Source organism: Papio anubis, chromosome 6, assembly GCF_008728515.1.
Source record: "Papio anubis isolate 15944 chromosome 6, Panubis1.0, whole genome shotgun sequence".
NCBI lineage: Eukaryota > Metazoa > Chordata > Mammalia > Primates > Cercopithecidae > Papio > Papio anubis.
The window spans coordinates 130,335,422-130,407,510 of NC_044981.1; the positions used below are offsets into that span (position 1 = coordinate 130,335,422).

The 72,089-nt window shown below is 37.5% G+C and overlaps 1 protein-coding gene across 1 annotated transcript; it reads left to right on the forward strand.

Moving 5' to 3' along the window:
- The first annotated feature begins 3,216 nt into the window (after positions 1–3,216).
- STX7 (syntaxin 7) lies at positions 3,217–59,249 on the forward strand. The gene is made up of 10 exons (XM_003898179.4): positions 3,217–3,640; positions 13,209–13,359; positions 41,287–41,356; positions 44,583–44,676; positions 45,358–45,495; positions 46,340–46,392; positions 46,900–46,996; positions 48,468–48,540; positions 52,842–52,924; positions 56,027–59,249. Exons 2-10 carry the CDS (start codon positions 13,275–13,277, stop codon positions 56,117–56,119), a joined length of 786 nt encoding a protein of 261 aa, XP_003898228.1. The 5' UTR covers positions 3,217–3,640; positions 13,209–13,274; the 3' UTR covers positions 56,120–59,249.
- The last annotated feature ends 12,840 nt before the right edge of the window (positions 59,250–72,089 follow it).

Consider the following 72,089-nt stretch of genomic DNA (forward strand, 5'->3'; position numbering starts at 1 on the left):
GGTTTTGCCCCATTGCCTAGGTTGGTCTCGAACTCCTGGGCTCAAAAGATGTGCCTGCCTTCGCCTTCCAAAGTGCTGGGTTTACAGGTGTGAGCCATGCTACTGTGCCTGGTGGTCCTGGCCCTTGATTTCTAAACAACATTTTCCAATAAAAGGAAGAAGAGCTCAATAGCAAAATGACTGCTTCTAGAGCTGGAGCAGGGAAAATACAAGCTAGTTTAGTTGGTACTACTATACCAATGCTAATTTCTTAGTTTTGACAAGTGGACCATGGTTATGTAAGATGTTAACATTAGGGGAACATTAGGGGAAGCTGGGTGAAGTATATATAGGAGTGCTGTACTATTTTTGCAGGTCTTCTATAAATCTAAAGTTATTTCAAAATAAAGAATTATTTAAAACATGGGGGAGAAGAGAAAATGTATTCCAGCTAATGGGAACTACGTGAGCAAAGCAAAGAAATAAGAAAACCCCTGGTTTGTGATTGGGGAGCTAGCTGCTGGGAGGGAGGGGTGAGCAGACAGATATAGAGAAGTTATTTAAGCCAACATATTTCAAGCATAAATTTTGATGTTTGGAAAGGCAGGATTGAGACCACATGGTCCTTATATGTGTAGGGACCATATGATGCATCATCTGAACTGAAGTACGTTTCAGAATGAAAGGGCATGCTCAGAAGACAGGTGGCCAGGACAACAAGCATTAACTAGGACTGTCCTAGCAAACTAAATGTGTGGTCACCCTGTGCATATGCGAGGGGCTTGAACTTGATTTTGAGAGCAGTGTTTTCCATTATGCATATTTAAAAGTTTTACAGACAAGTTCCACCGTCAAATACACTCATAAAATACCAGGTAAAAGAAATTTATACATGTTTCTTTTCTCAACCACTTCTCAGTGCCTTTAATTTACAAATATGTTCTGTGAATCTTCAAGAATGTAATATAATATGTTTCCCAAACATTTCTTTGTAGACCAAGTCCCTGATTCCTTACTTCAACCCACATAATTCCCCGGCTCTCCCCAATTTAATCATTTTGGGTTTTTTTTCTTAAGATTTACAGTTCAGGGAATGCTGCAATCATGGAGATGGCATGAAGCCTGGAGCAAAATTCTCAGATTGGAGCTTCAAATATTCAGTGGTGGCTTTGACAATAATAAAGTTGAGTAGACCCAGGGATAGAAGATCCAACAAGGAGGCTATTGCAGTGGATCAGGATGTCAACTGTGAGGGACAGAGAGAAGAGGGCACATACGAATAACACTTAGGAGGTAAAATTAGAAACGAAAATACCAGTCACCAGGAGGTAAAATTAGAAACAAATATACCAGTCACCATGCTATAATGCTCCATGTAAGATTTCCATGGGATACCTGTTTATTACCTCCATGTTCAAAAGCTAGGGCAAAATCGATCCTGTACTTGGCATATGACTAGGCACTTGTGTGATCTTAAACAGAAAACAAGTAGACTGTAGAGAGACATGGAAGGTGCTTAAAAATAAGGTACAACTGAACTAACTCTTGTTTATTAAGTATTAATTTAAGCTTCCTTTTAATCTAGCACAGATTTTTAAAACTAGTTGTGGTTTTCCCATTGTATTATAAATAAAAAACAAACTTTCATAAGTCAGTTTGTACTTCTCACTTACCAATAAGTCCCTGTCTTGCTCTATTCACCTTTTTGCGTCTTTTACTTCTTTGGCTTTCCCAGAGAATCATACAGTGGTCATGTAAAAAATATTTTTAGTTTAGTAACTATTAAATGAACCAGCAATTATCTCCTTCTATTCCCTGGAATTGCTATCCCAGACACTGGAGATACAGCAGTGGACAGTTCTCCATCCTAGGAGGTATTTATATTAATAAGGACACAACAAGAATGCAGATAACATTCTCCACTCAAGAACTTCTGGTTTCCTTCAAAATCTCTCCAAGAAGGCTCAAATCTCCAAATTACTATTTCTGAAAATCCAAATTACAAGCCTTCAGTCGCAGGTAACTTCTGCACATGGAAAGGATTTATTTGGGGAGATGTGACATTATCACTCATCAAATTAGGAGACTTTTAAAGCCCTACCAGGTTCAAGACACCTGGCTGAATTTAACTTGGTAGCAGCCAGATTCACAGATGAAATATTATAAGTGTCAGGAACTCTTTGTAATTCATTTATCCTAATACTTCTAAATTTTGCAAGGTTGTCTAGACATATTTATTTTTTTCCATTTAAATACCAAAGGATGAAATCTTATTCTTAAGTTTTCAAAAGACCTGGAAGGAATCCATTCATAACATATTTTAAAGCAAGAAATTGCAATAAGCCCAGAATGAGGGCTCAGACAGCTAAGTTTTGGTCCCAGCATAGTCAGTAACTATCAGGGCAACTTGAAGAGGCCACTTAATCTCAGGTTCTTCTGTAGTGCATTGTACCTTCCCCTCCCAGAGCCCAGAGGTCTATCAAAGATAATATGAATGGTATTTGGAAAGTGCACTAAACCTCACACAGATGTAAGATCCTTTCATGAGTTCCTTCAATGATTGAAATGTCTCTTCCTACGTTCACCAGCCACTTCCTAATTCTCAAGTACAATGCACTACTTTCAGTTCTTTAATTACTTGAACTTTCTGTGACAGATGACATGATGGACCATTCCCTCTTTTTTCCCTTCATTCTCTAGTTTACCTTTTCCTGGTTTATTTCCGATCTTGTGGGTTACCCCTTTTCTGGGTTATTCTTTCTCTGTCCATCTCTCTTAAACAGATAACATTCCACACTTAGTGTTGGTGAGTTCCAACCAGAATTCTATACTAGGTTTTGCTTTTTTCCACCTAAGTGCATCTGGACTTTTGATATCACATATCCGGGTAATCATTTTAGAAAATAGTGTTTCCTTAATATAGGCGAAGGCTAAGCCAATCTATCTTCTAATTAATTTGGTGAGGGCTTTCTTTCATTTGTAGCAATTGATGCTTTTCATCTAACAATTACATTATATTTGCATATTTATCATTGGAACAGTCTCTGCTTGTTTTAAACCCTGTGAAAACTACGCCCTGCTTTTCAGGAATGCTTCGAATGACTTGTACGTACTAGGAAAACTTGTTTACTAAGTGAGGACCCAGAGATGACTCTTCACTTATTCCTTCATTGTTCCCGCTAGGATTGTGTATTCGCCTTTGCATTTTTCGATAGAGCTGTGAACGCGATCTACTGCAGTTAAAGGTTAGCAAACAAGATAGGCAGGAGCTAAAGGGGCGGGGTGAAGACCCGCGTGCAAGAAGGCTGGCTTCACCAGATAAAGAAGACAACTGTCCTCCATTCTGTCCTCTGCTTTTTTGCACGCAGGCTAAGAGGCGTTCACCATCTCTACGTCAGGCTTCAAAGAACAGCTCCCTTGCAATTTTGCTGATACCCCCATTCCTTAGCTTGGAACCGGAGGGGCGGTGAGGGCCGCTGTCACTCAGCCCCGCGGGCCAATAGAAAAGGGGTGAACCCCGCCTTCTTCCTTGAATTGTGCTGCGGGCATGCGCATTGGGCGTCCCCACGCCACCGCCCATCAGCTGAGAATTGCAGCTGAAGGCTCAGGGGTCGGTGGGTGACGGTGGTCGGAGGTGTAGGAGGGAGCCACCGAGGTCCAGGTAAGAGGACCCTGGGGAGGGGGGTTTCCTGGCCGTGCGACAGGGAGGCGCGGTGCCCCTGCGGCGCCGCTCCTCCTTGTTTGTGCGCGTGGTCAGGTGGCCGCCGCCCTGCGCTCTGCAGCAGGCACTCGGTAGGTGAGGAAGGGCCGGACTGCCCCGGCTCCCGGAGCGCCTGCGGCTCCCCACACCCCCAGGCCGGGTGCAGGGGCGCGGCGCGTTCCGCATTCCTGGAGCGCGCGGCTGTGGTTAGGTGGGCCTGGCCAGCCACGCACCCGCCGCGGTCCCATGGGCAGCGCTCCCGAGGCGCACGGCGTGGCCGGCGCCAGACCCGGCTGGGGCCCAGCTCAGGAATCCAGACACGACCAAATGACCTCTTCCTCTTTTCAACTCATGGATTGAAAAACACACTTTAAACTTCCCGAATATAGAGGAACTGAAAAATGTATGGCTGTAGCAGACAAACCGTGTATGTTTGTTTATTCAGTGGCTCGTAGTATTTGTTTTATTTGGCTTGATGACTTAACATACTTTCTTTGACATTCTTAGTATACACGTTTAATTAATTTACATAAAAACCTTTAAACATACATAAAATATTTCTAGTATTTCCTCCACCTTGTTTTTTAGTTACTTACTTTCTTTAAATTCAGACAAAGAAAAAAAAGTTGCATTTCTGATCAAATGCTGTGTGTTTTTTTCCCACAAATTTCTCACATTTGCTTGACTCTTATCTATATACGTTAATTTTTGTTTACCTCAGATCGTTGTATTCTGACTATAATTATATATAGTATATAAAACTTGCCCAGAATCTGGAAGAAAAGAAAGTAATTATGAAATGCTGTGCTATTTAATAATGTTGGAAGTGAGCGTTTCTTCTGCAGGTTCTCTGAGCACACCTGGGCAGAGGCTGATAATGGTGTTAAACTGTGTTTGTGATGTGGCCAGGCCTTATAGGCCACTTTGAAAAGTTGGCCTCAGACTTGTGACTACTTAAGAATTATGCTGTTAACTTCACAGTGTCTGCAGAGGTTAATATGATACCATATTAAGTCATTAACATCATCATTTTTCCTCGGATATGTTACTTATGTTGCTCTTGATAACAAAATCAATTCTCATTTTGATTATGACCCCAAACTTTAAATGCTGATGATTGAAAAGTAAATTATAGAAAATATCCACAGTAAGTCTGAGTAAAGTTTGCTGTGATTCCATTTAATTTGCAAGTTTCGTGTGTGAAAGTGTGAAAAAAAATAATCCTTGATATTGTGAACTAAAACCAAGTAGTACAAAAGTTCAGTGATGGAAGATCTAAGGCCAAAGAATGCAGTTAATGTAGTTTGTGCAGAGGATACTTATGTAGACAGTTCCTTGAGCATTTAGTATGCACCAGGCACTGTAGATTACACAGAATGACAAGGTCATCTATCCCCTGTTTATATTCCAGAAGTAGCTCCTGTTTGTATTCCAGAGGTATAGGGATCAATAATAAAGGTTTGTATTCCAGAGGTGTAGGGATCAATAATAAACAGTAACTAATTAGACTATTGAGTATTGTGAAGCAGTAAGTTAGATTGACAAAGAGTGGCCTGTGGTGAGTTCTCACTTTCAGATCAGAGTGGTCACAAAGGTTTCTCTAGCATGTGATGAGGCCTTGCTGGGGAGAAGGAGCCAGTCACATGCAGATCATGGGAAGAGCCTTCTAGAAATAGGAAATGGCACCCAGCAAAGGCCTAAGGCAGCAAGGAGCCTGCGACCTTCGGGATCTGAAAGAAGGCACTGGAATTTTATGTTTTAGAAATGGTAATATTTACCCTCACGCTGGGTGTGTGTTCTTAGGAAGTGGGTACATTCATTCATTCTACAAATATTTGTTAAGCACTTATGATGTAGCCAGGCACTGAGAATAGTGCAATCCACAAAACAGACAAAAAAATGCTCACCCCCCACCCGTCAGAACTTATTTGGGGTAGAGGGTAGAGAGAAGTCCAGTTGTTTATGCTGATGTTAATGATTAAGAAAGTGAAATTGACCCCTTCTTTGCCCAGAGTAGATTTATAGAGCATGAGATATATGATAAATGGAAATCTTAAGGATTCTACAGTGTATCTGATTTTAACTGGGAGTAGTGTTTGACACTTTAAGATTACATTTTAACGTTCCCTTTGTTCATTCTTTTGTGTTCTTTAGAAGCAGTCTTGAGAAGACGCTCATCTGAGTGTTGCACTTTGATTCTCCCTTCCTGTTTTTCTCTTTATGGTGTTTGTATATCTTCATAGAAAGATGATTATTGCGATGTGGAGATTGGCACTGTGCAATAGCTCTTTCTGTGATGATGGACGTGGTCTGTGAATGAGCTGTCCAAGCTGCTGGCCACTAGGCACACAGAATTTTTGAACGTTTGAAAGGTGTCTAGTATGACCGAGGAACTGAATTTTTCATTTAACTTAATTTTAATTAATTTTAATTTTTTAAAAACAAGAGCTACAATGTAATTTAAGTGATATACAATATAAAACGGTGTAAATTGTCACATCAAAAAATGAAATGTAGAGTAAAAGTGTAGTTTCTTACTGCAGTTACCTTGTTAACAGCTTATAAGAAGATTTTTTTTGCTTTTATTTTAATTGACAGATAATGATTATACACATTTGTGGGGTACATGTGATACCTCAGTAGATGTATACAATGTGTAATGATCAAATCAGGATAATTAGCATATCCATTACCTCAAACATTTAACATTTCTTTGTGTTAAGAGGATTCACAATTCATTCTTCTAGCTATTTGAAAATATGCAATAAATTGTAATTAATTATAATCACCTTTTAGGGGTATAGAACACTAGACTTCATTCCTCCTACCTAGCTGTATTTCAGTGTTAGTTAACCAACCTTTGGCTATCCCCACTCCCGCCATCCTTCCCTGCTTCTAGTAACGACTATAATTTAAGTTTTAACAGCCCGTTTAGTTAGTGGCTACTCTATTAGTGCAGGTCTAGGTAATGAATTCTATAATTATTATTCTGAGCAATGAAATAGGAATTCTGAGTGGGTTTTCAAAAGTATTCAGCAAGAGTACTTTAGTGCATAGCTGCTCTGGGCTAGGTAATGGAGACTGATGTGGAAAAACAGACATCTGAATCAGCACCCATTTAGCCTATACGCAGAGATCATAAGCTTTTAATTAATTTGTAGTTACCTATCCTATCTGTCTGTGCATGTATTTGTATATGTATATTTTAAAGACAACCATTTGGTTCCTTTCCTTTATGTGTCTCATTATCAAAAGAGCCAACTGTTGTTGCCTTTTGGATACCACGTATTAGAATAATAATAGAGAAAAGGAGTAAGCTATTCCTCTCTGTTACCTTGATCAACTCCTGTAGTTATCCCAGGCATGTTCCTTCATCTTAGGAGTGGGAATAGCAAAACTTCATACGGGGCTTGCAGAAAAGTGGTAAATTTGGTTTTTCTTTTTTCTTTCTTTTTTTGAGATGAGTCTCACTCTGTTGCCAGGCTGGAGTGCAGTGGTGTGATCTCGGCTCACTGCAACCTCCGCCTCCTGGATTCAAGCGATTCTCCTGCCTCAGCCTCCTGAGTAGCTGGCACTACAGGTGCATGCCACCACACCTAGTTAATTTTTGTATTTTTAGTAGAGACGAGATTTCACCATGTTGGCCAGGATGGTTTCGATCTCTTGACCTTGTGATCTGCCTGCCTCAGCCTTCCAAAGTTCTGGGATTACAGGCGTGAGCCACTGCACCCAGCCCAAATTTGGTTTTTCTAACTGAGGGAGTTCATCTGCCCTTAATTTTGTTGTACAAGGAAGCAGTATGGTTTAGTGTTTAAAAAATGTCAGCTCTATGGTTATTTTCAAATTTTAGCTCCTTTGCTTAAGCAGATTATTTATTCTCATTATGCCTCAATTTCTTCATGTAAAAAAATCACATTAGTAATTATACCCACATCATAGGCTTGTAAGAATTAACTGAGAAAATAAATTTAAAAGTCGTAAGCACAATGTTTAGGAAATATGAGTACTAGATGAGTGTTGGCCATTGTTAACTTTGTTTTATTTTACATATCTTTCTATCTTTTGCAAATTGCTTTTCATTCTTCACTCATGATACCTGGCTAGATACAGTGGCTCAAACCTGTAATCACAGCACTTTGGGAGGCTGAGACCAGAGGATCACATGAGCCCAGGAGTTCAAGACCAGCCTGGGCATCAAAGTGAGACCCCCATATCTATAAAAAAAACCCAAAAAATTAGTGGGATGTGGTGGCAGGTGCCTGTGGTCCCAGCTACTCGGGATGCTGAGATGGGAGGATTGCCTGTGCCCGGAAGTCAGGGCTTTAGTGAGTCGTGATCACACCACTGCACTCCAGCCTGGGTGCTCTTGTCTCAAACAACAATGACAACAACAACAGCCAAACAAAGAAAAAGTAAAACAAAACTTATGATTCCAGTCAATCTAAGTGGCACCACTTTGGGTGAATGAAGCCAGTTGCCAATTGTCTCACCAGCAGGAACTTTCTTGCGTTTAGTAGCTTGAGGAAAGTGATGAAAAAAATTGATTGTGTTTGTGACTAAGTGGTTGATTTTCCAGAGAGGAAAAAAGGTGGCCTTGAAAGAAAACAGTGAGAAGACTTGGACTTCACTGGTGTGAGTTTTAGGGGTAAGGAAAATGCTGTAGAATACTGTTCTTGACTTGATAGAGCCGTTTATGGGAGAGAGAGTAGGCCTCAGGTGTGATTGCATGGTTTTGAGACAGGTGAGTTTCTGATGGTCTTATGCTGATGTTGGTCCTGTAGCTGCAAGAACAGATCATAACTTTCCTCTGTGTAGGGTGGAAAAGCAATTGTCTCTGGATGTGCATTATCTCATTTTGATCCTGGCAATGGGCCCAAATGCAAAGTGTCTTGCCCAAAGTAGAGGTTTCTTGTTGCTACTTCCATTGTGTGCTGCACAGGAAATGGCTGAGTTCTTGTAGCTTCACAGACATGTAGACACGAGAGAAAGCCAAGGGTATGAACTGGATACATGGATGTGTGACTCATTCAGGTATCATTAAAATGGAACCATGTGTATGGAGGAGCGTCCCCAGAGAGTACAGGAATAACAAACTGAACAATTTTTCACTCATTGTGTTTGTTTTGGCTTGTAAGCCAGTTTTTCCAGAGATCTACCTGATAGAGGGAAAGGAGAAAGGAAGATGTCATTGAACCAAGAGAAAATTGTCTTTATCCATACCTTGGAATATTGTTTGGCAATAACAAGGAATGAAGTACTGATATATGATACAGCACAGATGGACCTTGGAAGCATGCTAAGAGAAAGAAGCTAGTCTCGAAGAACACATTGTATGATTCCATTCCTATGAAATGTCCAGAATAGGCAAACCTATAAAGATACAAAGTAGATTAGGAGTTGCCTTTGGCCAGTGAGGTTGGGGAGAAGTGGAGAGTGATTGCTAATGATGACAAACTTTCCTTTTAGAGTAATAGAAATGTTCTAAAAGTAATGATTGTACAATGTTGCGAGTATATTAAAAACCATTGGATTGTGTTCTTCAAGTAGGTGTATTGTATTGCCATATCTCAATAAAATCACTTTATATGAATTTAAGGGGTGCACATGCGGTTTTGTTACGTGGATATATTGCATAGTGGTGAAGTCTGGGCTTTTAGTGTAACCATCACCTGAATAATGCACATTGTACCCATTAAGTAATTTCTCATCCCTCACGCTCCCATTCTTTTGAGTCTCCAGTGTCTTATTATTCCACACTCTGTCCATGTGTACACATTATTTAGCTTCCGCTTACAAGTGAGAACATGCAGCGTTTGACTTTTTTCTGAGTCATTTCATTTAAGATAATGGCCTCCAGTTCCATCTGTGTTGCTGCAAATCAGTCTTTTTTAAGGCTGAATAGTATTCCGTTGCATTTATATACACTACATTTTCTTTATCCTTTCAGGAATGTTAATAGACACCTGATGGGCACTTAGGTTGATTCCAAATCTTTGCTATTGTGAATAATGCTACAATAGGCATACAAGTGCAGATACCTTTTTGGTATAATTTTTTTTTTTCTTTTTGGGTAGTAATGAGGTTACTGAATCAACTATTAGTTCTATTTTTAGTTCTTTGATGACTTGCCATGCTGTTTTCTATAGAGGCTGTACTACTTTACACTCTCACCAACAGTGTGTTCCTTTTTCTCTGCATCCTTACCAACATCTCTACTTGTTTGACTTTTTTTTTTTTTTCTTTTTTTTCTGCTCAAGATGTGTTTGTGGATGACTTTTTAATAGCCATTCTGACTGTTGTGAGATGATGTCTCATTGTGGTTTTAATTTGCATTTATCTGATGCTTATTGATGTTAAGCGTTTTTCATATGCTTCTTGGCCATTTGTATGTCTTCTTTTGAACAATGTCTATTCATGGCTTTGGCCCCTTTTTAATGGGGTTATTTGTGGGTTTTTTTTTTTTTTAGTTGTTTGAGTTTCTTGTAAATTCTGGATATTAATCTCATTGGATGTATAGTTTGCAGATATTTTTCTCCCATTCTGCAGGTTGTCTGTTCATTCTGTTTATTATTTATTTTGCTGTGCAGAAGCTTTTTAGTTTAATTAAATCTCATTTGTCTATTTTTTGTTTTGTTGCCTGTGCTTTTGAGGTCTTAGTCATAAATTCTTTGCCTAAACCAATGTCCAGAAGAGTTTTCTCTAGATTTTCTTGTAGTATTTTAATCGTTTTAGGTATTACTTTTAAGTCTTTTATCCATCTTGAGTTGATTTTTTTTTATATGATGACAGATAAGGGTCCAGTTTCACTCTTCCGCATGTGGTGATCCAATTTTCCCAGCACCATGTATTGAAAAGGGTGTCCTTTCCTCAGTGTATGTTTATGTCAACTTTGCCAAAAAGATCAATTGACTGTAGATGTGTGACTTGACTTCTGACTTCTCTGTTCCATTCCATTGTTCTATCTGTCTGTTTTTATATGAATATCGTGCTGTTTTAGTTACTATATCCTTTTAGTATAATTTGAGGTCAGGTAATGTGATGCCTCCAGCTTTGTTCTTTTTGCTTAAAATTGTTTTGGCTATTCAAAAGCTGTATTTGTTTTTTAAGTGACTTGGAGATGCATTTAAAATTGCATGGTTTCAAGGATGTCCCGGATGGTGTTGGTGTCAGTGAATCCCCATGTCTGCTCTTGTTCTGCCTGGGCCCAAGTCCAAGGCTACCTGGAAGGAAGTTTATTCCTGTCTCCCCACTGTAGTGGTCCAGCTATCTGACTTTAGGTTTGAATTTATCCTTTTATGAAATTGCTTTTGGATCTATCTCTAGGATTTGGTGCGACCCAAAGAACGCAGAATGGATCAACTGTACCTGAGAGGGAAATTGGAGAATATCTAAAAGCAGCCAGGGCTCTCAGGGTGGCCAGACACATTCAAGGTGCACCAGAGTTCCAGGCATGGAACCAGTACTGTTCTAACGGTCTCAACAGTACAGCTGTTGTACTTCCTGCCAACACTGTTTCTTAGAGCAAAGACACATTTCACTGTGGCTTCTCTCCCAGAAATCTTCTGTGGCCTTAGTTCTATGTGGTAGCAAGCATGGATAGCCTTGGCATCAGAACCCTGGGACTGAATCCCACCTCCACCTGTGGGTGGGTTGGGTTGCCATTACTTAATCATAATAAGCCTGCTGTTTGCTCATTATTAAAACAAGAATATGCCACTTAATTTAAGGAGGAGGTTGTGAAAATTAAATTAGTCTATGTGAAATACTTTTCATGTCGCAAATGTGTGAGAAATGTTAGGCCATTCCTCTCTTTCCCTTTCTGTTGTTTCCCCTTCGTCCCAGCTGTGAATCATCTGATCCAGGGTTGACCAGGAACCTTCCCTTCCTTTAGTAAATACCATACTGCGTGTGGCCTTTCCATGTGCTCTGGGTCTCTCCACCCCAGCCTTCGTGTCCTTGCCTTTGTTGTTCTGCATACTGGTCATAACCAAGCATCCAGATCTTATGTTTCTATTTCATAAATTCTTTCTAGACAAGGGTGATGGTCATTTTTTCTTTTTGTAGCCCTTCTCATTTTAGCCTAGCATGTGATCGTTTATGGATTTGTGGGTTTTTTTGTTGGTTTGCATTATTAGCTTTATCCTTCCTCCTAAATGACAAACTTGATTTAAGCAGATACTGTGTCAGTGTGTTTTGTTTGTTTTGTTTTGTTTTGTTTGCACCCCCACGTGCTTAGTTTAATGCTGGGCATGTAGCGGGCTCTTAGTAGAGAGCTGGCTTACAAATTGACCACCAACAACTTTGCGGTATTCCAGTGCATATTCATGGAAAAGATGGAGTGGCAGTAGTTGAAATTCTTTGCTGTGCACAGTTCAGTACACAGGGACATTCCTTTTCAACCTTCTTTCCAAACCCTGATTGGAGTGGTGTGGATTGAAGAGCAGAGAATGTCATCTCACCTGCCTCCTGTGGCAGTATCTCAGTGTCTCTTCCATTCTGAGATGCTGGCTGCTGAAAGGGGAGAGTCATTCGTTCTCCTTCCTCTGTCGGGAAGGTTTGATAAACATTTTATATGACATTTGCTTCTCAGTAGTTGGCTCTACTATTTCAAATTTAACCTTTTCCATTAAAATTAGAGCCCTATTACCCATACATTCCTGAGCAGGTCCTGTGTGTGTGTTAAATTAGATATTGAGGTTGGTGCAAAAGTTATCGCCATTTTTACCATTACTTTTAATGGCAGAAACCACAATTAAAAGTAATGGTAAAAACCGTGATTACTTAATAAATCAATATTTAAATGCCTGTTTGTGCTAAGAGTTGTTTTTAATATTGGAGAAAGATAAATAGCATATGGGCCCTGCCTTATAATTGTTTGGAGTTTAGTTAAGGAAAAAATATGTAAACAACTAAAATTATATACAGGAAAGGGATTTAGTAATTTTTCTTTAAGAGATCAAAGACATGGCCGGGCGCGGTGGCTCAAGCCTGTAATCCCAGCACTTTGGGAGGCCGAGGCGGGTGGATCAGCAGGTCAGGAGATCGAGACTATCCTGGCTAACATGGTGAAACCCCGTCTCTACTAAAAATACAAAAAATTAGCCGGGCACGGTGGCGGGCGCCTGTAGTCCCAGCTACTTGGGAGGCTGAGGCGGGAGAATGGCGTGAACCCGGGAGGCGGAGCTTGCAGTGAGCCGAGATCACGCCACTGCACTCCAGCCTGGGAAACACAGTGAGACTCCGTCTCAAAAAAAAAAAAAAAAAAAACAAAGAGATCAAAGACGTTTTCAAAGGGAATATGCAATTTGAACCTTATTTTAATTGTTCGATGTGTTTAACATGACTCTGTCCTTTGAAGTCCAGTTTTTTTTAATAGACATGAGAGTTTTGCTATTTGATGTGTCACTTTGCCAGATTTCAACTCTATTAGATTAATCAAGTTTGTCCTTGTAACCTTACAGTTTGTTAATTTGGAAAATGTAAGCCAGTAACTTTAAAAATATAATTGTGTGCCTTTTATATTATTTAGGTGACTGCTTAGAAAACTGCACAGCCTACCAACATCTGATGAAATTAGCGAATAAGCGCATCAGCCATGTCTTACACTCCAGGAGTTGGTGGTGACCCCGCCCAACTGGCCCAGAGGATCTCTTCCAACATCCAGAAGATCACACAATGTTGTGAGTTGAGTTTTAAATGGACTTCACTGTTTGTATCCACTCTTAACTGAACTTGGTGGAGGTTCATAAAAGGACAACTCTGAGAGAGGGAGGAACATTCCTCTAACAACAGGTTTTAAAGGGCTCACACTCTTTAGAATGAATACAAGAGAATTATATTTGAGATAACACTTACTGCATTTTTCCATAGGAAGTCAGGGCCAGGCACATAATACATTATTTCATTAAATAAAATAAAGATTTAAAAGGATAATGGATTCTTATATCTACTTTAAAGCTATCTAGTTCTAGATGAGATGATGAGACCTGATGACTCAGTCTCGTAGGTTTGGAACCAGATAGCACTACCAAGGGCTTAAGGAACATAAAGCTTATTAAAAGTAAAATCTAACTGGATATGGGTTAGGTTAATCTTACGACGGGCAAGTATGTGGTACCTTATTAAGGAGCAAGAAGAACTAAGGAGGGGGAGTTTTAGTCTATTGAGGAAGATACTATAGAAAATCAGACCTGCATTCCCCACAAATTATTCTTTGCTATACTTGTCAGAGATAGAATACCAGTAGACTGATGCAGTGTGACACTTCATTCAGAACGATTCATCGTCAGGATATGTATTTAAAAAAATCATTATAGCAGATTTGAGCAGATAATTTTTTTTTTTTCGTTAACTTTGTTTTTTGTTTCTAAATTATGGCTAATCAGATACCTTGGGTGATTCAAGTCATCTTGCTCTCAGTGTTTGGCCCTCGGGGCATTACCTGAACTCTTTCATCCTTCAGAGTATGTTAATACAGTTTTATTCTTCAGCCTACTTCCTTACAAGGCTATTCTTTTTTACAGAATGTTAACACATGGCAGAAATAATGTTTTCAAATGACCATGCTATGTTTCTTTACCTAATCATTAACTCCCCAACAGCTGTTCCTCTACCTGAATGATTTAAATGAGATGCCAGTGTGTTTTAGGAGCAAAGAGAATAAAACTAGACTCTAAAAAGGTGCTACTGTGTACAATGGTATAAAATAACCCTTATTCTGATTTGGGTGATTTCTGGGTTTTTTACCTATTCCTGGAAGAACAAGGAAGTGCACAGTGCCAGGCACCATGTTGTCCAGAGCAGGGAATATAGGAATGGTACATTGAGAACTGCTGCAGTTTGTCACAGGCCACCAGCATTGGCTCTGCTTTGCTCCTCTGGCATCAGATCTGTTCTTATGGTGGCCACAGAAGAGCCTCTTTTCTTATCTTTTCTTTTCTTTCTTTTTTTAATGGCTCCCTTGCTGCTGGTTAGAAATAGCACTGATCTGCCCCAAGTGTATATGGCTATCTGTGCAAAAATTAAGGAAGTTTATAATTCTAATTACATATGTGGAAAATTAGGACCTTTATGCAAGAAAGGAGGCCAAGAGGCCTTCCTCCAAAGAATAGCATAAGCATCCTGTGTTGGGAAAGCTAAACAGTGTCAGAAACTGAGGATGAGGAATGACTGTCCTGTACCGAGATTGTAGAAGTAGCAAGCAGTAGGTAGTATGAAAGATACATGGATTGAAGATTGTGTGTGAACATGAACTGGAAGGAGAAAAGCGTTGACTTAAATCAGGCCATGTTACATAAGAAAGAGATCAGTTGATTCAATGGATGAGAAGTGACAAATTGGGCCAGAGTTGAATATTAATGGCACAGTTGGTAGCTAAGTGTGTGAGTACATTTGGGGCAGTTGGAGCATGTGAAGGGCTGGCGATGATACTCCACAGTCTATGTGAAGAGCTGTTAAGAAGACTGGGACTGTTCATACAGGTGAAGGTACAGTTACCATCTCCAGATATTTGAATCACTGTCATGTGTGAAACAGAAGCCATATGTTCTGCATGAACGTAGGAGCCTCCACAAATGTACAGAAGCTACAGGTAGTCAGATTTCAACTCGAGAAGGAGAAAGCGCTTTTGAATAATCCAAGTTGTTAAGGGAGAATTGCCTCCCTCAGGAGGAATGAGATTCCTTATCAGTGACCAGAAAAAGGATGGTCAGATATTTCCCAGATTTGTTAATAAGAATTTTAAACATAGGAATAATGGTTCAGACTAAGAGGGTTTTAATTTTGATACTCTGTTGGGATTCATTCCACAAATAATTTTGGGGGCACATAGTACTTGCTAGATACTGTTCCAAACTGTAGGAATGTAGCAGTAAACAATCTATAAGGTCCTGTTCTCATTGTAGTTTACCGTGTAGTAAGGAGAAATAATGAGCAACTTAATTTTCTGTAAAGAAAGTACAGTGAAAGTGAGGTGACAGCAAGTGACCGGGGAAGCTGCCTTGACTTTAGATGGTCTTTGAGGATGAAGAGAGACTGGTAGTGAGAAGATTCAGAGAAAGGGCGTTTCAGACCGAAGGAATAACTAGTATTAAAAATTCAAAAGCAGACCTGGGCTTGAAATACTCAGAAAATAAGGAAAAGGGAAAAAGCCAGCATGGCTGAAGCACAGCATCTGGGGTAAGAGTGCCAGGAGATGAAACCAGAGGAGTCTGGTAGGTCAGCTGGGGCCTTGCAGGTCGTTCAGGGAGTTTAGATTTCATTTTAAGAGGCAGTGGAAATCACTGGAGGCATTTAAGCAGGGGAGAAACATAATCAGATCTACATTGTGAAAAAATTACTTTGGCTGCTGCTTAAAAAATAGACATTGGGAGAATAGCAGGGAGGTATGCTGGTCATCACAGAGGTCTGAGGAGAGAGATGCTGGCTCGCACCAGGGTGATGGCAGTGGGGATGGAGAGAAGCAATGAGTGTATTTTGGAGGTAGAGCCAGCAGGACTTGCTGATGCATGTGGGTAGGGATGGTAGAGAAAGGAAGGAGTTAAAGATGACTCCATAGTTTTTGCATTGAGCAACCAACTACTTGGTGGCAAGTGTGTACTGAGATGGGAGGGACTACAGTTCAGGACAAGTAGGGGAGAGTTTTGTTTTGACTAAGTATATTTTGAGATATCATTTAGATATCTAAGTGGAGATATCAAACATCTACTTTAGATTCAGGAATTTGGAAGTCAGAGTGTCATCAGAGTATAAATGGTATTTAAAACCGTGGGTGTGAAGTAATCACGTAAGAGTGAGCAAAGAGAAGAGGCCTGGAACATTAAAAAATGTTGAAATCAGGAAAGTAGCATAAAGAATCTAAGGAGTGACCTGTGAGGTAAGATAAAAATCAAGATGTGGTAGATTGCTAGAAATTAAACAAAGAATGTTTCAAGAATGAATGAGGCATTATCTGTCTCTAACGCCGCTGGGAGACTAAGATAAAAGCAGATAATTGGATTTGGTAAACTGGTGACTTTGAAAATAATGTTCTCATAGCCATATTGCAAGTGTAGATGGAGGAAGGGAAGGAGAAGCACCCACTCTTTCCATTTTAAAGAGACTTTCCAGATTTCCTCCTCACCTCTGCTTATGTAATTGATCATGTGGCTACACCTAGCTGCCAGAGAGGCTGAAAACATCTTAGCAGGATTTCAGTGTGCTCACTAAAATTGGGGATTATTCTATTTGAGAAAGAAGGGTGAGAGAATCAATATTTAGTAGGCAACTAGCAGACTCTGCCGTGAAAGTAGGAAGAGGATCAAAGAAAGGGTTCCGTTTTACACTGCAACAGAGAAATTCTCGTAAGAGTATAATTGCAAAGGAAATGTTTTGAAAGTGAGAGGGCATGGGAATGGACCACTAGAAAGTGGTTCACATTTCCTCCACTGTATAGAGGCGAGGCTACATGTGGAACAGATGGAAACGTGGTGGGCAAACATAGATTTCCTGTTTGAGTGGTCTGTTCTTAAATGAAATGGGAAACAAGGTCATCAGATAGAGAATGGGAGGGAAAGAAGGGGGTTTAGCAAATGTGTTGAGTATACATTTAGGATTTGGGGTAACGAATTTAGTGAAACCAGTCATCACTGTACTTTCTCTAATTTTGAGATTCAATGTCTAAATGAAGGGTAATTTAGATTAGATAAAATATTGTTAAAAATCTAACTACTGGCAAGAATGTATACTGATAAGGGCTATGCAGAAATCACGTGGAAGTGAAAGGCAGAAGTGTGAAATTTCAGTTCACTTTTTTCCCCATTTGGTAATGCTAATAATACCGGGTGCGACTGAAGAAAATGATACTTTGCACCGCATTTAGGTTCTCTTCACACTACATTTGCAACTTTTGAAATTGTGTCAGTACAATTATCTGATTTTACAAAAGAAACCGAAAGAGAAGATGCTGTAAGGTAACCTGTAATTAGAATATGAGCAGCATCTGTTAAACTAAAGCTAAAGTCTTCTTGAGTGTTGTGGTGGGAAAGTTTATTTTCACATTAGTTTTGATGAAATAAACAAACACTTATAAAATATTAAGTTATATGGTTTAGTTTATACCAAAAAAAAAAAGAAAATGGCAGTCAAGAATATTTTAAACCATTTTTTGTTAAAGATCATCTGTAGTCTTTTGAATTTGTTTCACTAGTAAAGCAGTTAAACTATATTATAATGATAGAATTTATATTAAGCATAAAATATTTGAATATCATAAATGCTTACATGTAAAATAGATTAGAAATGTAATTGTATTAAAATAATAAAACTGTTAAATAGTTATAACAAACTATGACTTTATTACAGGTTCTGTAGACAGTTTAAAATGATTCAGAAAATATTTTTGTCCTATGAGAGAAAGTGTTGACTCCATAACAGCCAGCAAGGCCCTCGTGCCACCCACGCTCCGTCTTTTGCCCATGGCATAGACAGTATTCTCTGTTGCTGGCCTACCATGCCATCCAGTCTTTTTCAACCCGACGCTCCAGGCAACCATTCCAAGTAGACTGGAGTTGGCAGGCAAACAAAACTGTTTGTTATCACAGGTCTAGAAGATCATCATGCCTCTTAGAAATGCTTAGACTTAGTTTTCAAACTTTGGATTGAGATGTTCAAAAGTGACATTTTTATTAGCAACATCTATGCCCATTTACCTTCTATCATTTCTCCGTATTTTCTGTCAGACATACTCCTAGCTGTGATGTATAGTATAAGGATAAGCAAGCCTTTGTGGGTTTACCTATATGATAGGCTCGGTCGTCATATACGTATAAGGTACCTATCATATAGGTAAACCCAGAGTAGGCATTTTCACAGGGGCCATTCATCCTTCCCCAAACAGAAACAATGTAGAAAAATATCTTAAGAACACACAGAGAAACTCAGGTTTTTAAAAGCAGCAGAATCAATATATCAAAATACATCACATAAGTAAACACGGGCTTGTTTTTTCAGACTTTTAAAAAATGGAAGTATAATGTATACATTGAGTACTAGACAAATTATTTTTGTATAGCCCAATGAATTCTCTATCATACTACCACAAATGTCAAGAAATAGGACATTATTTAGCCCCCTAAAACCCTTCTTGTGCTTACACCCCTCCATGCCCTTCAGAGATAACCAGTGTCCTGACTGTTAGCATCATTGACTAATTTTGCTTTTCTTAGTCTAATAGAATGAATAATCAAGTAGAATTATTTTTTGTTGGGCTTCTTTCATTGTTTGTGGAATTCATCCATGTAGCTGCAGGTCATTTGTTTTCATTACTGTATAGTATTCCACATTTAAACATACCACACTTTATTTATTCTTTCTACTGTTTGTAGTGTTTCCATTTTTTAATTTTGTTTTTATTTTTTTGCTAGGATGAACAGTGCTTCCCTGAACATTGTTATATGTTCTTTTGGTGCATGTATGTGAAGGAATTGGGTTATTGGCTGGTAGAATATGTGTATGTTCAGCTTTTGTGGATAACAGCTAAGCAGTGCCCTGAAGTGGTTGTACCAGATATGAGTACAGCCAGTGTATCAGAGATTTTGCTGCTCAAAGTCCTTGCCAACATTTGATGTTTACAGCTTTTTATTCATTTTAGTCATAGGTTTCTCATGATTTGCTTTTGCAATTCTCTGATTAGAATCAGAGTTTTTAGAATGTAGCTGAGTTAAAGAAATCAGTGAGATGATAGGAAACGTTTCTAATCAGGCAAGCTGTATGTGATTGCATGTACATTTCCTGAAATCGTACAAATAGCAGTGTAAGCAGTGTAAGACCTTGAGTAATCTCTGGAGCCTTCCAGGACATGGTTTTCTCATGTGTATTTTCTGTGGGCTAGATTATGGTCTCTTCAAAGTTTAACAGGCAATAATTCTAACCAAAATTTTTTAAGAGTCCCGAAACTCTTCTAACAGGTACAAGATTATTCTATGTATTGTTAAGAGGCCAATTGCCGTATCTGAATCCATCTGCATTCATGCTCATAAAACCCCATAATAGAAGAAGCCATCGCACTCAAGACTAGCTAGAGTTCCACCAAGGCTTATGTATTATTTTTAAGTGTTAGGAGATGGTAAAGTTGGGGCACAGAGGTTTGAATCCTGTCAGAATTAATTTTGTATTGAAGGAAACTGGTGAATAGAAATGAGAATAGCTGACTGTGAAACATAGTCCTTGAGATAAAAATTTCCGTAACCCCTAAATAACATAGTAAGCCTTTCCACTTGTGCTAATGTGAATTCTTGCATGTATTTCTTTTTAAAATAATAACCTGAAAGAGGAAGATGTAGTGTGACTATAGTTGGAAAGTGAATAAAACGGATATATTGGAAACATAAAATCTACTCATCAGAGTTTATGAGTATAGAAGTTTCTGCTAAAATATGCATCATGTATCACATGGGCTTGTGTATGTGTGTTTTTTCCAGAAAATTTGGAAAGACAGAACCTTCTGGGGCACATAAAGTATGAACGTAAGCTTATAAGTGCTAAGAGAAGGTGACTGAAAAATATTTTTGTTGAATCTTCACTTGTTTCATTTTTAATCATATCTCTCCTACAGATCACAGACTTCAGTTTAAAATCGAAACAGATGCTGTTGGTTTCTCTGTGTTGTAATTAGCTTCCCATGCTGCGAGTGTATGTTTCAAACTTGTTTATTAAGAATTGGTGCATGGCTCCTGTCCCCATAAGGTTCTTATGACTTTGAGATGAAATTAAAAGTCTATATAAAAGTGTGAGCCCTTTTGTGACTTTTGAGAATGATCACAGTTCTTTTAATTAGTTAGGGTCTGGTGAAGGGGACACTTGTTTTTGCATTTTAACACATGACTGCACAAAAGGGAAGCTAATATTATCAGCCTTTTTTTTTTTTTGGTGCCAGAGCAAATATTTTTTTAAAAAAGGAGCTCTAGTTCTGAGAAATTAATAAATTTATTGGAACCATATATTTACTCAGGAATTAAGAATGTTTCCTTTCTTTCGGGGTAGTCTGTTGGTGGGATGGAAAGGCAGCTTATTAGAGGAAAAAGAGTTGAAAAATTGTCTCTTCCCCCTTCCTAAAATGCTGTTTGAGGTATTTATGTCTAAGATCGCACATCTGAAAATATGTGGTGGGTGATTTTTTCCCCGCCTTAGAGGAGAAAAACTTCAGTAGTTTTTATTTCATTGTGATTTTCTTCATGCCTAAGATGCTGACATAAAGCAGAGATAGATGTGAAGGTTAATATCTTATCCAAGGAAATTTTAACAGTGTGACAACTTTTCTTCTCTTCAGTGACTTTTCCTATATGACTGAACATGGTGTTTATGGCCAGATATGAGTGAATTCTTTGTTTTATGAACTAAATCTTTACGATGTGGCTCCAGGATGCTTCAGGGAGCTTTATCCCTCACTCTCCTGTCTGTGAACCATACACATGCTTCTGCCCTGAACATGAACTTTCTTACCCTTGGTTCCAACCCCAAACCATAGTAGTGGATGTCTTCATTCCCCGTATTCAATGTAAGTGTAAATCTTAGTGGTTCTACTGGTCAAATCTGTGTCTCTCCATCTCTGCCATTATCACATATGCCCAAGCTGCTGCTATTTCTTTGAATGACTGCAGTCTCCAAATTGTTCTCCTCACTTCCATTCCCGCCTATTTCAGTCTTCTCCAAATAGTTGCCAAGGTAAACTTGTAAAACTATAAATCAAATCATGTCATCCTGTAGCTTGAAAGGCAACAGTTACTTCTGTGGCTTTTATAATCAGATATAAATCCCCACCGTGCCCCACAATATCCCCAAGATCTGATCCCTGCCCCCACTTGTCAACTACCACTCTGTCCCATGGTGCTGCTCTGCTGCTCCACATTCCACCAGGTAGATCTTCTTTCTGCTTAGTGAACAGTCAGCTCATCCTCACCTCAGGGCCTTTGCACTTGCTCTTCTTCTGCTTCAGACATCTTCCCAGATCTGCCTGTAACTGGTTCCTTTCTGGCATTCAGGTCTCAGGGCCCAAAGCTCACTTCCTTAGCAGTGTCTTCCTTGCCTTATCGTTTTGCTTCCTCCAGTCATTCTTTTTCTCATTAACCTGTTTTGTTTTTATAATGCCTTTTACCAGTAAATTAAAGTACTGTTAGTGTTTACTTATTTTTTGACTTTCCTGCTAAAATCTTGGCCCCCAGAGATAAAAAGCTTAATATATCTTGGCTACAAAAGTATTTACACGTAATTTTATTCTTTCATTTTTTTAATGAAATTGAGATCACACTATACAGGTTTTTTGGTGCTTACTTTTTTTTTCTCTTCTTATTGGTTGCTTACTTTTTTTATGTGGTTATGCCATGCATCATTTAATTAATTCTCCATTAACAGACATTTTGTCCTAGGTGTATATGTTTAAAAACCTGAGAACTTAACCATTTGTGTTGCCTCCACAAATGACTCCTCTGAGTTCTCTGTAGATAAAGTGTCATGGTGACCATGTGATAAAAATCCCCATACATCTGTTTTGATACTACATTTATTTAAGAATTTCTGTAATAATTATTAGTTTTTTTCCAGCATAATCTATGCTCAGTAATTGTGTGACAGGGTAGCTTCTCTTTGATTACACATATTCATTAGTTGTGTAGCGGCTACTCAACTGCCCTGTGAGGCTATCCCTCTGTACATTTTGGTTGATTTGGTGCTGAAGTAGGAATCGAACAGTATGAGTTAGGCTTGGCATTTAGTTTTGGTTTCCTGTAGTGATTTTGGCAATCATCACCCTCATCTCTTTGATCCCTTTTTGTTGTTTTGACCAATTACTGAACAGTGTTTTTATTAAACAGTGTATTAGTCCATTCTCACGTTGCTAATAAAGACATACCTGAGACTGAGTAGCTTATAAAGAAAAAGAGGTTTAATGGAGTCACATTTCCACGTGGCTGGGGAGGCCTCACAATCATGGCGTAAGACGAAGGAAGAGCATAGGGACTTCTTACATGGCTGCGGGCAAGAGAGGACTTGTGCAGGGGAACTGCCCTTTATAAATCCATCAGATCTCATGAGACTTATTCACTATCTTGCGAACAGCACAGGAAAGACCTGCCCTCATCATCCAATTACCTCCCACTGGGTCCCTCTCACAACATGTGGGAATTGTGGGAGCTACAATTCAAGATGTGGTTTGGGTGGGGACACAGCCAAACCATGTCAAACAGTGATTGCCCTTTATACTTAATCCAAACTGGGTGTTTTTTTTAAGAAGCAATTATTAATTTGTTTGCCTATTAGTTGTTTAGGAGAAACTAAAAGTCATACAAGGTATTATTCTGCAAGTCTTGGTACATTTATTTTTCCTACTCTTCTTTCTCATTATAGTATCATTATCATGATCATTATTTGAAGTTATGTATTAATGATATTGAGTATGGCCACCCACTTCTTTAAGATAGTTTGCCTTTTATTCCATATAAAGTCAAAGTAAATGCCCACAGACATCACCAAGATTCTGTCCTAGTCTACTTTTTGGAAGCCTTCAACAAATATCCAGCCAAGGCCGCTTATTTGTGAATACCCAGTTCACTGCCTTGCTGCTGGGCATGGGAGGAGAGTGGGGCAGGGTGGCCCAAGTACATCCAGTGATTTTAGTTGTATGGTATTTCCTATATACCCTGCTTTGTTCAGTACTCTGTGCCTTGTATTAGGTATCTTTTATTCCTTTCTTTGTGCGTTGTTTTTGATCTTCCAGTCATCCTGGTCAGGTGAGAAAATTTAGGTTTGGAGTGGTTGTCACTTGCTCAAGTTTGTACAGCTATTAAGTGGCAAGGCTGGTATTTGAGCCCAGGAGAGTCTGGTTCATATAACACGGTGCATTTGGGTCATGCTGTATATTTTACCAGGGTGTTACTTGTGCATTTATGTTCATTCCTGCATGAGTATTTATTAAACACCTGTGACGTGCTAGGGACTGTCTGGATGCTAAAGGTATGTCATTGAATAAAATAAAAATATCTGCCTTTATGGAGTGAATCTTTAGTGAGAGAAGACAGACATAAGATAAATAAATAAGTAAATTATGTAGTATGTCAGAAGGAGATGTTAAGTGTTACAAAAAGAAACAATGACAAAAAACATACTGGCAAGGATCCAGTGTGCTGGAGAAGGGTTTGCATTTGACAAATAGGGTGCATGGGGAGTCTGGATGGACCGTACTGAGGAGTTCCTCGTTGAGCACATGTTTGAAGGAAGGAAGGGAATGTGTCCCACAGTATCTAGGGAAAGAGTATTTTCGATGGGGAAATAGCATATTCTTGGGCCGTCAGATGTAAGCACCCCTGGCCTTCAGAGGAATGGAGAGGAGGAAGGAGAGAGAGTTGGGACCAGGTTAGGTAGGGCCTTGCAGGCTGGTGTAAGGACTTTTACTCTGGGTGGAGCCAGGGTTGCGGGGAGAGGAGTGCAGTGCTGGTGCAGAGGCAGTGCAATGTTGGACTCAACCAGAGTTTTAGATTTTGTCAAGTGGTTAAGAAGGGAGAGAGGGGCTTAAGATACATGCAAGAGACTGGGTATGATGACTGACTCCAGAGTTTAAGTTGGGTAAGGAGTGAGTGAAGACATTGGAGGTGAGGAAGCATGACAAAGTGGCAGGATCAATGGATGGCAGGTTGGAATTGGGGCCAGGAGAGTGAGCTGGACATGCAGGTGATTTGTAAGTAGATTGCCTGAAACCAAGATTATGAAAGAGTGACAGTTCCTAGTAATGAGAAGGTGTTTGATGGGATCTTGGAGTGTGTGGCTCAGGGAGGGTGGAGGACAGAATCATTTCAATAGGAGACATGTGCAAAGAATGGAGGCCAGCCAGGATGGTGGAAGGATCGTCAACCTGTGGATTGAAATCACAAAAAAATTAAGACAGGAGTCATATTGGACAGAATGGCAGCGAGCCAGGAACTACAACCAGTGAAGAGTGAGGGGTGGCCCGAGGAACCAGAAATGACTAACCGTGCAGTGGGTGGTGATCACGGGGACTGACGTGTTCTGTGTGTCCGTCTGTTGTTGTGCTCCTTTTCATGGGGCCTTTATTTTTGAATTTGTCCTTCTTTCCTGAGTTCCTCCAGTCTCTAGTTTGTCAGTACATGCATGTTATCTGGCCGTCTCTGAGGAGTTCTTTTGTGATCTTCCTTTACACTGTGATTGCTTCATTGAGTTGTTTTTTTTTTTTTTTTTTTTTTAATCCTGTGGGTATTTTGGGGTATAATTTTTACCATATTCACTTTGTGGCAACGTGTTTTCCTGCTGCGAGTTCTCTTAGGGAGTTTTACTGTTCTTTTCCACATTTTAAAATAGTCTTTTGTGTGGTTACTCTCCCCATTTTTTTTTTTTTTTTTCAATGGAATGAGTTTGATTTTCCTGGCAGGAGATTACAGTGGAGGGAGAGGGAAGTGCCAGTTTCTCTGCTCAAGGGCTCCATTCTCTCTGCTGTGCTATGCTGCCCTGACGGGACTGTTTCTTTCCTCCTCTGCCTCTCAGCACCTAGCCTGGTGTAGGAGGGCTTCCTGCTCCATCCCTGATGTCATCCCAATCACTTCATCAGCCCCAAGATGCACAGACACCTCTTTCCAAGGTGTTACCCTGGTTTTTGAGAAGGGTCAGCAGCCCATGGCCTCCTGAATCTGTTCTGTGTCTCCTTTTCCCACTGCCAGCACAGTCCCAGGTGCTTCTCAGCCCTGCTTCTGCCCATTCCCAGCTCCGGGTGGGATCAGCTCTTCTGATGATTTGCTGGTGACAGTGTGGAGCTCTGCAACCCCGGTTATTCTCCACCGCACCCATACGGCTTCCTGCTCAGGACCTGTTATTTTCTGTTGCTTTTGGCCATATTTACACGTTTTCGAGAATTTGACCGTATTTACACATTTTGTGTTAATTTCTCTGAAATGTAATTTTTGTGGCTTTTCTCCCTGCTCCCCCATTCTATAATATGCCTTGAGGAGGGAAGAAGGAGGAATATTCAGAAACATGCTTCTACTGTGTTTCTATAAGAAGCAGAAATCGATTTTCAGTGTTTTAGATACAGCTGTCAGCATGTGTTGGCAGTTAGAACTGATCAGAAATGACTGAAGTAAAAGGTTTGGGAATCGTGCTTGTAAACTGAGGGGAACTTGCGACAAGAGTTCAGCTGCTTTTGCAGCAGTCGGAGAATTATTGGGCCCTCGAGTGGATGACAGGAAGGAAGCTCATCATGATGGGCAAAAGATGTGTCAGCGGGGTTGGGGAACTGCAAGGCGCAGGGCCTCACCACTGCCCAATCCTTACCTGTTTGCTTCTTACACAAATCACATTTTCATGGAACCGTTGTTGCTTCTGATTCCAGACTGCCTCAGAGCAGGTAAACTGAGCAGGTCCATGTGAAAAATGTTAGGGTGAATAAATTTGCTAAAAGACCCAGCCTGTAATGTTCTAGCCATCTAGAAGTCCAAATTGTTGTTTACATACAATTTTAGATGACTTGTTTTTGTACTTTATTTTTAAGAACTGTGCCCTCAGATTTAACCCTTTATTAATCTACAGTAGCTTTAAAATGCCCCAAATTTCCACTGATTTGACCTTTATGCCTTTCTACCTTTAAAGTATCCGGGAAGAAAACCAATGACAAAGTGAAAATTAAATGTGTTGTAAATTTGAGATTGCTTTGTGGAAGCGGGCTATGCCTTCGGATATTCTGTGCTGGGAAGGGGAGCACAGGAAGCCAGTGTAGTTGGGCCCTGTGGGTGGACACTCTCCATTGAGCTTCCAGCCTCGAGACTCATCCTTTAGAAGATCCTTCTCCATCTCCCTTCCCACCCCTTCTTGTCTTTGCAGTTTGGATCAGTGCTTTTGCTCACAAAGAAGACACGTGTTCTCTTCAGGTCATAAGACAGACCATGAGATATGCTAATGCTAGAGGGGAGAAGCCAAAATTGTTTTAGTAGCCATCCTTCAGATTCTCCAGGAAATTTTTCCACTTGTGATATGCTTTTTAGAGTTTTAACACACTTTTCTTGTTTTTTTCTTGATACAAGAAATAGATAGATGTGGATATTTCTAATGATACATTTTTCTCTGCACATTGTACCGTATAACGAACCCGGATCCTAACTCTAATTGTCCAAGACTTATTAGTAATAACATCTTGTACTTTTATTCTTAGATCTTTATGCTATTTCTAAAATGTTTTTATATATATATATATATATATATATTTGTGTGTGTGTGTGTGTGTGTGTGTATATATATATATATATATATATATATATTTTTTTTTTTTTTTTTTTTTTTTTTTGAGACGGAGTCTCACTGTGTCGCCCAGGCTGGAGTGCAGTGGCCGGATCTCAGCTCATTGCAAGCTCCGCCTCCCGGGTTTTTACGCCATTCTCCTGCCTCAGCCTCCCGAGTAGCTGGGACTACAGGCGCCCACCACCTCGCCTGGCTAGTTTTTTGTATTTTTTAGTAGAGACGGGGTTTCACCGTGTTAGCCAGGATGGTCTCGAACTCCTGACCTCGTGATCCGCCTGTCTCGGCCTCCCAAAGTGCTAGGATTACAGGCTTGAGCCACCGCGCCCGGCCTATATATATATATTTTTAAGACAGAGTCTCCCTCTGTCACCTAGGCTGGAGTGCAGCAGCACAATCTTGGCTCACTGCAACCTACTCCTCTGGGTTCAAGCTATTCTTGTACTTCAGCCTCTCGAGCAGCTTGGACTACAGGGATGTGCCACCATGCTTGGCTAATTTTTGTATCTTTAGAAGAGATGGGTTTTCGCCATGTTGGCCAGGCTGGTCTCAAACTCCTGGCCTCAAGTGATCTGCTTACCTTGGCCTCCCAAAGAGCTGGGATTACAGGTATCAGCCACTGCGCCTGGCCTGTATCATCTTGTTTAATACTCCAAACCACCCTCTAACAAAGATGGAGGGCTTGATAGATGAGGAAAGATTGGAGTCTAAAACAGAGTTTGTTTCTTTTAATATTTAGGGTTTTTTTTCTAGTCCTGTTTTAAATATGTCACTTACATGCAACTACTAGATACATGTCACTGTCACATAGTAGCTGACTCCTCCCTCCCAATTATGGGCTATAACTATCTTGTGTCAATTGATATTTATCATCTCTACAGTTCTTATAATTATATCATAGATTATTAAGTATTAGCACTCAAGTATGGTTCACATTAGATAGTTAAGAAATGTAAATAAGAAGCTGAACACTTAAAAAAAGTGACAGAACTCCCCTATAAGACAGCTTCAAAATATATGGAGCAGAAGCTGACAAAACTGCAAGGAAAAATAGACAAAGCTGCAATTATGGCTTTCAATACCCCTGTCTGAATAATTGATAGAACAAGTAGATACCAAATCAGGATACAGAAGATTGAAAGTACTAATCACCTTGATAGTGACAGCCATTTATACAACAGCCTATTCAACAACAGCAGAACACACATTTTTCTCAGGTGCACCCAGAGCATTTATTAAGAGAGACTATATTCCTGGCGTTAAGCAAGAGTTTCAGCAAACTTTAAAGATTCAAGTCATACAAGATCTATTCCTTGACTACAGTGAAATTAAATTAGAACTCAGTAACAGAAAGATCCCTGGAAAATCCCCAAATGTTTGAAAACTAAACACATTTCAGATAAGCTGTGGATCAAAGAGAAGGCCAAACAGAGGAATTGGAAAATATTCTGAACTGAATGTAAATGAAAGCATCATATATCAAAATTTGTTGGATGGTATTAACTCAATACTTAAGGGAGCACTAAACACCTGCATTAGAAAAGAAGACAGGTCTCAAATCATGACCTCAGTTTTCACACTAAGAAATTTAGTAAAAACAACTGAAATTACAAAGTCAGCAGGAAAAAGGAAATTCAAATCATAGTGGAAATCGAAGGGGAAAAAAAAAATCAATGAAACCAAAAGCTATTTCTTTGAGATCAATAGAACTGATAAACCTCTAACCAGACTGAATATGAAAAAAATAGAAGAAACAAATTACTGATATCAGGAATGAGAGAGATGATCTATTACAAATTCTACATATTTTTATATGTAAAAATCTATACATATTTACATCTATTCCGTACATTACAGAATCTGTCATTTATTTAAAGGATTTTTTTTCCTTTGAAATGGTTTTTATTTTATTTATTTTACTTTAAGTTCTGGGACACATGTGCAGAACGTGCAGGTTTGTTACATAGGTATACATGTGCCTTGGTGGTTTGCTGCACCTACTAACCCGTCATCTAGCTTTTAAGCCCCACATGCATTCAGCATTTGTCCTAAGGCTCTCCTTCCCCTGCTGTCCATCCCCCTACAGGCTCCGATGTGTGATGTTCCCCTCCCTGTGTCCATGTATTCTCATTGTTCAACTCCCACTTATGAATGAGAACATGCAGTGTTTGCTTTTCTGTTCCTGTGTTAGTTTGCTGAGAGTGATGGTTTCCAGCTTCATCCGTATTCCTGCAAAGGACGTGAACTCGGTTGTTTTTTTGTTTGTTTTTTTTTGTGGCTGCAATTAAGGGAATATTATAAACAACTTTATGACAATGAAGTTGACATCTTAGATGAAATGGATAAATTCCTTGATAGACACAAATTATCAAAGTTCACTCAAAATAAGTCAGTAACCTGCCTGGCTCTATATCAAGCAAATTGAAATTACAACTTAAAACTTTCTCACAAAGAACCAGACTCAAATATCTTCACTAGTGTATTCTATCAAATATTTAGCTAATTGTACACAAACTGTTTCAAAAAATTGAAGACTTCATTTTATCAGGTCAGTATAATCCTTATATTGAAACCAGATAAAGACAGTAAAAGAAGAGAACACTAGGCTGGGTGCAGTGGCTCATGCTTGTAATCCCAGCACTTTGAGAGGCCAAGGCTGGTGAATCACCTGATGTCGGGAGTTCAAGACCAGTCTGGCCAATATGGTGAAACTCTGTCTCTACTAAAAACACAAAAAATTAGCCGGCAGTGGTGGTGGGCACCAGCTACTTGGGAGACTGAGGCAGGAGAATTGCTTGAATCGGGAGTGGGAGGTTGCAGTGAGCTGAGGTCACGCCACTGCACTCCAGGCTGGGCGTGACAGAGTGAGACTGTGTCTCAAAAAAACAAAACAAAAAACAGGAAAAAAAAAAAAAAACTACATATCAATTTCATCTCATGACATAAATGCAAAAAATTTAAACAATTTAATCAAATCCACCAATATTTTAAAAGGATATAACAAGTGGAGTATATCCCAGGAATTCAGGGTTGGTTTAATATTCAAAGAGCAATCATTGTTGTTCATTATATTAACAAACTTAAAAAGAAAACCTATATAATCATCTCATTAGATGCAGAAAAAGTATTTGAGAAATTCTACTTCCATTCCTAACAAAAATTATCAGTAAACTAGGAGTAGAAGTGAACTCTTTAACCTGACAAAAGAGCATCTATGAAAACTTACAGTGTCACACTTAATGGTGAAAGACGAATGCTTTCCTTTATAAGATCAGGAACAAGACAGGGATGTCTGCCCTCACCACTTCTATTCAGAATTGTACTGGAGGATCCAGCTAGTGCAGATGGATAATATAAACAAATAAAAGGTCTTCACATTGGGAAAAGAATTAAAACCATTTGTGTTCACAGACATAAATGTCTAGAAAATCTGATGGAATCTGCAATTAAAAAAAAATCTACTAGAACAAAAAAGTCAATTTAGTAAGGTTGCAAAATATATGATCAATGTACAAAAATAAATTGTATTTCTCTATACTGACAATGAGCAATCAAAATACAAATTTGAAATTTAAAAAGCTGGCATTTATAATAACATCATGAAATACTTGGGGGCAAAATAAGTGAAATACTTGAACACTGAACAATACAAAATATTGCTGAAATTAAAGAAAACCTATATAATTGGGAAGATATGCCTTGATCATGCATCAGAAGACAGTATTGTGATTTGAACGGACACTTCAACAAAGAAGATATTCAGATGGCAAATAGCACATATTTGCCATCTCAACTAAGGATGTTTGGATACTTAACGTCCTTAGTTATTAGGAAAATACAAATTAAACACACAGATACCACTATTAACCTATTTGGCAAAATTTAAAAGACTGAGCGTACCAAGTACTGGAGAGGATATTGAGGAACAGAAGCTTTCATACACTGCTGGTGGAAGTGTAAAATGGAACCGCTTTGTCAAATAGTTTGGCTGTTTTAAGAAAGCTAAATGTAACACCTATTGTACCATCCAGCCATTCTACTCCTGTTTATTCACACATAAAAATTAAATATATGCCGATATAAAGACTTGTAGACAGATACTACTAGGAGCTTTATTTGTAATGGACAAAAACGGAAAACAACACAAAGGTCCATCAATAGGTGAATAAACAAATTATGTTGTATCATCCAGTGGAATACTCAGCAATAAAAGGAATGCACTATTGATATACAGAGCATGGATGAATCGTAAAATAAGTAGGCTAACTTAAGCCAGACACCACACTTTTTCAAAAAAGAGTAAATACTTTGTGATTTCATTTATATAAAACTTCAGAAAATGCAAAATAACATAAAGCAACAGAAAGCATGTTAGTGATTGCTTGGTGATGAAGGGAGGAAGCAACAGATATATGCAGGAGGGAGGAAATTGCAAACTACAAGGAAACTTTTGAGGGTGAAGAATCTAATAACTGTCTTAAGTGTGATGATGGTTTTACAGATGTACACATATGTCCAAACTTGTAAAACTGTAGTTTATATATTTGCAGTTTGTCAGTTGTACCTCAATAAAGTGGCGTTTTAATAAAACAGTGTTAATAAGAATATTCTTATTAATTCATTTCTGACCTTCAAGAGAACAACAGACTCTGTTGAACTCTTGCTATATCCGGTACACGGTGCCTACCTGTATTGTTCTTGGTTAAAGTTTATGACAACTGAGAAATAGGTGCTTTCTCACTGTTGAAGCTGTTATAGCTTGGGGACATTAGGTAAATTGTCCAGGGTCAGCAGCCAGGAAGAAGTGAGATAAGGTTTCCAAATCAGGTTTTCTGGCTCCAACTGTGCCTGCTGGTCAGCCTTCAATTGTACTTCTTCCTCAGTGTGATGTGGCTAAGTCTGTGTTGGAATCTCAAAGTCACTTGTCCAGGGATTTTACTAACCATTATTTTTTTCTATGTTTGGCTGTTACAAGTTGGTTATTTTATGTTGAAAACAGATGTTTTCTGCTAAAATTGAAGACAGCTATTCTTAGTTATTTGGAGACAGTTCTTTGAAGGTACTCTGTGTGTGTGTTAGGTTGATCTGCCATGCCGCCACAGCCTGGCCAGTCTCATTTGTCAGGCAGCATCCATTCGCTGGTGAACTCTGACAGGTGGTAACATTATGGATTAATAGCCCGTGATACCAAATTCAGCCTACAATTTTATGACAAACTATTCTTTACTGTAAAGCTTTTTTTCTTAAATAGTCCACTAGATGGCAGCAGATCCATGTGGAATAGAATGGGTCTTCATTGCTGTAGATGAAGAGCCAGAAATGGGACACTGTTTTGTTTTTGATGACCCAGTAGTGCCTCATTTTCGGATGTGTAGGAAATGGTATTCTTTTTCTGTTATGAAAAAATGTAACATACTCTTTGAAGTCACGTCTGTGGAAGTGAGTAGTGGTACAGATAGTTCAAAATTGTAGATAATGCAAAAATAATTTTTTCTTTGTATTCTCATAGAGACACATGTTGATTTAATCCTATCTGTATGCATTAGATGAACTTTTCTTCAAGAAACTGTTTATGCTTAAATAATTCTTTTTATGGTTGGAAAAACTGCAGCTTGTTTCATGAGTTTTTTTCTTTAATTGGACCTAGGCCGATCAAAATAGAAGATGACTGTCCTATAAATTCATAGCACCTAAGGCTAGATAATGAAGTGAAATCCTACAGACTGGACTTGGGAGAAAATAGGAGGATTATTTATTTTTCCAGATCACCATACTGCTTGTCATCTGACTAGAAACTTCTTATCTCCCTTTCTCTAAGCTTATTTTTCTCAAGCATTTTTGAATATGGTCAATTGGAGTGTGGCAGAAGATCCTGTGAACCCACATATCCTACTATCCATGCCTTCTAGAAGAGGAAGAACTTAGGAGATAGCCAAAAACCAGAGAGTCATAAAATAATAGAGTGCTAACAATATTTTTGCAGCAAATATGCTATAAAAATGCTTATCCAAAGCAATGAAAACGTATTTTGTTTCTAAATTAGTATAAGAGCAACAGATGAAAATGAAGTACTCAAGCCAACACCTATGATGGGTGAATAACATATTCTGAGAATTAAAGAAATTCAACTCAGTGTACATGCATGCATGTTCAATGGAAATTTTGTAACATTGTTAAATATTTTACTAGATAGACTTAACAATATAGTGACTACAGCAGATCCTCCATTTCCGTGGGTTCTGCATGGATTCAACCAACCATGGAACAAAAATATTCAGAAAAATTTAAAAAATAAAAAATACAAATAAAACACAGCACACTATAACAATTTACATATCATTTATTTTATATTAGGTATTGTAAGTAATGTAGAGATGATATTCAGGAGGATGCGCATAGGTTATATGCAAATACTCTGCCATTTTGTATTAGAAACTTGAGCATCTGTGGATTTTGTTATCTGTGGGAGGTGGATGGAGGGAGGCATGGAACCAATCCTCTAGGGATAGTGAAGGATGACAGTACATTCAAATAACATGCCAAGTTGAGTTTTTAAATACAAGGTTTTAGTAATTTTTAATAATTGAGGACAAGGACCGGCCAACTTTCCCTGTAAAGGGCGGACACTTTTAGACTTTCTTGCATTTTCTTTTTTTTTTTTTTTGTTAACCCTTTAAAACTGTAGCAACAGTTCTTAGCTTGGAAGTCTATACGAAACCAGGTTTCAGGCTCTACGGGCCATAATTTGTTGACCCTGGTGTAGGAGGGTAATGCTAGTTGTATATAAAATGAAGTCTCTGGAATCTTGGCAGTTCATAAAACCCGGAGAAAGAGCAGGCATTTCTTTCTTGATCACTTTCAGCTGGAAGAAGGACCCTTGTGATCCACTGCCGGACCTAAACTTACTTTGAGCACTGCTGGAAACCTCTAAACATCTCAGTTCAACTCCTTCAGATTACTTTTTCAATCTAGACACACTTATTTTTTCTTTGTTTGCTTTGTCAACTGTCACACACCTGGATTATGAAATAATGTGTTTTAACGTCTTTTACTTTCAGTTCTTTTAACACACTGAAAAAAGTTTTTTGAAAACCAAGAAATCTACATTCTAACCCTAGCTCTTCTAATAAATAGCTATAGTTGTTGGAACAAGTTAGTTTTTCTGTCTGGTTCTCAGCTTCTTTGTTTATAAAATAGGATTGAACTAATACCACATAATATTTCTTCCAAATTTGATTTAGTAGTTTCAGATTTATGTTTCTGTAATCCCTTTATCACCTGATCAGATGATGCCTTTAATTGATCCTCAAGTGTAGACCTGCTCAATTTAAAGGAACACAACAAATTAATGTTGATGTTCAACAGCCCTCCCATTGTGCCTGGTACATAGTAGATGCCCAGTAAATGTGTGTCGAATGAATCAATGAGTGAATAATAAATGGGCATAACTACCTTTCTTAACTCTCCATTTATTTATGCTTTATGTTTTAGAAATACATATTATTATATAAGTTTTGGTCTTTCCAGTATTCTTTTTATGGTTCACTCATAAAACTATTCATTGAGGGTCAACAATATGATAAATTCTGGAAATACCAAAATGAATAAAACTTAGTCTTTGCCTTTAAGAAGTTTGCCTTCTAGTTAGGGTGACTAATAGGTATTCTGATCATTTCAGTGTATGTCTGAGTATGACATTAGAGGTTTGAATCTCCAAACTGAAATGTCCTGTTTCTTACCCTTCAAACCATTACAAATGCCACCTTCATTACAGCTTTTTGGATTGTTCTCCAATAGAACACATATATTATAATATAGGTCATTGTTTGAAACATTGTTATAGCATTTGTTGCTGCTGCTCCCTCTGAGTTTATATGGTGTTTGTACTTTCTTTTTGTCCTTTTCTAGATTGTATGCTGCATAAGTGTAGGGGGACTTGTCTTCCATTTCTATTCATGAGAAGCAACTCGCTCTCATTAGTTAAATGCATTCTATTAGGCAATAACATAATGGTTGTTTTCTAAGGGGCTTCATTTTATGAGACATTGTATTATCTTAAAAAATTGTTTCAGAGTGACAAGGAGGTTGTTAGCGAGATCATTTGATTTTTAAGAAATTTCAGTATCTATAAAACCTAAATCTACAAAGCCAAAAGCACAGAGTAAATGTAGCTTTTGATTATAACTAGATTGTTAGTAATAGCGACTAATACTTTCATTATTAATCACCTGAATTATAATGAAGGTAAGCAATGTTCAAAGAATCTTAAAACAGTTTTGGTGCTTTGACCATCAGTTTTTTTCCCCCTCCAAAGACTGGCTCTGTGATGCCACTTCTCAGTGGTCATAATATTATAACCAAAAAGATCCCAGTGTAATAGTAGCTTTGGGTATTAGGTGACCCAAAATAAATTTCGCTGTAATTTATCCCTTTTGTTTTCTACAGTGAATACACTTCCTTTTTTTGTACCTAAGCTTAAAAACAAAAGCTTCTGCCTGACATACTGCTGCTATCCCTCATACAACGAGAACTCCTTTCCCATTTCCACAGAAAGGATAAAACAGGTCTATTCAGTTCCTGTAGCCAATGCCAAATCTAGGGGGTGATTTCCTGTGCGCTCCTCTCTTTCAGCAAAACTAAGCAGCAGTATCCCTTAGCCTGTGGAACAGTGTCTCCGTGTAACCACAAACAGTACGTTCTATATATAACAGTGGAGGAAATAGATAGGGAAGGAGACAGACAGTTAATATATCTAAATATATACATTGCAGAACAAGAGAAAAAATATTGGCAGGTCCTCAGTTGCCACTCTACAGCTGATCACAGGCTGCAGTTTGTATTACTATTTTCCTGTTATAATAACCATTCCACGTTCCTCTTGCTGTCTTTCAGTATCTCAGCAGTTTGGGATAACCCAGATTTTCATCCCTGGGTCCTTGTTGCTCCTGCTCACAGGCTATGCGGTACTCACTTTTATGATTGTAGATGACAGTATTATCAGGTCCCCTCCAGTTCATCTCCCTTTTACTTGTGTATGAGCATACCCCAACTTCTGCTTAATAATTACCTCAGTCAACATACTACCTTGTCCCTAAATGACCAGTTGTAGTCTTGAAAACGTGATTGTTTTCCTCACTTGGATATTGTCTCTAAATCATCTTGAGAGATGGAAAAAATTGTACAAATGGATAATTAGATGTAATTGTGAAATACTGCACTTTGTCCCCTTACTTCCCAAATCCAAGTTTCTTTCTGGCTATAGGTGAAACAGCACCCTGGAGTGCTGGTTCTTTGAGACCATAAAGATCCTATAGGACAGCACTTCAGTTTCCCAAGATGCTTGTCTCCCAGCTGGTGCCAGGATTGAGTCTCAGTAGGCCATAAACATTCTAGAAGTCCAGCAGCTTCTAGATAACAGAATGCATGGCAGAGCAGTGAATCCCATTGTCCTTGATTTTTTTTCTCTGTAATTTCTTGATCAGAAGCATCAGTGTGTGGAACACCTTGATTGTGACTAATAGGTGGACTAGGAGTCTGGTAGAAGCATGGGGTGGGGTGAGTGGGGACGGGCGGCAGGGGGCGCAGTGGGTGCTTAGAGGATGCATAACAGAACCCAGAGTAGTACCATTGAAGTGAATATAAAATTCTGCCTCCTCCAAGATGGAAGGAGCACAGTTATCTTGTCACCAGCTAGCTGGGTCAACCCTCAACAACGTCAGATCACTAGTTTGCTTTTTGTTTTTAAATTAGCACATTATTCAAAGTGTTTGTAAAGATAATTAGCCATAGGAAATAAAATGGGTAAAATCATCTCTGTAGAGCATATGGATATGCATCTGGGAAGTCCAAAGGATGAATGAAAACATTAATACAAGAAATCAAAAATAATTTACTAGTGTGTAACATGAGATTGCTATTGTTGCAAATTGGTATATGGCAATGCCCATGGTCATGTCCACCTGAGTAAGGGGAAATCCATATTGGTGAGCCTCCCTCTGGCTTTTGTTCTGACAACCATTGCTAGTTTATTATTTCACTGAACAAGTGCTTCAGGAGTTGGGGTGAGGGATAGGCTGACTGACATACGTAGAACAAAATGTAGAAAGGCTGTACCAACAAGAGAACACCCAATTCATGGTGAACAGCTTGGCTCACTTGGTTACCTTGTACCGTTGTGTACTCTATCCAGGGCTCAGTAGCAAGGCCAGAATGAGTCCTCGAAAGGATGGTTTGGCGCCAATATTCTAAGGGACCCCTATGTTTTTCCTATTGGGATTTGCTACTAGTTTTCTTCAGTGCCCTGAAATTACACAGGCTTGGTGTACCGTTGGATTAGCTGAGTCATTAAAGCCAAGTTGTAGATCTGCTTATACCACCACTTGAACTCTCTGGATGGCCTTTTCTTTTGGGAGTTGAAGCTGAAGCTGGTAACCTTTGGGTCATTCAGTAAAGGGTGGAAGCAGCATTAAAAAGTCTGTTTCTCATTTGTACTTGAGTCTACAAAGAAAAGCACTTTGCAGAAGTATGTCAGTTATCTACAGATTAATTCACGAAGATTTTTCACTGAGGAAACACTGCCCTGTATTTTCATGGCTTTATTTTCTACCTGCTGGCTTACTTATGCTTTGCAGACATCTAAGAGTACATGTTGCTTCCTGCTTTTCTGGTCCTAAAAGCAGATGTAACTAGTCTATTGGACTAATGTAGTGTCCTGTAGGAGGAGATGATCCATATCCTTGACAACAAAATTGTAGTACAGAGATTGAGAGTGTACATAACCATGAGATAAACCTGTGAAGGCTTGCTGATGTCCCATCCCATTGATAGCAAATCCTTCCTCATGTTCTCTGTCTTTTAGGATAGAGCAAAAAGTGTTTGCCGTATCAGCAGGTATATACAAGTAGCTAGAGATTGTGATGCTCTGTTGTAGTACATCCATCACATTTTGAGGAACATTGCAGTTGGAGTCACCACCTGAATAGCTTTTGCTAGTTGTCATGAGCATTAGCCTTCTGCATCCTCCAGATAGACCAGTTAAATGGGAATGAGGCATGTCCACTCCCTGCTCTTTCTGTCCTTTGTGGTGGCATTTCTGAGTAATTCCCAGGGAACAGATAATGCCCTTGGTTTTATTGTTTCATTAGAGTGGGTCCCCAAGGAGTTCCAGTGATTTCTTTCTTCCATAAGAGCCCTTACTTAGGGAGTATGAGTGAGAACTGGGGGTTGCTGAGTACATCTGTTATCTGTTCAGAAACCGGAAATTACCACATGGTGGAACTAGGCACCCACTGGGCCTGTCAGAATCTATTTCTACTCAATTCTTTCATTGGCTGAGTAATTTTATATAGCATTCATGTAGTGTACTTGTTTGTACTTTGCAAGATGGATATGCATTTCAGTCCTTTTTGTGCTATTCGGTTTATTCATGAATATTAAAGTTCCTATTCTTGGCCCATTTTTCTTTTTTTTTTTTTTTTGTTATGCTTTAAGTTCTGGGATACATGTGCAGAATGTGCAGGTTTGTTACATAGGTATACACGTGTCTTGGCCCATTTTTCTACTGGATTGTCTGGCATTTTCTAAATTATTTCTAGTTATTGACTATTGCTCCCTCTTTCTTATATATTATGTAGTCTATACCTTTTGTTTTTAAGGCTTTTGATTGCAATTATATCCTCAACTGCTTTTCATAATTTTTACCAATCAGAAATGTGAAAGTTTAATTATCAGTGAAGTTGAAATTTTGTTATATATACATTTGGCTTTTGTAAATTGCAAGATTATAACCTTTGTCCATTTTTTATTGGGCTGTTTTTCTGTTACTAAAAATAACTACCACTGTAGTTTAACCTTTTTCCTCTTCATATCCTGCAGTTACTGTCTCCCATGTGTATACAAACACACACTTACATAAGTACTTGTGATATATGTACACATTTTTTATATAACATTTAACAAAGTTCTTTTATGTAGTCAAATTTGTCAATATTTTCCTCTGTGGGTTTTAGTTTTGTATCATCCTTAGCTAATATTTTATATCTCTTACTCCAAGATCATATATAAGATGATATGATAAAAACATTTATATTTCTTATAGCAGTTTAATATTTTCAATTTTACTATTTAAATTAATGGTTTATTAAAAATATATTTTGCTATGCTGGGAGGTAGGGTTCTTTCTCCCCCGCCCAAATGGTTAGTCAGTTTTCCTGGTGTCATTTATTAAATAATTTATTTTTTCTCACTTGCTATGATTTTTTCCTAAAGAACAATAACCCTTTAGAGTTGAGATAAACACCTGCCAGTAGTCTATCGATGCCCATACTACAGTTTGTATTATCCATACACTATAAGGCAGTTCAAGAAAATCTGTTGAGGTTGAGAGGGAATATATAGCTAATCACATGCAGCCATAAGTTAAACACAGCAAAACAAAATTTGTTCATCTTATGAAAGGAAAAATGAACTCCCAAAAAGCAAAAATACATTCCTATTAAATTAGCCAAATGCTACAGTTACTATACATTCCTATTAAATTAGCCAAATGCTATGAAGCTACTATACATTCCTATTAAATTAGCCAATGCTACAGTTAATTATACATCTTATTAAATTAGCCAAATGCTATACATTTATACATCTCTATTAAATTCAGCCAAATGCTACAGTTATAATATCTTCTATTAAATTAGCCAAACAAGCAGTTACTATACATCTTATTGGGGAATTAGGCCAAATGCTACAGTTACTATACATTCCTATTAAATTAGCCAAATGCTACAGTTACTATACATTCCTATTAAATTAGCCAAATGCTACAGTTACTATACATTCCTATTAAATTAGCCAAATGCTACAGTTACTATATGCTTTGATTCCTCTCTAGTCTTTCTGTTTTTCAGCTTTGACTTAAAAGCAGTGTTTATTACTTCATTCCCAGTGACCAAAACTTATCCTGCATTTTGTAATACTTTATCGTTCCCTTGAGCGTGTAAATAATGAATATTTTTAAAGCATTTAAGCTATATAAGTAAACCACTCATTTAAATAAAAAGAGTGGGGGGGGGTTAGATTGTTAAGAGTTCTTTGGATTGTCAGATTATTTCTACTTGACGTTTTATTTATGTATCATGACATTTTATTTATGTCCCCACACACATAAAACTATATAGATCCTCCCCTTTTGTGTAGAGCCTTTAAAAAAAAAAATTGCAATAGTTGTAGACTTCCGGATTGTGAGTTTAACATGACTTTTAAGCCCTGCGCTTCTTATTTTAAAATTTTTAAGTATTCTAAACCTCACAAAATATATATAAAAGTGTAGTACAATGAACCTTTCATCTGGATTCACCAGTTGTGAGCCGTTTTCAACTTCTGTTTAATGTGTTTTTTACTTTCTGTATTCAAATTTCTCCAATTGTCCCTACGATTCTTTTTATAGTACTTGCTTTTTCCTGATTCGGAATCCAGTCAAAACTCATACAGTGTCTTTTGGGTATTTTAATTCTTTAATTTAGAAAGCATCCCTGTCTTTGTCAACTTTTTTCTTCCCTTTTTTGACATTGACTTCTTCAAATGCTCAGGCACGTTATCTCGTAGATTGTCCCACAATCTAAACTGGTCTAATTTCTTTTTGTGATTAGATTCATGTTAAATATTTTGGCAAGAAAAATCCATAGATCATATTGTGACTTTCTCACTGCAGCATGTCACAAGGTTCATAATGTCAGTTTTTTCCATTCTCACTGCTAAATTTGGTCATTTGTTTTCAGACAACAGATTTATATATGATAAAGTTATGTCGTTTATAATTAATGTCATCTGTGTGGTGGTAATTTAAGTTGTGTGAATGTCCTGTGATTTTAGCATTTTTTGATGATCTTGCTAAAATCAGTTATTACATGGATAATTGAAAAATGATTTTTTCTAATTCTATTATTCCTTTCTCATTTATTAACTATAACTTATTTACATTATATTCTAATGAAATGTGTAATCATTACTTATTTTCCTCACAATTTTTATGCTAGTAGCATTGAAGTCTGTGTGCCATTGTATTTAATATCCTAATGGGATAAGGAAGAAGATGGTATTTTGGGGTCATAAGTGCATTTTCACAAGTTAACGTTCCCACACAATTTCCTCTTGAAAATTAATTCATTTTTGTTACTAATTAGATTTAAGTAAACCGTTTATTCTTTTTCCCAGTTAATATTTTCTATTTTCATCTTTGTTTTTCTGTCTGTTTTCAACTGCCCAATTGCTTGTACATATTTTTAACTCATTGTTTCTGTTGCCTTAACTTTTGTGACAATTAATGCATGAATTTTCTATTATAATAGCTGTAGAAATACAAAGAACTCTGAATCAACTTGGAACACCTCAAGATTCACCCGAATTGAGGCAACAGCTGTAAGTATCTAGTTAAACAAATAAAAGAGAAAGGAAAAACTCTATTGCTATTATTCTGTTGCTTTTACAATATGTAGTGTTATGTTTATTGGAGGAAAAAAATGGAAAAACAATGGAATTTTTCTCCTACCTTATCTATACATTTGTTCCAAGCTTTTGTGTAGATTTTTCCCTGTCTGGAGTAGGAAGGTGTTTGTATTTTAAAAATCTGGCAGGCCGAGGCAGGCGGATCACAAGTTCAGGAGTTTGAGAACAACCTGGCCAATATGGTGCAACCCCATCTCTACTAAAAATACAAAAATTAGCCAGGCATGGTGGCAGGCTTCTGTAGTCCCAGCTACTCAGGAGGCTGAGGCAGGAGAATCTCTTGAACCCAGGAGGTGGAGTTTGCAGTGAGCCGAGATCACACCACTGCACTCCAGCCTGGGCAACTGAGCAAGACTCTGTCTCAAAAAAAAAAAAAGAAAAGAAAATTCTTTGATAGGCTTACCCTATCAAAGCAGAATTTCTTTAGTTGCATTTCTTATAGTTTTTAGGTAGGTTGTTTTTGACAGCCGTTGAAAAATTAAACTCTAGTATCTCAATTTATGTGATTTACTTTCCATAGCTAACAATCCCTGCAGTCACCAGAGTTTTATTTGGTTTAGATCCAATACATATCCAGCTACGTGAGCTGTCTCCCCACAAGTTTATACCTACATCTTTGAATTTCAGACAGCATTAGCTTCCCTTTAAAAAAAAAGTTATAATGAATTATGTAGTACATATTCCAGTAAATTAATATGCTGTTAGAAGACCAGCAGTCATAGCAATAATATCTTGTCTGTGGTATGTTATGGATTTTACAGAGTATTTTTACATATTTTCTCATTTAAACCTTACAGAATTGGAGTAAGAGAAATAGACCAAAAGAACTGTTTCCATTTTGTTCATGTCTCTTATGGGTTTAATGAGTTTCCCAATGTCATTTAAAACTTAAGTCTTAAATTTTATTTCAGTACTGTTACAGCTGTAAATTTCAAGTCACATATATCTAGTAAGCAATACTTCTAAACAACATTAACTGTAGAGGGAAAATTGCAAAGAGAATGATATTAAAAGATAGGTAATAGGAATTCATATTTTTAGGAAGTACAATTTGAAGAACTTACAATTATCTCTAATTTATATTTTATTTTTCCACAGTGGGTAAGTGTCAGAATGGTAAAAATGCTCCAAGCCACAATTCATTAAACTAAATTAAAATGGAATAGAAGTACATAATTCATAATAGTTCTAATATTTTGATAGAGTTAATAGTGAAGATTCTGAATATATATCCATAGTCACTCAGAATTTTTTTTTTTTTTTTTTTTTTTTTTTGAGGCAGGATCTCATGCTGTCACCCAGGCTGTAGTGCAGTGACTTGATCACGGTTCACTGCAGCCTGGACCTCCCAGGCTCAATCTCTTCTCCCACCTCAGCCTCCTGTGTAGCTGGGAATACAGGCATGTCCACCATGCCTGGCTAATTTTTGTATTTTTTGTGGAGATGGTGTTTTGCCATGTTGCCTGGACTGGTCTTCAATTCTGGACTCAGACAGTCCCCCCACCTCAACCTCCCAGAGTGCTGTGATTACAGACATGAGCCACCATGTCCGGCCTAAGGTCTTCTTTTTAAAACTTTGACTATATTATGATTTCCAAAGATTTACAAAAATGCATTAAAGATAGGGTATTTGGTAAATAGAGATAGAAATAGATTTTAATTACCCTTTGTCAGCCAAATACAGATCCCTATTCTTAAGCATATTCTTATACAATATCTCGTTATTTTAAAGGACCCTAAGTGTGACCAGACCATATTTAAAATGAGATGAAATGTATGAGAGGTACTGATGTTGTAATTTGTAAAACATCACAATATGAGCTTTTTCTTTAGTGTCATGTTTTCAAATTGGAAATCTTTTCCATTTATAAGCTAGCTAGATAAAATATGGATATGTAGTCAGCACTCTGTATCCATAGATTGTATGTCTCCAGATTCAGCCAACTGCAGGTCAAAAATATTCAAGAAAAAAATAACAATACGGTAATAAAAAAACAAAAACTGAACTATAAAATATGGCAACTATTACATAGCATTTACATTATTGTATTGGGTATTACAAATAATCTAGAGATGATTTAAAGATATGGGAAGATATGCATAGATTATATGCAAATGCTATACCTTTTTATATCAGGGACTTGAGCATCAACGGATTTAGGTATCCACAGGGGTCCTGGAAGCAATCCCCTGCAGATACTGAGGGATAACTATAATTTACTTCTTTTATTTATTGTGTTCCTTCCCTTTACAAGGAAACGCTATTATTTTTTCCAGCGCAAACTTATAATAGTAAATTTGTACCAATATTGTCTCTTTCCTTTTTATTTTTATTTTTATTTTTTGAGACAAGAGTTTTCCTCTGTTGCTCAGGCTGAAGTGCAGTGGTGCAATCTCAGCTCACTGCAACCTCCACCTCTCATGTTCAAGTGATTCTCCTGCCTCAGCCTCCCAAGTAGCTGGGATTATAGTCATGCACCACTGCACCTGGCTAATTTTTTTAATTTTTGGTAGAGATGGGGTTTCGCCATGTTGGCCAAGTTGGTCTCAAATTCCTGGCCTCAAGTGATCCTCCTGCCTCAGCCTCTCAAAGTATTGGGATGACAGGTGTGAGCCAGTGTGCCTGCCGCCACCTTTTTTTTTTCTTTTTTTAAGTATCTATAGCATATAGAGAATAGCATCTATTCACATAGAGAAATAAGAGAGACCAGTTATAACTAGATCTGGGAACTGGGCAAAGTCTAAGGCAACAAATGTTTTCTTGCTCACCTGACCTTCCAGGTGTGAGATGCAGATTAAGGGCTGCCACATCCCCAGTATCTCAAACAAAGGATCAGACATCCAACAGTCTCTCCTTCAAGTTCCCTCTGATTTGAGTCATCTGTGTTTCTAAATGGTCATTGATACTGATTTCTCTAAGCTCACCTACCCTGTGTCAGTGAAGAACCTGACATGTAATATTTGCTCAATATTTATCAAAGAATAGGATATGAAATTTTTTTGATAGAGAAAGTTGAGAGCCAGTTTATGAAAAGGCAATTTTTGTACAACTCTTTGTCAATGTTGATTCAAATGACAGAGTTGTAGCTTAAAGAAGTGTATTAGTCCTTTGGTTGTAATGCGTGCTTTCTCACTTTAGGCAACAGAAGCAGCAGTATACTAACCAGCTTGCCAAAGAAACAGATAAGTACATTAAAGAGTTTGGATCTCTGCCCACCACCCCCAGTGAACAGGTATCAAGCTTTAAGACACATTGTTGATGCATTGAATGTGAAAAAAACCAAATACGTTGTAGGATCTTTGAACTGTTAAACGCTAGAAAGGAAATTATGCTAGAAAGGAAATCAAAAATAATTCTGTTTGAGATTAGTTCACAGAACACAAAACTATATTTAATTGCTCAGGTAGTATCCTGTGGTTCAATAAAGCAAAAATTATTTCCATGCATTTGCCCTGACCCATAATTAAGTAAGTTCTCAGAAAATGCTTCCTGAGTAATTATTTCCTGGCCTTCCGGGGCTGAGTGCGTGGAACATGCAGGCTTATTCAAGATGTGAGGTGTCCTGGGGGCACATATTTATTTCCCTGCTTATTTAATGGAAGTTATTACTTAGCTAAAAGTATAAGGCTTTATTTGCCTGAAAAGGAATTACTTTAAAATAGCCTCAAAATAATGAGCTAGTTTTTAGCAGCATGAAAACTTGAGGTGAGAAATCCAGCATAATGGGTCTTTTGCCTCCAGTTAAATATGCTCGGTATTTGACATACTGTCAGAATGTTGTTGAGAGTTAATCCGTAAGGCCCTGTAATTGGGGAGCAAGTGAAAACTTCAGGATTAAATAAAGAACTAACTACTGCAAACTGTTTTACTTCACAGCTAGATTCTAGTTGGCTTTTTCTTCTCTTTCCTCTAGCGTCAAAGGAAAATACAGAAGGATCGCTTAGTGGCAGAGTTCACAGCATCACTGACAAACTTCCAGAAGGTTCAGAGGCAAGCGGCTGAGCGAGAGAAAGAGTTTGTTGCTCGAGTAAGAGCCAGTTCCAGAGTGTCTGTGAGTATTTTAAAAGACATTCTAGAAACGACCCTTACTTCCTAAGGGTCCTGTCAAAGTCTATAGTAGCATAATTTTTTAAGTCATAAAGATCTGTGAATAACTTGGAAATCAGCACTTGAATATTCATTTTTATGCTTTTCTGCTCCATTTTTGGAGAAGATGATAATTATGTATTACTGTGGGTTTTTTTGTGTGTGTCATTGTACAGAAGATTACAGACTATATAAAAATATAGAGACGTATTTTGTCAAAAAAGATGAGGGATCAAACCCTGAGTAGTAGTCTCACATCGTCTTGGTACGGAGGCTTTCTGCTTGTGGACACGCTAGTATAGAAAGCACTTTCCTCCTGGATTACACCAAGATGACGGAGATGAATGGCGCAACTATGTTGTCTGAATATTGAAAATGAACATGAGCCTGGAGAAAATAAATGAAAGGAAGCTTTACAATAGAATTTTGAATTAATTTAATTTTAAATTCCCTTACAAACTATCACAAGTTTTCTTATTCATTAACATATGGATTCCAAGACTACATTAAGCTTTAACTAAATAATACTTATTTGACCCTTGAGAATGTTTAGTGTTTGTCTACTTAGAATATAAAATTACTTATAATTATGTTATTACTTGAAGCAGTTGACCTGAAAAATTAGAACAAGAACTTCTTTCTCTCTCTCTCTACACACACCACACACACACACACACACACACACACACACACACACAGAGACATGTACATAAATCGTTTAGATTATTAGGGAAAATATGAGTGTTTATTTTTTCTCATTTTTGCTTTCTTTGCCACTTCTCATTCCATCCTGTTACTAAATCATTCAGGGCGGTTTTCCTGAGGACAGCTCAAAAGAAAGGAATCTTGTATCCTGGGAAAGGTAAGAAATACAAAACATTTTTCAGATCAAAAGGTAATTTTTCAAAGTTTATACATTAAGGCCCCTGGAACAGAATTAAAGCTTTCAATATAAGTTGTTTATATGTTGAAAACAGAGTAAATTTGAAAAAAAATTTAATTATAAAGTATTTATCATAAAATATATAAAATTTTCCAAATAAATGTTTATGGACTTAATTAATAATATAGACTTTCTCTTATATGAGGTTTAAATCAGCTAAGAAGAAATACCCAGTTGACAAATATAGCTTCCAATAATTAAGTAATAACTCTAAACTCACGTTAGATAAAATGATATAAGTGAAATGAAAAATGAATACAATTTTATTCATATATCTGTTATATTCTTAGAATTTTTTAAGTGAGTAGTTCTGTGACTTTGAGGAGTAAAACGTCCTATTTAATGAATGTATCTTAAATAGGAAATGAATCTGATTGTTTTGAATACCAATCTTTGTTTTTTTCCACATTCATTTTTTTCTGTTAGCCAAACTCAACCTCAAGTGCAGGTGCAGGATGAAGAAATTACAGAGGATGACCTCCGCCTTATTCATGAGAGAGAATCTTCTATCAGGCAACTTGAAGTAAGGCTTACATTGTAGACTTGGGCTGCTACTCTGTTCTTAGTGAGTTTGTTCTCAAAATGCTTAGGTAATGCTGGGAGAGGGTACAAGAAAGAAATTTTATTTTTTTCTTTTTGAGACAGTCTCCCTCTGTCGCCCAGGCTGGAGTGCAATGGCGTGATCTCGGCTCATTGCAATCTCCATCTCCCAGATTCAAGCGATTCTCATGCCTCAGCTTCCTGAGTAACTGGGATTACAGGCATGTGCCACCCCAACTGGCCGATTTTTTGTACTTTTAGCAGAGACAGGGTTTCACCATGTTGGCCAGGCTGGTCTCAAACTCCTGGTCTCAAGTAATCTGCCTGCCTTGACCTCCTAAAGTACTAGGATTATAGGTGTGAGCCACCATGTCTGGCCCAGAGAAAGAAAATTAATGTATCAGTTTGGTAGCATTTGTAATGTATAAATTAGAATAATTCCTTTTTTAAAAAAATAATATTGTCCTTACTGTTTGTGCTAGGATGAGGGAACATACTCCCTCCTACTGCAGCTTTTTAAAAATTATTATTATTCTATTAAGCCATCTATGGACTACCTTAGTATTGAGAAAATACCAGTATAGAGATAAATGTCTGTCCGAGAGTCTGGATGTCTTCCCAGGATACATTATACACATCATACGTGCATGAGTAAGACCTTTTATAAAGCCTTCAAAGAATTTTATTTCTCTTCACTATGTTTATGACATCAAAGAGATCTAAAAGATTTATTAAGTCATAGCTTTTATGGAACCTACTTAGTTTCTAGAAAGAAGGCTAATAATAGCTAATAATGGCTACAATTTATTGAAGACCTTCCATGTGCCAGGCGCTGTGGGATGAATTCTTTATGTTAATTATTTCATTTAATCCTTATAAAACTTTATGAAGTAGTTAATTGTGTCATTGAAGAAAAGTAAATTTATATTTTCTTTATTCACTAAATTTATAACTTTTTTATTCAGTAGTGACATTTCACTAATCTGTTGCATGTTCAGATTATTAATGGGAGACTTTAAATTTACATCTAGTGTTTTCTTATTTTAAATTGTCAAATTGATATGTAAATTTTTACTAGAAGTACGTGCCAAGAATATGTTATACTCTTGTAAGTAGATACTGCTTGTGGTAACAAAACTATCAGATTGTATAAAATGAACTGAGCAATCCATGGCTCTTCTCTATTATAGATCCTTTATTTCCATCCTGCCTCACTCACTTGGTATTTTTAATGCCACAAACTTATTTTAGAGAGCTGGTGGCTGTTGTTCAAATTATTCTTAATTATTGTCAAGTATTTTCCTGATATTTCCAAAGTTTATGTATTATATTTATGTATTATAGATGCATCCTCAACCATGTGTGAGTAGTGGTTTGGATTTTTAAAATTTTTCCTCTTTTGTGGAATGGGGACTGAATTTCTGATTCTAATAATATATGCCTTCTTCTCTTAGGCTGATATTATGGATATTAATGAAATATTTAAAGATTTGGGAATGATGATTCATGAACAAGGAGATGTAATAGGTAAGACCTGCTGACTTAGATTTTGGAGATGAGAGCAAGCTACATGCAGTTTACCTGCTGTAACTTTCTCACACAAGGGTAACCACTTTCCATCCCTTTTTTGGTTTCCCTGGAACCAAAAGCATGTCTATAAAACACAGTAAGCATCACCCTTGGCATTATCTAAAACAGATCTCATGTTTGACTCCTGCTGGTTGAAATAACCAGCTTGATTTATTTCAGAAGCCCAAATTTAATCAGGGCCTACTGCTGCCAAGACCATGGAAGGCACCATGAAACATTATTCCAGCTTATTTCCAGGGCCTCCGATTTTAGTCTTACTCCAATTTAATTGTCATTGTGCTAAGCACTTTTGGGGAAACTTGTGGTATATGTAACTGTGCATGACATCTTGTCTTTTAGGTATTAGGGAATAGGTAGCCATTTGCCTAGTCATTCATTTTAATAGCTTTTTGGTAGATGAATTTAGTAGTATTACATAGAATTTAGGAATTCTTTTTAGAAGTGATTTTTTTAAAGTTGCTAAGAATCCCTTAAATATTGAATGTAGTAGCATTTCAGTTAGGGGTTAGTTGTTAGCATTCATCAGGATCCTGACCATCTTGAAATCTGGAGCTATCTATTGGTATGTCTAAAGATGCTTTTAGTTTATTTTCTGAATTTGGTCCAACTGAAATATTTGCATCTTTACTTCAGTGTAACTGTTTTTAATCCATTCTTATCCTCCTCTGTATCCCCATTAGATCACAGGGTAAAATTTCAAAAACTAATTTATTCATCATCCAAAATACGTTGAGTGGCTACTATGTCCAGACATAAATCTAGGCATTGGGGATTCAGCTGGAATTAGATAACAGATGAAATACCCTATCTCAATTGGTCTTATAATGGGAGGAAAGATGATTTTTTAAAAAGGTGAGAAAAGCAAGTAAATAGTGATAAGTGATGGAGAAAATAAGGCCAGGGTAGAGGGATGGGACTGCTAGGGGTGGAAATTGTTGCTGCTTGACACAGGGTAGTCAGGTATGACCTTACTGATAGGTGACATTTTAGTGAAGCCTTGGTATATGTAAGGGAGTAAGAGAAAGTGTTCCAGGCAGAGAGAACAGCAAGTACAAAGGCCTTGAGGCAGAAGTGTAGCTGACATTTTTAATGAGCAAGAAGGAGATGGAGATCATGTCCAAGGGCAGGGGATGACATCGTTTAGGACCCTGAGCCGATGTAAAGACTTCAGGTTTTACAAGTAAATGAGAAGCCAAGGAGGATTTGAGCAGAGGAGTGCTATAACCCTGCTTAGGTTTCAGAAGACTCACTTGGCTGCTGGAAAAAGACCAAAAGCAAGGAGATCACCTAAAAAGCTATTGCAGTCATCCAGATGCACAATCTTGTTGGCTTGGATCAGGATGGAACTAGAGGGATGGTGAGAAATTAATGGATTTCAGATATTTTTTAAGTGGAGAGCCAAAAAGATTTACTGACTGCCTGGGTATGAGTGTGAAAGAAAGAGTTAATTTAAGGGTGATGCTAAGGTTTTAGCTTGGCCCACTATGATGGTGGAGTTACTGTTTTCTGAGATGAGGAAATCTGTAAATGGAACAGGCTTAGATGGGTATAAGTCAGTCATTTTTGAATATGTTAAGTTTGAAGTGCCCCTTTACACCCAGTGAAGGTTTTCTAGACGTTATTAAAGTGAATATGGAGTTCAGGGGAGAAGTCTGGGCAGGGAGTCTAAATTTAGGAGTGATCTGTGTACACATAGTATTTAACACCACAAGATTGGGTTAGATAATCCGGGAATTAAGTCTGGATAGAGAATAGAAGGGGTCTGAGAACTTAGCCCTGGATCCTCTAATAGAACAGTGTCTTCAAACTACGTGTATGCATTTATGTATTGTTTATGTTTGCTTTTGCACAGTGAAGGCATAGTTGAATACTTGTAACAGAGATCATACAACCCACAAAGCTTATTCATTCTCTGGCTCTTTGTAGACAAAGCTTCTTAACCTCTGATTTAGAGCCTACACAATGGAAGGAGAACGTATAAAAAAAACTAAAGAATAGCCAGTGATGTGGAGGAAATCCAAATGAATGTATCATCCTAGAAGGGAAGGGAAAAGAAGTGCTTCAAGAACAATGGCTGGTCAGCTGTTTCAAATGCTACTGTGTCAGGTCAAGTAAAATTAGGATTAAGATTTGACTACTGGATTTAACAATGTGTAGGGATAGGTGACCTCAGTAAGAGCTGCGTTGGTGAAATAGTGTAGGTGAAAGCATGATAAAAGTAGGCCCAAGAGAGAATGGGAGGAGAACAGTGGTGGATACCCAGTGTAGATGACTCTTTCGAGGAGTAAAGAGGGAAAGTGAAACAGAGAATGCAGGCATAGCTGCAAAAATGGATGTGAAATAAATGAGAGGTTTTTGGTTTGCTTGTTTGTAAGGTAGGATTGATGGAGGTGATCTACCAGGGAAGAAATATTGATGATAAGTAAGAGAGGAAGGGAGTTTGCTGGACTGAGGTTTTTGAGTTAAATGATGGGAAATGTGATAAAGTGTACAAGTGGAAAAGTTGGCTCTTGCTCGGGGTATGATATTCTTCTTGGCGACAAGAAAGTTGTCAGGGCACACAGATATTGCATGTAGATAGGGTCGTGAAAACGTGTGGAAATGTCTTCTGATGATTCCTGTTGCCTCAAAGAACTAGAAATCAAAGTCATGGGCTGAGAATGATAATGCCGGAGGAGGCTTGAGAAGCTTGAGGAGAGAAGAGAAAGTATGACATAGTCTTTCAGGAATCAGAGAAATGAAGTAGACCTGCTGGGCAGTCATGACTTTAAAGTGAAACATGGTTAATCCCTTTTACATCCATTATCAGCTGCATGGGTACTGGTTGGGGTTTTGTCATATGACTAAAGTGGAGGGGCAAGGAGCTGGGGATGAGTGTAAGCTGAGGCTAAGTGATTATCCAAGGACTGTAAGGCTAGGGTAAGGAGGGAAGTGAGGACATGCCATATGTGAGGGACAGTGAAAAAGTGGTAGGATCAATGAAAGTTGAAAATTGTTGGTGCCAGGGAATTAGAAGGAGTGAGCTCTAGAGATAGAAGGTGGTGATCAGAGAGTGAGACCCTTCAAATTGAGATTATGGAACAGCTGCAGTTATTGGAATGTCAGGGTTTGGGATGTGACCATGGAAATGGGTGGGTGAGGAAAGGTGTTCGTCTTTGGAGAAAGTATGGTCAGTGAACTGAGGCCAGGGTGTTAGAAGGGTCAGCAGTTGGATCTTGAAGTCACCAGTATGTATAAGAGAAGTATTTGAGAGAGCATCAGTGAGTCAGAGGCTAAAATATTCAAGGAATGAGAAGAAAAGGCCATGCAATTTATAGATGTCTGCAACAAGGAGGGTTGGCTGAGTTTGATAGCATGAGCTTTAAAGCTGAGAGTTGGTAGGGAGGAAGAGACGAGGGTCTCATGCTTCAAAATGACACCCATTCCACCTCCAGGCCCCTGGAGGGTGGGAAGAAAAACTGCCACCAATTGAGAAGCCTGCATGGGCCCTTGGTGAGGGCTAGATTTTAGCACAGAAGTATGTTGATGACCACAGAGTAAATGGTTTTCAGCACTCTGTATTTACCCTAAATAAATATTGTCACATGCTTGCTACTGAGTTGGCCATTATAGAACACAAACTAGGTAGAGCGTAGGTATTATGCTCCAATAACTTAAAGTACACTCCATTTACAAAGACATAGAGGGAAAAGAAATTGGGAAACATTAATGACTAACATAATGAATGAGGGATCAAGTTGTAGCATTTGGGTTTTTCTGTTTGTTTCCCTCTGAGGAGATAATATTCTTTGAAAGATCAAGGTACCAGTTTTTATCATGATGAACAAAATCTTCAGCAGTAGAAAGAAGAGAGTTGATCTCTTGTGCATTGGTCTTGACACAGAACAAGCTGTGAAGTTTGACACTGAGATATCCCTTGTGCTGACACTGATTTGATAATGTCAGGGTGACAGTACTCTTCAGGGGTTGCCAGGTAGAGCCAGAGTTGCTCTGTAATGAAGATGATCAAAGTTCTGTTCTACAAATGCTTGTGTACTGTTTGGATCACCTGAAAAATAGTTTAGGTGTATACTGTAATTTTTATAGCCATCTTAAAAAAAATTCAACTTTACGATATACTACGATTAACCTTTGAAGAATGAGCATATTTAATCTTACCTTGAATGAAATCTAGTGATTTGTTACTACAGCATCAATACATGTTTAACACATTGGTGTGTGTGTATTTTATTTTACAGATAGCATAGAAGCCAATGTGGAAAATGCAGAGGTGCACGTTCAGCAAGCAAATCAGCAGCTGTCAAGGGCAGCAGATTATCAGGTAATTTAACTGTGATCGATTTTCTTATAACTTAGCCTTTTCATGTGTGTGTATGTTTGTGTTGGGGAAGCAGGGAAAGATTAGGTTTAAAGTGGCTGAAGATGTTAAAAATTAAAATCCCATGGAAGAGAAGTCTGTTTAAATAATACCAGTCAGTTTAGAACTGGTTTTAGCCTTTGTTCTTCTCAGGGTTGAACCAGAATTGTTGGCCCACAGGGAGAGAAAGTTTAGTGTTTGGGCCGCAGAGACAATTCCAGGCTTTTCTGATGGCCGGGGATCTCTGATGTCGTTGTGACATTTCTACTCAGAAACCTCTTTGTAATAGGCCCCTCCTTCCATTTCTTGCTGCTCCCTTTTACTTTTTCTTTCTGTCAGTGACACTCTGGACTAAAGAGGTAAATTTCCTTGTCCTAGAGAGATTGCTTCAGGTCTTGTGGAAATCATATTAGCTTGGAGTGTCACTGTTCATCATATAGTCTGTCCACATGCAGCAGACCCTTCACCAGGAATGAATTTATTTCTTGAGTCAGGTTAATATGGGGAGCCCACATGCATGTGTCAAATATAAATTATGTGTCAAGTACTATACAAATATTAGAACTATCAACTATTAATACATCATACAATATGCAGACCTTTGATGTTCAGCATGGATAAGGCCAGGCTCTTTGGAAACCCCTAAATACCACGTAGCATTTGATTTCCTTTTTAAAACTCCATTCCATTGTTGCTGTCATTCATAATTATCATTTTCTTTACCTTATTAACTTTTTTTTTTTGACACAGAGTCTGGCTCTGATGCCCAGACTGGAGGGCAGTGGTGTCGTCTCGCCTCACTGCCACCGCTGCCATCTGGGCTGCAGACATCCTCCTGCCTCAGCCTCCCGAATAGCGTGTACCCCCACGCCTGGCTAATTTTTGTATTTTTTGTAGAGACAGAGTTTTGCTGTGTTGCCCAGGCTGGTCTGGAACTCCTGGGCTCAAGTGATCCACCCATCTCAGTCTCCCAAAGTGCTGACATTACAGATGGGAGCCACCATGCCCAGCCGCTGTTAACTTCTTATAAACTATCTAAGATATTGTCACCTTCTCGACATTCTTAATTGCTTTTTGCTTTTCTCACTAACCTTAGAAGTTGCCTTTCATTTCACAGTCCATCTTTTACTGGACAAATTACTGCATATTCAGTGATAAGTAAATAATAATGAAGCTGTATGGAGTTTGCTGAGTTATAACCAATGGTATTCACCGACAGTCACTCCTGTTTATTATCTTTGTGCATATCATTCGGATATGCAGCTCAGTGGAATTAATATCACTATATCACTGTGTCATGGACTTTAGGTATCCCTTATGAATAATTGAAAACACACACACACACACACACACACACACACACACAGATCTGCAAATGCCGGAAGTCTTATGGAGCTGTTAGCATATAACTGCCGAAACTTAACAGGATCCATCAGTGACTAGGTTCACGTGGTATTTTATTTTGCTTTTGGATTTGGGGGGAATGTGCATATATTGCCAAGTTTTACTCTTTCTCTTCCTTGTGGAAGGCCAAGCCTACAGGAAAAAGCGCATGTCCCAAGCTACACCCCAGGACTGGAAGCTGCCCCCAGGCTTAATTCCCCAAGCTCCCAAAGGGGGCCGAGATGGCTAAGCAGCACAAGTGCTGAGAAAAGAGGCAGCTTTCCAATAGTTCTGTTTGGAAGCCTTGATACAAAGGTGATACATTCACTTATCCCCACATTGCCCCAGAGTCTCATTACCCCACACTAGGGAAGAACCCCAGGCATCAAATACACCATTGTGGGATACTCGTGATGACTCACAGGTACATTACACGTGTGTTTGTGGTAACCAAGTGGAGTCTGGGAAAAATATTTATACATGATATTGAAATTTTAGAGAAATTGTGTTTGATACATGAGGAGTATTCACTGGAAAAATAGATGAATATGTGGAATATTCAAACTATGGTGTTCAGGGTAATTTCAGACTCAGAAATGTATCTTTTTATAAATATTTTGGTACTTCTACTTGACACAAAGTAAATATACAAATTTTTCTACTTCGTAAGAAAAAGGATTCCTGCATGTTGATGTGAGACACAAACGCCATTAAAGAAATACAGAAATCTACAACTGGACCAGGAATGAAGAATGAAACAAAATTCTTAACCATTCGGTTTTCAGTGACAGCATTATGATTTTATTTGCTCTGTGGTTTTTACTTGTTTGTTGAGATTTTGAATTTAGTTTCCCATTAGTATTAAAGAATGAGAATGATTTTGGAAATTCATTCCAAAATCATTGTATTTTGGAAACAAGAAATGTGTGTGAGGGGCCGGGCACGGTGTCTCAGGCTTGTAATCCCAGCACTGTGGGAGGCTGAGGTGGGTGGATCACGAGATCAGGAGATGGAGACCATCCTGGCCAACATGGTGAAACTCCGTCTCTACTAAAAATAAAAAAAAAAAATTGTCTGGGTGGCAGGTGCCTGTAATCCCAGCTACTCAGGAGGCTGAGGCAGGATAATCAATTGAACCTGGGAGGTGGAGATTCCAGTGAGCCGAGATTGTGCCACTGCACTCCAGCCTAGGCGACAGAGTAAGACTCCGTCTCAAAAAAAAAGAAAAAGAAAGAAAGAAATACACGTGAAGAAAAATTGCCAATTTATACTTACTGATATCTCCCGAGAACTCATTTTCAAGAAAAACTGTAATAAAAGGTAAAGAATGTTGAAGCTCTTAAGCTGTTCTGTTTTCATACATAGGTAACCTCAGTCTCTTGTTTAAGTCAGTAACTTATTTCGTGGTGTCTTCTTTCTTAAGCTCAGCCACACCCTTAGAAAAATTACCAATGAAAGTTGAAAAATTGCTCCCTTAATTGTAGCATTAGTTCAGTCATTTTTTTTGAAAGAATATTGCCATATATATTAAAGAGATTTTTGAGAAACAAAAAACACAGTCAAAAATTTGAGGGCAATATACTACTACTGATTTTACTCTAGAAATGAACCAAATTATTTTTAGTTGCTATGGAGATACTCCACTAAATCTGTAAACATGTTTTTTTGTTTTTGTGTCTGCAGCGCAAATCCAGAAAAACCCTGTGCATCATCATTCTTATCCTTGTCATTGGAGCTGTGATCATTGGTCTCATCATATGGGGACTGAACCGCTGAAGTTATGAAGGAGCACACTGTTGCACTACATTGTCTAAATTATGTAGGAAGGTTCCTGTAATCATGTTTTTTTAAATTATTATTTTAAAGCTATTCTATAAAGGATGGTTCCCATACTTTGTTATTTTTATTGGGGGGTTGGGGTGGTTCCTTTGGATTAAATCTGATATTTTCTAATACTGAAAGATTTTCTAAATATCACTGCTGACATAACTTCCATGGTCTTCAATTTAATAGTTGTTAAGTTTTTGCCCACATTGCGTATGCCTTTCATTTGTAATTTATTTACCCTGCTTGACTTAGTTTTGGGAATTCGTAAATTTAAAGGTGTGTGTATTCTGTCTGCATCTCCCTGTCACTGTGACACACCTAGATTTGTGTTACTTCAATTAAAATTCTCAAATTTAATTTTGATTTGCTTCAGCAGGGAAAATATTCTCAATAATGTAAAATAATTAAGGTCTATTCATGGGGTGTATTTTTCTGGTTCACAACAGCACAAAGTGTCTTTCATTTTTCTGTTGGTTTTCTTTTAAGATCCTTTTTACTCTGAAGTCGGTGAATACTTTTCTAGTTTATTTGATACTCCTTCTGTGTATATATTAAGCTTTTGCTGTAGATTGCCTAGTAAAATTACTAAGGACGGGTTGTTTTTACATATGGCCTATTTAAGTCTGATGTTTACTGGGGAAAGTGTAGTTACTATAAATGTTTAACATCGTTTGGAAGAAGAGTATGAAAAACCAATACCAATTCCTATCGTGTTTGGATTCTAAAGATCCCAGCTTGTTATTCCACTAACCTAGTTATCTTAACCGTATCATTTGGTTTTGTGGGCCATTATTTACCTTCCCTTATGTCTTATAGAATAATGGCTACTATTTTTAGGTCAAAGTTACTTTTGGAAAGTAACTTTCCCACAATTAACGGTTTTTGCGCGCCCGACACTTAAAATTTAGTGTTTACCTTTTGTGCCATCCTTCATTAGAAAAGCAATTGGATGTTTGCCAGTTATCTCACTTCCCTTTTGAAATCAATGTTGTTTTAATGCACTAATCTGAATTCTGTAAAGAGGATTATCTTAGTTTATACTTTGTATTTTATAATGTTCTTGTATAGCAGTTCAGTACTTGAAGGCAATGCTTAACTTAGCAAGCTCTGAGACTTCAAATGGGAACAAATAGTAAGTAGCTAAGTAAACCATATCTTTGCAACCAAAATAAAGATGAGTTAAAAGGTATCTGGTTAGGCCTATTTCATGAGAAGTATGCTCTGGTGGGACCACAGGTCACCTGATACTTAGTGCTGCGCTGCCTGAAACCTCAGCATGGAGACGTCACCACATGCACTGTGGCCATTCAGCATCTTTCTGGAGCACCAGTTCACTCCAGGTTTTTATTTTAGGGTGTCACCGATTTTACCTACTTTGTCAGACTGATAGAAGTTTCTTTGCATGTCAGAAAACTCCATTTTTTTCCACAAAAGGGATTACAGAAAACTCTTTTGTGAGTAAGTGATTGGAACTCAGAGACTCCTGTTGCCAGAATCAGACCGCCCTAGAACAGAATGGACAATGCAGGGAGAGAATTCACACAAACAGCACCTGTTCTGAGGCCCGGCCAGCCCACCAGGCCTGCTCGAATGTGGTCTTCAAGTGCACAGAGGCACATGAGGTTTCTGGTGATAAACCAGCATCTTACTGCTGTTTTAAAGTCCCGGCCCCATGGCTTTTACCATCAGTTCAGTTTTTTCGCTGTACTTGATAAAATGTTTATTTTCATACAGGTCAAGTACATTTACTTCTGTACATTTACTTCTATTCATTTCACAGTGAGTACCCAGTAACAACAAAAGCACTTAAAATTGGGGGGCATGATTTTAGTACCTTTATTTGAAGTGTAATCATTTTAAATTATTATTATTTTAACTGGGGCAGTGATCAGTGGTTTAAACAGGAACTTTAATGGTTTCAATTCTTTTAAGAAACATTAATTTTGAGGGAAAAACTTCCCACAAAATACTGGGAACGTAAGAGTAGTATTGATTAGAAAAAAATTAAATAAGAAACATAGTATGGTAGCCAAATTTTAAAAAATTTTTGAATTTTTCTGTAGGTCAGTTTTAGAATTGCTGTGAAATGTGAAGGTTGCCCTGTGGAGAATAAAATTAGAGTTGTTTTCATAACTGACGGCATGGTGAGTCCATTTGAGTCAAACTGAAGAATTTCCTTATCAAGTGACTATACATTTGTTTTTGTGTGCTCAAAAGAAATTCTCAAACACAGATTGATATTAACCAGCCAGGTAAATTGAATGACAATGTGGCATTAAGTATTTGGCTGTTGTATTTGTCATTAAATACTATGGTCTTGCAATATGATTGATGGTAAAAGAGTGATGTCATATTGATATAGAGTAGCTTGTTTTTTTAGTAGACGTGGGACCATCTCTTTTAGAAGTACAGCTCAGTCCAGGACAGCCATGGATGCAGTGTCTGGAGTTGGACCCTCTGAGTACGCTGGCTGCCACAGTAGCATCTGCATCGGTGACCAAGGACACTGCACTTTGAAGAGGTCGCCACAGGGTCGTTTAGTGTCTTCACTGCTTTTGTTAAAAATTGTAAAATTTTGTAAACAAAAAAGTTGTGTTTTTGAATATCAATTTTTTAGACACACCTACAATGATAAATAAGTGCCTTTAAAGGCCCCTCTTTCCTTGAAATACATCTGTGGTTTAGCAAGGAAAGTACAAAACAGTTTATGTAGTTGGTATAATTTTTGTGTCTTCATGTAGAAAAATGAATGTCATAATAAAATATAAAACTTATGTAAAGAAAATAAAGTCATTGTCCACCTTAATAGCTAAGGTTCACAAGGTAACTTATTCAGCATTTATTTTTTTTGAAAGTCAAAATTGAATTTATTTCTTTCACGTGGCTGGTTTGCTGCAATATAAAGTTTCAGAATGGGCTGAAGTAAATTGATTGAGGGATTTGAGTTGAATGACATTTTCAAGTTCATTTAAATATGATAAAAATTCGTTGGTGGTAAATAACATCTGTCTTTCCTGGAAAAAAAAAATTGTGTATTTTCATGATTCAGTTAAAACAAAAAATAAACCTGTGAATCCCAGGCCTTTTTAGTCCTCCATAACATTTGAACAGTTTGACTCATCAGCAAAGAAATCAAATTTTAAGCCAATGGGAGCCTGAAAGTGTTACAATATACTGCTTCTTTGACAAAAGAATCTATTTAACAGCTACCCTAACATAATTTATAAATCAATTAAGATAAAAACCATTTTTTCTGAGTATTTAGGAATTTGTGTCATCAAAATACTGTGACATGAGAGATAGGACAAGAAATTACTTAGTTGCCAGATATGCACTATTATCTTTCCTCATTTCAGCTGGATTTTCCAAAGTCAGTAGATTGGATGAAGCAGCATCTCATTCACTGAGATCACAAGATAGGTAGGAAACCTTTTTCTTTAATGTGAATTTTGCGTATTTTAACAATTCAGTTAGAAAAAAGGAAACCACTTGATGGATTATAAGTACAAAGTGTTTTAACATAGGGAACTAGACATCAAAATGGTGGGTGAGGGAGGTGTCTGCAGCTGCAAAGTGGGTGGATCTCAGGAGCTGGCCCAGGCACTGCTGTGACTCTTGAGAACATCCAGAAGGCTGTGCTGTCTTGGCATGCAGCACTGCCAGTGTGTCTCAGGGAGCTGTCCCCAGCTGTCAGCTGTTAAGCCAGTGCCTTGCAAGAGATTTTGAAACTGCTGTGAAACTCATGTCCGCTGCCTGCCTACACTTCTGCCTGCAGTGGCCTCTGAGGGAAGATGGTCTCTCCTTTTCTCCTGGAAATGCCTGTCACTGGTCAACTCTAAATTAGAACCAGAGACAGAAGGAGTCTGTGGGAAGTGCGGTTTCTGGTCTACCTGCACTGCAGAGGACATTCTAGAAAGAGCAATGCGTTGTCAGTCTAGCATAATTGTGAAATGAGCACTGAGATGTACAGTTCAAACCACATGAAGTGGAAGCCTCAGAATTTTCTTCACTTTCATTAAAGATTATTTGATGGAAAAATGTAGAAGCATTGGCTCTAGATGGTAAGCAAGTCATTTTTTTCCAACCAAAATAAAAAATACGTATACTAAGTTTCTGGGGCCCCAAGACTTAACACAGTTTCCTTCCTTCCCTTCTTCCTTCCCTCCCATAGTAGTTCCTTAATAAATACTTAATTTGGCACTTATTTGGGGCCAGTGTTTTGCTGGGCTACCAAATGTCTGGGCACAGGGTGTTCTAAGAGTGAACCAAAAGAATAAGCTTCCTGCCCTCAGGGAGTTCACGTTTTGTTATTTGGCATATGAAAAGCACTTGGTGTGTTAAAAGAAGGGAAATACCTGTGTGAAAGGAAGGAGGCAAGGAAGAAAGGAAATGTCTAAGTATAAATCTCCCTTTGGGCCAGCCTCCTGTTTATCCAGTTTTCCTTACTAAGTAACCGAATTTCATTTTCTTTTCTTAATTGACAGACTACCAGAAAATTACTAGTTTTCTAAAGAGAAACTACTGATTTGAGTGATGATCTGTGTGTAATGGCTCCAAAAAGGAGCCGTTCTCTTGGTGGCAGCAGTTGGATTCAGAGCTTGGGCATCCTGATCATCAGGACAGACATTTACAGGATATGTATAGAATTACTGCCCCAAATAGAGGGCAAAGCACTAGACAGAAGGGTGAGAGCCAAAGGGAATTTGGAATCTATATTTCATCAGAATACACTCAAAGCAAAAACAGTAAGTATGCTCCATATAAGAAACGTATCTTAAAATGTTTTTAATTTAACCGTACCCCATCCCTTGACAAATCTTTTTCTTCTAAATCAAATAGGAATAAAGATAAAATCTTCCTATTGGCACATTTTCTCATAATTTAAATACCGTATCAATTTTATTTTATTTCTTTGTTTTGGTAATCATTTGGCTAATATGAATATTACATAATATTTTTCTCCAAATCCTAATTTTAAATGCAGAAATACAGCTAAATAACACACTAAATAGGTTTTTATAGACACTGTTGCTTCTGGCAGGTTTTTAAGAGGTTGGTCACTTAATTACTCAGAGTGGGATTCCTGTAGGTTTTGTGCAGTGATGGCATTTATGCTTAAAATGTAAGTGGTGGAAGGCAAAACCAGATTTCCTGTGCAGTCGTTACACGTACAACACCTCTACTTGTTGGAGAGGGAGTTTTCTAGAACTGAACTGAATCTTTAAATAAACTTGAAAGGGCATTAATTCCCACTTTGGCCAACCCAAAGTACAGATTTTTAAGTGTTTACTGTAAGTATCGTTAGACAGTAGTTACTAACTCCAACACCTAATAGCATTGGTAGAAAACTTATAAATACAGTTATTTAGCCTAGACTAAGATTTTTCTGATACCTAATTTCACTTTCTAATGCCCTCTGAAAGTTTTTTAATCAGTTGTTTAATGGGAGATCTGAAATATTAAACTCAGAACAGAAAGAAGAGAACCTATTTTCTAGAAATTAGGTTTTTAATCCAAGTAGATATAAGCTTTTGCTCTTTTAATAACTTGTATAGCTAAAAACTAGATGGTGAAAAGCTCTCAGATCAAAGCTGATCCTTCTGTCAGTAATGATTTTAAAAATAAAACCAGATTTTAATGGGGAATATTTTATTTTATTTTATTCTTATTTCAAACCTAGGTGCTGTGGTCGTTTTGAGTTCATTTTGAGGCATTTTCAATGTGCCTCACCACATCCAACCTTTTTCCAGGGCCACATTTAATGTTCAGCTTCATAAAGGTTATCATAGTTTTAACATTTAAGTACTATTTTATAGTGGGGTATATACCAAAATTTGCCAATAGTAACATGACCTTAGTTATATAACATTCACGTTATTTCTATCTTGGAGGCAATAAATAAACACTTCTTGTTCAAGAAATTCACGTTAGTTCTATCTTGGAGGCAATACACAAACATTTTTTGTCCAAAATTAGGGCTACCCTATTGTCTTTATGTCTTTTCCTGATCGGCGGTCAAACATTTTTCTTAGTCATTCAGAAATTTTCTATGTTGTTTTAAATTTTCTTTAAATCTAGAATGGAGTATGTGACCAATACTTTCCTTTGGAATGGTATGGACATTTGAAATAAAGATCCCATTCTTTATAAGTGTAAAATATGTATAATGCTAGTATTTTTAATTAAACTTTTGAAAACTGGATTCACATGCTGTTGTAAGAAATAATACAGAGACCTGCCGGATGCTGTGGCTCACGGTTGTAATCCCAGCACTTTGGGAGGCTGAGGCAGGTGGATCACGACGTCAGGAGATCGAGACCATCCTGGCTAACACGGTGAAACCCCATCTCTACTAAAAATACAAAAAATTAGCTGGGCGCGGTGGCACATGCCTATAATCCCAGCTACTTAGGAGGCTGAGGCAGGAGAATCACTTGAACCCGGCAGGCGTGGGTTGCAGTGAGCAGAGATCGCGCCACTGCACTCCAGCCTGAGCGACAGAGTGAGACTCTATCTCAAAAAAAAAAAAAAAAAGAAAAGAAAAGAAAAAAAGAAATAATACAGAGACCTCTTTCGTGTACCTTTTCCCACACAGTGAACATCTTTCAGAACTGTCGTACAATATCATACCCAGGATATTGACACTGGTATAGCTAAGATACAGAACGTTTCCACACAGAACTACTTCTATCACAGAGATCCCTCATCTTGCCTTTGATGACCATACCCACTTCACTCCCATCCCTACTCCCTTCTTAACCCTTGGCAACCTTACTCTGTTCTCCATTTTTATAGTTTTTTTGTTTTTGTTTTTTTCCATTTCAATAAACCTATGTAACTGGAATCATAATATGTAACCTTTTGGGATTGGCTTTTTTTCATTTAGCATGATTTTCTGGAGATTAATCCAGCTTATTGTGTGTATCAAGTCTATTGACAGGTACTTTTTAGTGTGAATAGAATCCCTTAGCTTAGATGTACCACCGTTTGTTTAACTGTTCACCTGCTGAGAGACATTGGGCCAGTTTTTGGCTACTGTAAATAAAGTTGCTATAAACGTGTGTACAAGTTTTTGTGTGAACATCATCTAGTTTTCAGGGTCAAATGCCCAGCAGTTATATACTAGTTGGGGCATATAGTAGTTGAATGTTTAGTTTTTAAGAAATTGCCAAACTTATATAGCGTAGCTGTACTATTTTGTATACCCACCAGTGGTGTATGAGTGATCCAGTTGCTTCATGTCCTTTTCAGCATTTGGTGGTATCTCTACTTTTTATTTCAGTCATTCTAATAGGTGTATAGTGACAGCTCATTGCAGTTTTGATTTGCCATTTACCCTGCGCTAATGGCAATGATGTTGAGCATCTTTGTTTCATATGCTTATTTGTCACCTCTATCTCCTCTTTAGTGACATGTTTCTTTATGTCTTTTCTTTCTAATTGGATTTTTTTCTGTTGAGTTTTGAGGGCTTTTAAATAATGTGTGTGTGTGTCCGTGTGTCTGTGTGTGTGTGTGTGTTTTTTTCTAGATACTAGTCCTTTGTTGGATGTGTGATTTGCAAGTCAGTAGCATGTCTTTTCCCAGTCAGTAGCATGTCTTTTCATTTCTCTTTTCTGGGCCTTTCACAGAGCAGAAGTGTTTAATTTTGATGAAGTCCACTCTGTCCATTTTTCTTTTTATGGATCATGCTTCTGGTATAAAGAACTTTGCCTCTCTCTTTAGATCCCCAAAATGTTCTCTTTTATGTTCTTTTCTAAATGTATTATAGTTTACATTTTACTTTTCCATTTTGAGTTAATTTTGTATAAAATGTGAGACTTAGGTCTAGGTTCATTTTTGTTGTTGTTGCCTATGGATATTCAATTACCCCAACATGATATTTGTTGAAAAGTCTCTCTTTTCTCCATTGAATTGTTTTTGCACCTCTGTCAAAAATCAGTTGAGCAAAAATGAGTTAACGAGAAATCAATTGGGCATATTTGTGTGGGTCTTATCTGGGTTTTCTATTCTTTTCCATTAGACTGTGTGTCTATACCTCCACCAAGACCAGAATATTGATTACTGTAGTAAGTCTTGAAATCAAATAGCTGATTTATTCCGCTTTATTCTTTTTCAAAATTGTTTTAGCCACTTAGTTCCTTTGTCTTCCCATATAAATTCTAGAATAATCTTGTCTGTATCTATTCAAATATCTTACTGGGATTTTGATAGGAACTATGTTATACCTATACATCAATTTGGGGAGATTTGACATCTTTACCGTGTTAAGCCTTCCCATTCATGATCACAGGATCACTTCACTTCTTTTTAATTTTGTTTTCTTTACCATGTTAAGCCTTCCCGTTCATGATCATAGGATCACTTCACTTCTTTTAATTTTGTTTTCCTTAATCAGTATTGTGTGGTTTTTCAGCATACAAGTTCTGTACATTTTTGTTAGATTTATACCTAAGCAATTTAATGTTTGAGAGAGATTGCAAATAGCATTGTATTTTGAATTTCCATGTTCACATGTCTGTTCTAAGTATATAGAAATAAAGTGAATTTTTCTATTTTGTATACTGAGACTTTAATGAGCCCACTTACTCATTTTAAGGGATTTTGATTGATTCCTGGGACTTTTTTTTTTTTTTTTTTTTTAACATAGTCGTGTCATCTGCAAATAATGAATAGTTTTATTTCTTCATTTCTGACCTGTATTCCTTTTTTTCCTTTCATTGCCTTAAAGCAGTGGGTAGAAATTCCAGCAGAAATAAGAGCAGTGAGAGTAGAGATCCTTGACTTGTTTCTGGTCTTAGGAGGAAAGGATTCAGTGTTTCATCATGAAGTATAATGTTATCTGTAGGTTTTTAAAGCAGATGCTTGCTAAAGTTAAGGAAGTTATCCTTTATTCCTTTTTTTTCTGCAAATTTTTATTATGAATTTGTGTTGAATTGTCAAATGCTTTTTCTGCATTAATTTATATAATCATGTCAATTTCTTCTTTAGCCCATTAATGTGGTAGATACGTTGATTGATTTTTGAATGCTGAACCACTGTTACATCCTTGAGATAAACTCCACTTGGTCATAGGGTATATTTGTATATATAGTGTCATTCTTTTGGCTAATGTTTTGTTAAGGATTTTTGCATCTGTTTTAATGAGACATACTGGTTGGTGGCATCAGGGTAGTACTAGCTTGAAAATGAACTGGGAAGTATTCCTTTCTCTTCTGTTTTCTAATGGAGATTGTATAGAATTGGTGTCAGTGCTTTTTAAAACATTTGATAGACCTTTCCAATGAAATCATCTGGGCCTGGAGATTTTTGGGGAGGCAGTTCTTTTTATTATAATTTCAACTTTTACAACAGTTATATGGCTATTTAATATATCTGTTTCATATTGAGTCGTGATAGTTTATATTTTTAGAGGAATTAGTTCATTTCATCTAAGCTGTCAGATTTATATGTAGAGTTTTTGGTTGTACTTTCTGTTAGACTTTTGATGTCTGATATTCCAAAACTCCTTCATTTATCATTTCCTTTCTATTTAGAGCACTCCTTTAGCCTTATTATTATTATTGTAGTTCCACTGGCAACAAATTCTCTTAGTTTTCTTTCATCTGAAAATGTCTTGATTTTCCCTTCATATCTGAAGAATATTTACACTGGACATAGACTTGTAGGTTGATAGTTCTTTTCTTTCAGCACTTGAAAATTGTTCTGCCGCTTCCAGCCGAGAGGGGTGGCTCACGCCTGTAATCCCAGCACTTTGGGAAACCGAAGCGGGCAGATCACTTGAGGTCAGGAGTTAGAGACCAGCCTGGCTAACATGGCAAAACCCTGCCTCTACTAAAAATACAAAAATTAGCCAGCATGGTGGTGCACGTCTGTAATCCCAGCCATTTGGGAAGCTGAGGCAGGAGAATCACTTGAACCTATAGGTGGAGATTACAGTGAGCCGAGATCGCACCACTGTACTCCAGTCTGAGCAACAGAATGAGACTCCTTCTCAAAAAAAAAAAAAAAAAGGAAAGAAAATTTCATAGTTCCCCATGAAAAATCCAGTTTTTTACATTGTTGTGATCCCTGTAGATAGGTGTCATTTGTCTTTTTTCTTTTTCTTTTTTTCTTTGTGTTTAGTTTTTAACGATGATATATCTTGTAGATTTGGGGTTTTATTACATTTGAGGTCTTCTCACCATCTGTATGTTTATGTCTTTTGCCAAATTTGGGGAGTTTTCAGCCATCATTTTTTTCAAGAATTTTTTCAGTCTTGCCTTCTTTGTTCTTTCTTTTGAGACTCTGATGACACAAACGTTAGATTTATTGTAGTTCCATAAGTCCCTGAGGATCTGTTCATCTTTGTTCTGCCTGTTTTCTGTTGTTCAGACTGTGTAATTGCTATCGTTTTATCTTCAAATTTATTCATTCTTTCTGCAGTAGCTTCCGTTCTGCTATTGAGCCTATCAATTAAGTGTTTCATATTGATTCCTGCATTTTTCAGTTCTAAAATTTCTGGCCCTTTACGGAAAATGTTGGCTGATCCCCTGGAGTATAAACCCATACTGTAGAAGAGAAGATCAAGTTAAACAAAAGTTGGTCTCTTTAAATAAATACATAAAGTACACATAACTTGGTGAAACTGATCTGGAAAAAAATAGAAGACATAAAAAATTTAGGAATGAAAATACAGATAAATAACCAAACATAGATTTTAAAATAATAATAAGACACTATAAACAACTTTATGCCAATATATCACAAAACAGAAAATGAATAATTTATATGAAAAATGCAAATTACCAAAATCAACTAAGGTGTAGATGATTTCTGCTTCCTGCCATATGGTTGACTAGGTATACTCAAGGATCCTTCTGCTAAAATACAACTAGTTCTTGGATAAAATACAACACACATAATATTAGTTCATTTCCTGGCTCATTAGAAAGAAAGATAATCACTAAAGGTTATTACCAATGAAAGTGGGCTAAAATTAAAGTAGTTGAGAAACAGGAAAACTGTGCCTCTGAGACTAAGCCATGGACTCCAGGCAAAGTAAAGAAAGTGAACCTAAGACTCCTTCATAAAACCAGGAATGCTTTAAAGCATTAAAGTGTAGTCCTAAGTCAGTGGACTCTGGTGGTTACTCTAAGAAGTGGATGAAAATCCCCTCTGAAGGAAAGCCTCCCTCATTAATGCTTCTAGATTAATCACACATGCAAGGAAACACACCATTTGCATTGAGAAACAGTAGATTTAGATATTCAGGGAATTCAGGTATTGCAATTAGCAGAAGTAGAATAACAGTTATATGTTTAAATAAATAATGTATGAATTAAAATGAACATGAAATAAAAGATATGTTAAAAGGCAGATATTAAAAAGAACCAAAGACAACTTAGTTATGAAATTTAATTCTTGAAATATATAACATAATGAATGGTTTAAGAGCAGATTCATCACAACTAAAGGAATTGTTGACTATCAGGTTTTAACTGAGGAAACAACATATTGCAGCAAAAACAGATAAAGGATAGAAAATATGAATTAGAGATTACGAGACCTGAAGGATAAAATGGGAAGGTTTAGTTTGTGCTAATTGGAGTCTAAGAAGTAGAAAACAGAAAAAATTGAGGTAATTGCTGACAAATTTCCAGAGCTAAGAAAAGCTTGGGACCCGGTGTGGTGGCTCATGCCTGTAATCACAGCATTTGGGGAGGCCAAAGCAGAAGGATCACTTGAAACCAGGAGTTTGAGATCAAGCTGGGAAATGAAGCAAGAGCCCCCACTCTATCTCCATCTCTACAAAAATAAAAAAATAAAAAATTAAGAATTAACCAGATGCGGTGACATGAACCTGTAGTCCCAGCTACTTGAGAGGCTGAGGTGGAAAGATCACTTGAGCCCAAGAGTCCAAGACCAGCCTGAGCAACATGGTGAAACTCCATCTGTACAAAAAATACAAAAATTAGCCAGGCATGGTGGCACACACCTGTGGTCCCAGCTACTCAGGAGGCTGAGGAAGGAGGATCACATGAGCCCAGGAATTCAAGGCTTCAGTGAGCTATGATGGTGCCACTGTACCCTGTCTCAAAAAAAAAAAAAAAAAAAAAAAAAAAAAAAAGTGGATCCACATACACAAGAAACAAAAAGTATATCAACTAGGAAAAGGAAGCCAATGTATATTCATTATAGTCAAACTTACAAAGGCAAAGGATCTTAAAAGCAGCCAAAATAACAAAATAGTCACTTCTAAAGGAATGACAAATTGACAGGAAACTTTTTATTTTATTTATTTATTTTTTGAGACAGAGTCTTGTTCTGTTGCCCATGATGGAGTGTAGTGGTGTGATCTCTGCTCACTGCAACCTCCATTTCCCGGGTTCAGTTGATTCTCCTGCCTCAGCCTCCCAAGTAGCTGGGAGTACAGGTGTGCACCACCACCCCTGGCTAATTATTTTGTATTTTAGTAAAGACTGTGTTTTGCCATGTTGGCCGGGCTGTTCTTGAACTCCTGACTTCAGGTGATCTACCTGCCTCGGCCTCCCAAAGTGCTGGGATTAGAGGTGTGAGCCACTGCACCTGGCCGACAGGGGACTTTTCAGAGACAAAACTGGAAGGCAAAAGACAATGGAATACCATCTTTAAGGTACTGAGAGAATAACTCAATAGAATGAGTGCCCAGTGAAATTATCTCTCAAAATCAAGGGTATATTAAAAACACTTTTTTCTCAAAATGAGCATTTACAAACAATGGACTTTCACTCAAGAATCAGGATGAATTTTAGAGTAGAGCAAAATGACTAGGAGGAAAATCTGAGATGCAAGAAGGTATGGTGAGCTAAAAAATCAATAATCATGGGAAATGTAAATAAATACTGTCTATATTAAGAAGTAGTTACTCTGTGGAGTAAGAAAGAGCATAATTAAAATACTAGCAACATTTTACATAACTCAGAAAATGTATATGTGGGAAAAGTGTCCGGGAGCACTTAGAAGTTAGTGTGAGTGCTTCAAGATCCCGATACTCTTTAGGGTGGAAGTTAAGATAATGAATGACTTTCGACTTTGTTAATCTAAGTACTTAACAGGAAATTTTCAGATAACCATTAAAGAATAGCAATACAATATAACTTTCAAGCCAGTAGAGAGAAAACATTTCGAAATAAGGGAAAAACATTTTAGAAATGCCAACTCTGATAGACCACAAAAATGCAAGAAAGGAAGAAAAAGCATAGAAAAAGCAAAGAGATGGCATAGTATATAATAAATGGTTACAATAAATATAAATTGCCTATCTCACCAGATTAATAAAAAAAAGTCTACCTTGTTCAATATATACAGTTTACAAAAGCCAGTGCAAGGACAGAGAAAGACAAAAAGTAGAATTAGGGAAAATAAAACAAGCAAATATACTTGGTTGGGATAGCTATATCAATATTAGCCTTACAAATATTAAAGTGAAAAGCATTAATAGGGATAAGGAGACTCTCAAAAATAATAGAAATTTCAACTGAAGTAGGTATAGCAGTTCTAAACAAACTTATTAAAGTAAAAAAATGTATAGAGCAAAATGGAACTATTATATTGTATTTGAAGTCACTCAGTTTTTAGCTCAAGCAACAAAAAATAAATAGAACAACATGGTAACCAAAGTTGATTCAATTAATACCTAAAGGATCATGTTCCCCCAAATTAGAACATGCACATTTTCCTTAAGCATGTATAAAAGATTTAGAAGGAAAATGATAAAGGAGTGTTTTGAGGACTTCTGATAGGGAAATATTTCTTAGAAAATCTGCAAAAGATATTAACCATAATCTACATAAAGCCAACTGTTTTATTTAAAACCTCTCTGGAAATAGTTTTGTTGACTGATAAACACTCTAGGTCAGTCAGCTAATCAATGTCTAGTGAGTCCTAACACTCTTTCCACTGCACAGGAAGTTGCATCTTAGGGTTTTTTACTTAAAAACAAAAGCCTGGTATCAAATGTTATACCCAAAAACTTATCAGTATCTTTTTAACCAATGTAAAGATTTTCTTTAAATCTTAGGAGATGTGGAATTATTTCTAACACAGTGGTTATATGTATTAGTTTTCCACTGAGCCATCATAAAAACAGAAGTCACGTCGTCACTATTTCTTGCTTGTCTAACCCAGCATCTGTGGTACCCTCGGCAGTTACTCATGGCTCCTAGGCCTTCCTTCAGAGTATTGTCTCTTCTATTGGCTTTGGATGGAATTGACTCCATCCTAATGCAGAAACGATAGGCACTGCTTTCTATAAATCGGTCAGCCTAATAACATTCCTTTTGCCTCAGAGATTGGTTCAGAGATGGGGAAAAACCCAGTCTAAGCAATCATCTTGCGACTTACTTTCCTCCAATTGGTGATCCAGTTAGGGCAACATGTGGAATGTGCTGCTCTGTATGTGAAGCCAGATGCTCATGTTCATAAAAAACATTTTAATACTGTGACGGAAGATACAGCTTCGAGACAAAGACACGAGCTTGGGCAGAGTCATTCATTCATTCAGTAAGCATTTGCTGAGTGCTTAATAAATGCTGGACCCTGAGAAAAAGCAAAATCTTATTCAGCATATTCTGACACTGGGGACAATGGAATAGTTGATAGCTTCCACACTTAATTAGAAACAAAGATTATCTCTTAAAACCTCATTCTTGTATCTAGGAAGACTTTTGTTTTCCCAATCAGAAATTGTAGTTCCAGAAAAAGAACAAGACAATGAAAACATTGTATAAAAGGTTTCTTTCAAACTTTTTTCAATTGACAGTTTTTCACCCCAATCATCTTGATGCAGAGAGGCTTCAGAAACACAAGTGACTCTGTGTTCAGACCAAGTACTTGGCCTCGAGAAGATGAATGATCAGACCAACTCACCATATGATTATAAGGGTCAGGTAGTTTAAAAAGAAATTACAATCTGAATTGAACCATGGATGAACAGTGTTTCTATTGAGCTTCAAATCCCAGCTAATAAGCATAACCTTGTAAAGAGAGGTTACTGTTTGGGAAACTGCATGTTCTTGCAGGAGGGCAAAGCTTTTGCAATATAAATAGTTGTAAGGGTAGTAGCTTTCATCTTTAATACCTTAACCCTCTGTGTTTAGAGTTTTTGTATCCAGGGCTGAATTGAGAATTTTAGAAACCTTGAACACTGAAGAGATTGTAATAACCCCATGTGTAATTTATAAAATCTTCAAAGGAAAATTTACTTTTTAAAAATGTTATAAAACTCATGAATACTGAAATGAAAATGGCTTCATTTTTATATTTTATTTCAAGACGCTACATAAATTCATGAAAGTTAAACTTTTCTTGGTCATTCCTGATTCCTCTGTTTTGCTGGTGCCCTCAAAGACTCAGTTTGTTGGGTATTAATTCAGCACTGATTGCATTACAAGTACCTACTGATTTTCATGTAATTTTCCAAAGTATAGATGGAGAAGAAGAATATTATTTCTGAGAGGAATTTGATTATGTATGGTGAAGAGTATGTTTTGAGTTTGGCTCCTCTAGACTTATTTTCTTCCTGAATAGGTCTAATAAGAAGCACCTTTCAATCCTAAATATATCTTTGTCTTACACAATGACAAGGTAATGTGGATTTTAAAAAAGCAATGCAGGTCTGAATCTTGGCACTGTAGAATGTTTGTACATTAAACATGATTGGAGGAGACATTCAGTTGGGTAAGGGTCACTGTGATTCACTGTGATTCTAAAGGCCATGTCAGGCCCATTGCTCTGGCAAAATTTAATATGCAAGAGTTTATAGGAATGTGCCTCAGAGAAGTAGGCTGAGGTTGAGCCTGTCATTTCTGACTAAATAAAGAAGAATGCTTGAAAATCTGCTCTTCCCTCATCCTCAAAGCTGTTAATGATTTGTAAAATTTTCCCTTTTTTTCTTTGATCA

Coding starts and splice junctions, on each gene's coding strand:
- STX7 (XM_003898179.4), top strand. CDS start 13,275: ATGTCTTACACTCCAGGAGTTGGTGGTGACCCCGCCCAACTGGCCCAG. Junction 13,360..41,286: donor CCAGAAGATCACACAATGTT/GTGAGTTGAGTT, acceptor CTATTATAATAG/CTGTAGAAATACAAAGAACT. Junction 45,496..46,339: donor GAGCCAGTTCCAGAGTGTCT/GTGAGTATTTTA, acceptor TAAATCATTCAG/GGCGGTTTTCCTGAGGACAG.